The 72,089-nt window shown below is 38.1% G+C and overlaps 2 protein-coding genes across 2 annotated transcripts; one reads left to right on the top strand and one right to left on the bottom strand.

Annotated features, from left to right (window-relative positions):
• Nucleotides 1-35,256: 35,256 nt before the first annotated feature.
• LOC149819045 (cyclin-dependent kinase F-4-like) lies at nucleotides 35,257-66,175 on the top strand. The gene is made up of 19 exons (XM_089984640.1): nucleotides 35,257-35,454; nucleotides 39,765-40,016; nucleotides 40,245-40,337; nucleotides 40,430-41,044; nucleotides 41,142-41,220; nucleotides 41,304-41,372; nucleotides 41,568-41,657; nucleotides 41,755-41,893; nucleotides 43,395-43,497; nucleotides 43,577-43,629; nucleotides 43,719-43,785; nucleotides 45,460-45,568; nucleotides 56,921-56,986; nucleotides 63,708-63,776; nucleotides 63,862-63,922; nucleotides 64,084-64,200; nucleotides 64,331-64,362; nucleotides 64,444-64,522; nucleotides 65,604-66,175. Exons 4-19 carry the CDS (start codon nucleotides 41,037-41,039, stop codon nucleotides 65,825-65,827), a joined length of 1,365 nt encoding a protein of 454 aa, XP_089840766.1. The 5' UTR covers nucleotides 35,257-35,454; nucleotides 39,765-40,016; nucleotides 40,245-40,337; nucleotides 40,430-41,036; the 3' UTR covers nucleotides 65,828-66,175.
• A 1,756-nt stretch (nucleotides 66,176-67,931) lies between these two features.
• LOC149819044 (protein BREVIS RADIX-like) lies at nucleotides 67,932-70,825 on the bottom strand. The gene is made up of 4 exons (XM_089986335.1): nucleotides 70,398-70,825; nucleotides 69,729-69,864; nucleotides 68,592-68,962; nucleotides 67,932-68,010 (listed from the first exon to the last, which is right to left on the bottom strand). The coding sequence occupies exons 1-4, from the start codon at nucleotides 70,823-70,825 to the stop codon at nucleotides 67,932-67,934; spliced, it is 1,014 nt and encodes a 337-aa protein (XP_089842461.1).
• Between the last annotated feature and the right edge of the window lie 1,264 nt (nucleotides 70,826-72,089).

Here is a 72,089-nt window from a genome sequence, read left to right as displayed (position 1 = left end):
TCAAAGATCTTGTTGAGAGAAAAAAAAAATCACACATGAAATAGATAAACATGTCATGGTTTGGGTTATAGTATTTTGTATTTCACTTGTGCATGTATATTTGGTCAAGTTATTCTAATATTAGAGAAACTTAAGCACTTAATAAATTAGCAATCACTGTTTGAAATGCAATGTCTCGTAGGTTAAACAATGCAAAAAAAAAAAAAACTCATAACCATCTACAACTTTCATAAGAAACAAGAGAAATAACATTCATTCTTACCTCAAATTGAAAGATCAAGATATGCAACACGAGAAAAAAACCCCAAATCAGACCTCCTTTTAAGGAACAACGGGAGTTGTTTGAACCAAACAACTCGAAATTAGGGTTCGTTTGCACGAAAAGAGAATCTCCAAAACCCACAAAATTTTGAGAATCGATATATATATATATATATATATATATATATAAAGAGAGAGAGAGAGCGAGAAACACGTATCAAGAAGCAAGAAAAGAAAGACTAAACCACTTTTAAAAACATAAAAGGCATGTTGCCCTTAATGCACACACTTGCCAACGTAATTCAGGTTACGTGAATATGTGAAACATTACCTTTTTACGTGAATACCTTTTTAGTATATGAGGTGTGCGCTCTTCCTCAATGCACATACCTCGAGGCATGCGCCTCAAGCACTAAGGCGCATGCCTCTTAAACAACAATGCCTCAATGCTGCCCCTTGAGGCATGAAGGCTCGCCTCAAAGCGAAGGTATTTAACAACATTGATATATATTACTCATCTTTTTGGAGTTGGGGCATGAGAGTTTTTCCAAAGCATTGGGGGTTAAGGTTTTAAGCAATGTTATCAGTATCGGGGTGTATCGGCCGATACATATGGTATCCGCAAAAATTCTATATGCTTCACTTAGAATTTGTTATTTTTTAAATAAATAAATAAATACTAAAAACATTATTTTAATTATTTTAACACGTGTTTACGTTATGCTTGATACATAATATTTTTTTTATTATTTTTTGGCCGATACAAAATGATTCACTTGAGTATCTGTATGAGCCGATACAACTGAATCGGTGGTCCAACCATTCAGGGCCGATACCGATACTGACAGCATTGGTTTCAAGAGCTTTGTATCTATTTGTTCACTTCTTGCTAGTAGATTCTTGCCCATGGACGTAGACTTGAGTGTCAAACCATGTAAATATAGTGTCCTACTTTTTTCTTCTTTCTCTTTATCTAGGGTTTGCTTAGTTTTGTACATGGTTTGCATAACAATATCTTTTTTTTATTAATATTTTAATACTAGATCCGAATTTAAGCATGTCAAGGTCAAACTCAAATTGTATTTGGATATTAATTTCATTCAAAAACCAAATCCAATTCCTGACTCCAACCCAAGATCTTATACATGAGTTACTTGAGCGGTAGTCTACCCAATTAACTTGGATATGATTTTTTTCTACTTGCAGCTCACACCCATAAAGCCAGATTTAATCAACTTGGACTTGGTATCGGTGGCTCAAAGTTGGATACATCTCTAGGTTTAGTTGGGTCTAGCCGTGAGTGATAGGGACTTATTTGTTTATGGGTTTCATGATTTTATGTAATTTAAGAGTCAGATACACATCAAACATAACCGGCTGACGTAACCTTCCAAAATTGAATTTGATGCCCCTGAAAAAGATATTGTTTCTTTCCGTCCATATCACCCACCATGCTGAAAACAACCATACCCGCCACAATAATCTCCCTTTTTTTTTGTTTCGTAAACTCATGGGACCAAACAAGAGGTCCCGAATAACAGAACTCGAACGCGTTTGAACAGGCGGTGCACCCCAAGTTTGAAAGAATAGGTCTAAAACTACCGGGCAAAACCAAAATAGGTGAGTCGTGTCCTCTACCGCTTTCTCGCAAAGAACACACATGCTTGGAAATTGAAGCCCACGTTTCCTGACATTAATCTGGATTTGAACACGATCCAGAGCCACTAACCACGCCAATGCTTTTGCCCTTGGAGCGGGCCCCTTACCCCATATACAATCAATGGAAAACCAATCCATCCCGGATAGCAACAAGGAATAGTAAACTTGCTTAATGGAGAACCTATCTCCGCTCGTCATGGCCCAGTGAAGCCACGGGCGGCCATGGCCAGGCCTAAGATCCCTGTCACTGAAGGAGCGAAGTGTTTTTCGCCACTCCAACCAGAGGGACGAATGGCACACTGAACTGGGCGTCGAAAGAAGGGAGTCAGGTAAACTACCATATTTTCCCTAACAAACGTAGCCCAAGAAGATGGAGATGTGGAAGCGACCCATGCCCACTTCAAGACTAAAACGATGCTCCTCTTTCTCAGAGCCGAAATCTCCAAGCCGCCTCGCTGCCTCGGGAGAACGATCTGCTGCCAAGAAACAAGCAGGTACTTTTTGTGAGACGCATTCCCAGACCAAAGAAAGTGCGAAAGCAAACGATTAATCGTTCGTTCTACTGTCATCGATATAATGGACATGCTCATACAAAAATCTGGTAATCTGGCCAAAACATGGTGAATGAACGTCAATCGTCCCACAAAAGATAAATGACGGGCCTTCCAAGACTGTAATCTTTCTTGCACCCACTCTATAGTAGACGTCCAAGACGAAGTTCTCGACGGCTGCAGTGAGTGCAATGATAGACCCAAGAAATTAACAGGAAGGTCGGATATCGGGCAGTTGAAGATCCTTGCAGCAGCCGATTGGAGAAGAGGGTCAGCATTGAGTAAGACCAGAGCGCACTTACTCTCGTTCAGGCGAAGGCTAGAAATTGCAGCGAATATTTTAATAATGAAGCACAACCTAGACATTTGATTAACATTCGCATGACCAAATATTATAGTATCATCTGCATATTGAATTGTGTGACCAACAAAACCAGGAATGCCCAACGAATTCAAGAAGCCTGTTTGTTCTGCCCTTTTCATGAGAATAGGTAAACCCTCTGCCGCGATATTAAAGAGGATGGGGGCTAGGGGACAACCCTGTCGTACGCCTCTAGCCAACTTGAATTTTTCCCCTCTCAGTCCGTTGATGCACACCGACGACACTGATTTCGTGACTAGCTCCTTAACCCATGCAATAAACCGGTTGCCGAACCCCATATTTGTTAGAGATTCAAACAGAAAATCTCATGCCAGACTATCATAAGCCTTGTGAAAATCCAATTTTAACAAGTACGGTGCTCCAGTCGACTATAAATAGTGAAGAAACTCAGTTGCACAAATAAATGACCCTTGCACACTTCGACCTGGAATAAAAGCCCCCAGAGAGAGAGAGTATTGTTCTGCCCTCTTTTTTTCGTTGGGTCATGTTAGGACCCTCCAAAAATCATGGTTTTAGGTGTTTTTGGACAGATCTAAACCATTAGATACGTTTATCATTGATTATTTAATAGAAAACATGTTTTTGATTAAGTATATTTATGCTCAGATGTGTATTGTAATAAAATTTTATGATAAATATTTTCATTTTTTTCATCAAAACAATTTGAAACAGAGTTTGTTTCTTAATAAATAAGAAATGAAACAATTAGATCTAGCATAAAAAATCTAAAACTAAGATTTAGAGAGGGTCTTAAAGAAGAAAAGGGGCAGCACAATCCCCAATATATATATATATATATATATATATATATATATATATAAATAAATAAATATATATATATATATATATATAAATAAATATATATATATATATATATATATAGAGAGAGAGAGAGAGGCAAGCAGAAAACACAAGGCTATCCTTTGCAGTTGCACATAAAACAATGGTATCTACAAACAATCCCACAGAACATTGTACAAACACCTCTCTTCTTGTACAACATACACCTGAGTTTAATGGGCAACAACAGCTTGCTTCCCCGCTATTCTTATAACTGTCATCTGCAGTCCGCATAGGTGTTTCCACACCCCTTGAAATGGATGACAATGAAACGATTTCTCCTGCTAGAAGATGGCCTCTCGAAGAGTATTCACCTCCAATTTTCCTGTTGCTCTTATGAGTAACATGCTTTTAGAAAGACTACACTTTGATCCATAGTAAGCCTAATAACATCCCCAAGAAGGACTAGCCTAAGAACATCATCATAATAATGACACCATGAAGCTCATCAACCATATGCAGTAGGTAGAGAGACATTTCTCAAATGTACCAAACAATCTTCTCTGCAAATGCTTGCTAGTCATCCATCATCTAAAATGTGCAGATCCTGTAGTGTATGGAGGTTGGATCTAAGGAAAGGAAAACAATTCTATGTGGTTAAGATTTACCATAAGATATGCATCCTATCGTTGGGACCATGAAAGTGGGCACGCTTTTGGAGCAGACCATTTTGCTCTCTGGACTCTGCTGTTCTGCTGCAGGGTGGTAATCTTCTTGCTAGCCATGAACTCATCTAAAGTAGTCCTAAGATCAGAAAGCTTGGCCTTCAGTCCTTTGCAGCAGGTAGCATGCATGGTGTAGGTTTCATCTATGTATTGGCTCCTCTGACAAAACCCGCCAAAGTATTTCGAATCCAAGAAGAGGAATTTCATATTCCTCTTCTTAAAGCTGCTTCTCAACTTGAGTATGTTGATCACATCTTGTTCGTTTTTACCAGGGAATAACCTCCTTGATTTATACCAGTAGTCATAGAAACTGATTGTTTTGTTATTTGAGCAGACAAATTTGAACCCACAATTTGGACGATTGCTCATGTCGGAGGTATTTCCATTGAAGTGATCAGAAGCTATCTGGATATCTGCATCCTGTGAGAGGATTTGGAAAGGATTCTTGAGCCACATTATGTCTGTATCCTGCATGAGAAAATTGAACTAGCGAGTAAGAAGCTAGTAATAAAGCAGTGCAAGGGCTCACATTGCAAATTACTGCATAAGCTAAGTAAACGAGCAGAGAAATTAACGCAGTCTTTCAAGATTTGGTACTTTTCCTACTCTAGAGTTCCATGTATCCAAGTATGATAGCCTTTGTGTTCAAATGCCTCAGTTCTCAAAATCTGAGTCGGCCAATGATCCATGAATTTCCCTTCAAAAATCAATCTCAGATGTGAGCTATGTCGTTTGATTACCTCGGATCTGGACATGGGCGTCATGCTACATCAGCTCCTTCCCATGTCACATCAAATCATAGGACCTGAAATCCGGGGTAATCGAATGCTCCCTTAGTAAATTGTTGAAAAATCTTCAGGCAAAGGACATTCATTAAGGCCTTGAGAATGGCCTGAATCATGTAAGAGTACAAAAAAATCAATGGTCAAGACTCGAGAAGTAGGGAATAAGTCCGCAAGTGAACGAGCAAGTCAACCAAGTTTTAAAGTAATTCCAACGGACTCATTAGCTCCTAGGAGCCAAAATTCTCTCTTTTTGACCTTACCATGGACGAAGTGTACTGGTCCCAGGGAAAAAGATATGAACCATATTTACATCAACTAATAGAGATTTAGGGAGCTTAGAAGTGCCTCTTAAATCTCAAAACATGTGGTTTGTTGCACCAACCACTTGCCAATCAAAGCTTTCAAAAGTACGCGATATCTAATGCTCAAGATGTAGCACTCTTGTTTGTATCAGCGGATGACTAAGGCAAATTTGCATCTAATTAAGGGAAGGCAGTCTACTTACAGTGAAGACAAAGTTGTATCCTCGCTTTAGTACATCACCAAGAAATCCTAGTCTTCTCCACATCATTTTTAAATAATCCTGTGTCATGTACTTCTTCTCAGCAGAGAAATCAACCCCTTGTGTCCTCAGGATATAACAATGTGGATGGATCTTTAGGCAACGATCATAAGCCTTTGCGTCCACTGCAACAATGAGAAGATGATCCAACAAAACCTTTGTGCCTTCACCTATTTGGAAGCTCTCCAAGAACAGATCAATCATGGACCTGTTTTCTGCCCATGCACTGTTCAGAGTAATAATAATCACAGTTCTATTTGCATCTGCAGTTTTTGCTAGAACATAGTCCAGTTCATCCGGGACAGGCTTTCCCTTCATAATGGAAAACAAAATAAGTTAAGAGCAGCAGAAAAACTAGGAAATAAGTGCAACTATGTGAAGTTTGAATGCCATACTTCATTTGTTTCATTGGTTGGAACAATCATAGAATCCTTCAAATGGGTTTGCACAGAAGAATTGTCAGCAGCCTGTGGAGAAAAAACACGTAGTTGCTCTGTACCATTGTTGGTGATTAGAGGATTCTGTTCTTCCAGTGGGGAAAAAATATTTGAATGTGCTGACCCATTAGTGCCAGTTAAAGGCTTCAGTATTTCTAGTGAAGGAGAAAGACATGAAGGTGTAGAACCATTAGAGCAAACAAGGGGCTCCTCTGTTTCGAGTGGCGGTGGCAGGTGTGGTATCCCTGAACCATTTGTTTCAGAAGCTTCAGTGTCACTAAATGACTCCTCAAATTCATATGTATCAGATGAATTATTCAATAATCCTGCTGATGGACCTTGAGTTTTGGGAATTGGTTCAGTTAGATTTGGTGCAGAAGCATTATGTTGTTTATCTAGATGCAAGATATTAGAATGAGGATCCTCCAATGGAGAGGCAAGGAAACCAATGTCAGAAGTAGCATTTGAGTGAGCATCAAGGGGGAACTTTGCACTTGCCAGAAAGGACAGTGTAGTAGAGATTGAAGAAAATCGAGTAAGCCCATAAAGATCTCTGTTCAGAATGGAAGCTAAAGCAAGAATCACAACTGTTGAACAGAGTAAGAGAATAAGTGTATCCTTTATCAGATACTTCTGTCCTGTGCCAGGAAGCTTCATGCTGACTTGCCTCTATGAAACTACATGCAGCAAAAGTATGAAATCTGCAGCAAGATGACAAGGCATCAGGCCCTTTCTGATAGATGAAAATTTTGAGTTTGATAATAAAAGCACTGGTAATAAATTGAGAAATGCAAAAACATTCAAGAAAAGTAAGAATTATGAAAACAGCAGCAATGAGGTGATGATTTCTTATGAAATTCAAGGAAACTATCTAAAGGAGATGAACAGATGATAGTTCAGTAGTGCCATATTTTGAGCATAAAAAACAAGCATAAAGATTGATGCTGTACGTGGAATTTAAAAATGGGCCGATCATTGTAATATAACATATGCGCTACATGGGAATCATATAACATATTACGATGAAAAGGGAAGCAAGAAAGACTGGATTCCCAAATAACAAGCAAGAACTAATCACATCTACATATTTGCCCATTGTGTTGCTTTACCTCTATAATTTCCCTTATTAAATATAATTTCAGAAAACAATGTACTTTTTGAATGGCGCTTGACGAGAACAGATACGACTGATAATCATGAAAACGAAGCCAAACGATTTTTGTTTCTTCTTTTCTCGACCGTTGAACATATAGAATCTGTAGAGTTTAGGACGGCCAAAAAAGGGCAGCCAACATCCTGTGAGAAATTGATTTTTTTTTTCTCATGCTTTTGGTAAAAAAATATTGGCTGAAACAAATAAATTAAAAACCAGGGATAATACGTTAAAAGAACAAAAACAAAAAATGTGCTTTCTCGACATGTAGCAGATAAAAATGCAAATATCGTGATGAAATAAAAATATCGTGATATTTTCTAAATATAAAAATATCGTGATATTTTCAAAAAGTCGCAATGGTCTTGACCATTTAAAATGGCTGGGAAAACATCATTGAAATTCACGCTCTCTCTCTCTCTCTCTCTCTCTCTCTCTCATTACGTCACAGAATTTTCCTTAAGAAAGGAATAAAGAATGTAGTTCCTTGTCATTCAAGCAAAAAATTAGAATTGTAAGTGATGCCCAAAGACCTCATTTGCTCAGCCGGATCCAAAACTCAACTGTTGAATTGGAGTGCCATCGGAAAAGAAAAAAACAAAAGCCAAAAGGATCCCAACATATATATTTTTAAAGATTAAACCGACTGAATTTGCTCGCGCCTTACTGACGACAAAACCGGAAATTCGTCGAAAAAGAAAAAGGGTGATCGAAGAAAGAAAAGGGTGATTGAGATTTTCGGCAAAAATCTTCAGCACCACAAAAACTCAGGTAAATCTTCCGACCGGTTGCTTCGAAACTCAGACCCTTGTGGGCATTTACGTAAATTTATTGGGGAACCAAAACTCCAAAACCGGCCAATGAATGAAGGAGTTCCGCACACGGAGACTGAAATAAAAGATGGTACAGATGGAGAGAGCTGCAGAGAGTGGGAATCATGAAAGTACCTCACGGCAGGAACACGCCAGACAGAGGCATGCGGGGAACGCTCTCAGAGTCGAGGCTAATCCCGTAATTCTGCACCACACATCGACCTTGGCTGAAGAGCCATGAACGGAGGTTCTCGTTTGAGAGAGAGAGAGAGTCTTGATTGTCTGGCACTCTCTTTACCGAATCTGTCTTCTTTCCCCAACCCCTTCTTATAAACAACTGTCGGCGGGAAACAGGAGGAGATCAATTTACCAGAATGCCCAGAATAATGATTTTAATGACTGCGACTGAACCGCTCGTGAATGTTGTCAGTATCCGTGAGTATCGTCCTATATCGGACGATACGTATCGTATCAGCAGAAAATCGATGTGCTTTACTCCTGAATCGGTAAATTAAAAAAATACATAAAATTAATTTTAATATTAATTTTAATGTATCTAACACTTGTAACGTTCCGATTGACACAATATTTTTAAATTATTTTTTAGCGCATTCAAAACAATTCACTTGAGTGTCGGTATCGACCGATTCACCTGAATTGTTGGCCAAACGATATAGGGCCGATACCGATACCAATACCAACAATATTCGTGACAGAAAAACGTCACTCATGCGGAGCCGGTGAAAGGAGATTCATAATGACACGGTTTTGGAGAATTTAGCTCTTTTTTAAATGATCGAACCCTCACCCAGAACCGGGCCAGCTAATGGGCCCGCTTCCAGCCAGACTAAAGCACAAAATCTCAAGTGGGGCCCACGACCACCCTGCCTCCTTACATAGCCCAACCTCTTAAGATTGGAGTCTCCCATACCAACGCGGCAACTTCTTTGCAAGAGATAAATTGTGCAAATGGATCTAATTTGATTGGATCTATGGTCCAAATCCAATACATTATTTTCAGACTGGATGTGAAATAAAAATGTGATTTTTATATTGAACCGTGAGTAAGTGATTTATGTCGGATCTTTTTTTAATGTACAACACATCCATCCGATTGCACTATTTGCATGTAAATGTGAATATTAACATATCCATATGGATATAGATATAAAATTTGAATTGTAAATGTAAAGATATGGCCTAGTTAACAAGTAGAAACCGAAATTTCAACGTAAACGTCAGATGGCCCTTTTGTCTTCGACTTTTGTGAATCGGGTCAAATTTTAGCCGCATGGATTATAAAGTCATTTGAGAATATGAAGAATAACCAAACTTGTTCTTCGGAGCACCTGTTTATAGAATAAATAATTGAAAACAAGGGGAAAATAATTCAAGCCTATGAACTAAAAGAAATAAAAAAAAAAAATATCACCCCTTCCCTCTCTCTCTCTCACACGCGCACACACACGTGTGTGGGGGCGACTAGAACTTGATGATGACTGAGTTGTACGTTGACAACACCATGGGAACAAGCTGGACGAGCCATTCAATGTTGGCTCGTTATTGTGGCGAGCCAAGCCCAGTTTGAGATCATAATGAGCCCAAGATAAACGTTCGAGCTGGCTTGTTTGTAGAAAAATACATGAAACATTGTTTCATAGCTGGATGAAATGGAACCAACGGGGCTCCACATAGTTGACACGTCTCCCTGTGGTGGAACGTTGCAGGTTCAAAACCCCTGTGGTGGTATGATTGAATAATAACTGATGGGTCTGCTTAACCCCAGCTTACCTTTCAAAAAAAAAAAGAAATAAGATTAAAAAAAATACATGTAGAATATATTTAAAATATATTTCTTACTACCTAACGACTTTATACAAGTCAAGTCAAGTACCTATTGCTTATATTCAGCATGCCGAGCAGATTTTACAAGTTGGAACGCATAGGAGTACTAAAGACCAATAGAGAGAGGAAACTGGCACCATATACAATTGAAAATCATTTCATATATAATTTTGAAAAAATATGAAAGTAAAATCTTTATAGCAATTTTGTAATGTTGAATTATTAGTAATGTGTATAATACAATAACAATGATAAGTTAGTAATTTTGAAAAAAAATATGACTATACTTAAAAAATATTGTTAATTAATAAAAAAATGTTGACGAAACATGACCCATGAATTTTGATAATACGAACAAGGGAACAATAGCCCGATAAATGCATTTTTCATTATTTATAGAAGCTTATATGGACACCCACCCGGCTTGCCCGAGTGGCAGCAGCCCTGGGGAGAAGGTGTTGACCCCTTCATCCCAGGTTCGACTCCCACCGGGCATGTAGGTGCCGGGTTTTGTTGTAAGGGCTTGGGTGTCAGTGACCTCACCCAGGGTTTACTCTGCAGGGAGCAGGTCCGATAAGTGACCCAGTTCTCGGCGAGGTTCCTTGTCATAAAAAAAAGTTTGTATAGCAAAACACTCATCATGAAGCCACAAACTATTTCACTTGTAAATTCATTTGAGTTAGTTATGATTTAAATATAATTTTTTAGAATTGTGCATAACAAAATTAAATGAAAATTGTGTTTTAATGATATATTATTTATATTAAAGTATATACTACTCTTTTTAATATCTTGTATAATACTCTTACCATTTCTTTTTTCAAGTCATATAATCTTGTTCATACAGCAGTAACTGTTATAAAACGTAAGAGGATGTACAGAGAGGCCCATTCTTGTGGTAATTTGGAGCACTAAAATAAAATCCATTCTTACCACAAACTTCTAATAATATGACCTTTGATATCTCATCACCAATAATTTTATTGTTTTTAAAAAAAAAAATTTGTGCGCGTCAAATTTCAAGAATCTTAAGAGCGGTCGGCGGGTGTATCTACTCCTACCGGTTCAAAACGTCGATGGTTTAACGGTCACGAAAATGAAAGAATTTTTTGCCATTTTTTTTTAAAGGATAAAAGTAACAGCATCTTGACGAGAAATTCCCTCACACCAACCATGAGAAAACGATGTACAAACCGCCCGTGCTTCCTTATTAAATTAATAATTAATAAGTTCTGGTAAGGCTGAGCCAAAAATATTAAACATAAGATGGTATTGGGCCTACGCTCCTAGGTAGGCGGTCTAGGTTCAAATCTCATATCATGGGCATGACCTCTCGCAAGGGATAGGGGGCAGTTTCTCCGTGTAAATATAAAAAAAGATGCCTATTTTATAAATGGGTCGTATTTGAAACAGATAATGTCTAATTAGATCCAGATAAATAAATATGTTCAAAACACCCCTGCTTGCTTATCAAAAATAAATAAATATGTTCAAAACCAGGTCGGATCGGAAGCCTTATCTATTTCACATGAAAACCGATATACTTGACCCATTTTCTGTGGATCTATTATAAAAAAGGGTCATATCATTTCCAGATCCAGAGTTCTACCATGTGTTTTGAACATATTTTTTATTCAAATCTAATCGGAGGTTAAGTTGAAAGAAGTCAACTTCATACCAACACCAGTGGCGGAGCCAGAAGTTTTTCGTTGGGTGGGCAAACTTCGGGTCTCGAGGACAATGCTATGGTCTTGAAGGACGATCCATTTATTCGGACTAGTGGCGGAGCCAGAAAGTTTTTGCTAGAGGAACACAAACACAAACAACTAAATTTGTTTTATTTAAGTTGGAGGGATAAAACTTAAATAAGTCTTTGAATTAAAATAACAATTGTTACAAACACAAACAACTAAATTTATGAACATAATAAGATAAAACCTTAAATTGTACTTTTAAACTAAAATAAAGATTGTTCACTTAAGAAATACAAACAACTAAATTCATGAAAATTTTACAATGGGCATCTTCTATTTTTTCATATTTTGAAAACAATTCATAATTGCATCATCACTGATGGTATCAAATGTCTTCTTCTCTATGTAAGTAATCAAAACATCATTGATCCATTCATCTCCCATTCTATTACGTAGACGACTTTTGATATTGTTCATAGCTGAAAATGCTCTTTCAACACTTGTTGCAACTGGCAAAGTTAATGCCAACTTAATCAATAGATACACATGAGAAAATACAATGTGCTTTTGAGTTGCTACCATCATCTCTGTTAGCTCTGCTAAAGATTTTAAACTTGAAAACTTATTACTGTTTCACATTTCTGCAATATATATATATATATATATATATATATATATATATATATATATATATATATATATATATATATCCAATTGATTTTCAAGTCTAATTATGTTTACTCTAGAAAAGTCCTTAGGGTAAAGCTCAGCAAGACGAATCAACTTATCTTTATCAAAAGCAAAAAAAAAATTCTTTGGACTCAAGCATGCCATTGAAAGGAGGAGCTTTGTATTTGCCTCAGTGAAACGATCATTCAACTCTTGAAGTTGCAAATCAATAATAACATAAAACATATCAATACGATAATGATGCAATGTGGTGATCTTTTCAACCTTACGTCTTGGTCGTCCTTGAGGTGTATATGAGTCCCCTAGATCAGGAATCAGAATATCAAATCTCTTACAAAATATGGACACTTTATTTATGAGAGAGTCTCATCCATTGTCTCTCAGACCTTGAAGGCACTGTTTTGATGTAGTGACTAAACTCATAGCATTCACAATGTCTTGATTTTTTCACTGAAGTGCTTGTGAAAGGTCATCAGTTATTCCCAAAACTTTACACATCGAATGTAATAAAAAAACAAATTCAAAATCTTGCAACTGACGATATAAAACAATTGCATCTGAACTTTTTTCTAAATATGTATCTTCTGCAATGAAATCTAATACTTGAATAACAGAAAAATACATACTGAGTAAATTAACCAAAGCATCGTAATGAGAATCCCACAGAATGTCACCAGGTCGTTTGAAACTTATTTCTTGATTTAATCCTCATCATGTTTCAAGTTCACCCAATGCAAGTGCTTCAGCAATTCGCATAAATTCTGCTTCTCAATTAAGCTCAGATCTCTTGCATGAAGTGGAGACAAAAGTTGACAACCTACCTAATATATAGAAAAACACATCAAGCAATGATTTTTCTTAGCAACACTAACTAATGCCAATTGAAATTGATGTGCAAAACAATTAATATAATATGTAAATGCATTTTCATGTAATATAAGACTTTTCAATCCATTAAACTCTCCTCACATATTACTTGCTCCATCATAACCCTGTCCACGCAAACTTGATATGCTTAATTTATTCTTACAAAATACTTCTTCAACTACTTGTTTGAGTGACGTAGAACTTGTTTCAAGAACATGCACAAGAGTAAGAAATCGCCCAACCACTCGACCTTTTTCATTAACAAACCATAAAACAATAGCCATTTGTTCTTTAGTTGATACATCACGAGAATCATCAAGTAAAATAGAAAAAAAAAGTATCTTCAAGTTTCATGATAATGACATTTGTGGTTTGTATAGAAGCAACCTTGACAATATCCTTTTGTATATCAAGAGATATCAATTTGTTATTTTCTAGAGCACTTTTCAATACAACTTTATTTATGTCATTATTGATCTTTGCAAATATCTTTAACAACTCAATAAAATTTTCTCTATTAAGAGATTCTCCTGCTTCATCATGCCCTCGAAATGTCAATCATTGACTTAACAAGTATCTGATTGCATTAACAGTTGACCAAAGGCGAAGTCTAGATTCATCTTTTTGTCGAACATTTTGTTTATAAAGTACAGCATCAATATGTTGTTTTTGTTGCATCAAATTTTGACGCTTCATTCGTGCTGAATTGTGAAAACTGCTAGAGCTTCCAACATGTTTATCAAACCTCTTCTTGTCTTTTTAGTAATCAAATCCTTCAGATACGAATGCCTCTTCACTAATCTTCTCTGTGCTTTTTGACCTGAAAAGATAACATTGCAAACAATATGCGTTATGCTTGTACTATACTCCAACCAATCTTTATACTTATCATACCAAGCTGGAATCAACCTTCATTTTTTTTGGTTTAGTTGAAACGTACAATCTCGATGTTGATAAGGCCCTCGGATCATATATGCTCTACGAACATTATCTTGAATATTAGGATGATAACTAGAAATAGAAGGATGAAGCACAGGGTCTGCAGGTAACTCTGATTCATTAATTTCTGTTTTGCTTATTTTCTAACTTAGTTCTCCTTCTCGAGTTACAGAAGATTTATCAAAGATTGACCTTTTCATTATAAATTTATTCATTCCTATGCAACGAAAAAAAATAAGGTAATGTTCTATAAGTCAAATCTCATTGCAAAAAATGATCGAGCAAAATGAAAATAACAATCTTCTATGAGGCTAGGTGTCAAACTATGCTTTGTAACTAAGCAATGAGTATCAACAACATGATATGAACTGAATCTAAAGCTCTCAATCATCAAGTGAAAGTAAAATTCTAGAGAAGGTGGCAGTAGGTACTTTAAAATTCTCCAAAGTCCAAACCTGATGTGATCTTCGGATCTTCCTCTTACATGAAATAATCAATTTACCTCATCTGAAGTAATGCCAAGTAAGTCCAAACCCGATTTTCAGTTCGCAAGTTCTAGCAAGTAATGCCAAATCATTAAAAAGATAAAAAATTATCCAAGTTATGCACGTTTCAAGAAAATCACATAAGAGAATCATTCAGCTCGTGACTACAAGGGCTTTGCCCCTGCCGACGATCAAAACGACAGGGGGTGGAGCCCCCTGCCGGCAGCCTCGAGGACAGGGGTGAGGCCCTCTGTCCTGCCAAAAAGATAAAAAAAGGCAGGGGGCAAAGCCCCCTTTTGGCAGGCACGAGGACAGGGGCGGAGCCCCCCCCCCCCCCCCCTTCTGCCAGAGAGACCAAAGGGGCAAAGGAGGCTTGGCAGAGGTGGTCGGGACCTCTGCTAGCCCACCCCAACCCCCTCCCCCCCAACCTCAGATGGGTGGGGAGGGACCGACAGAGTCAGACAAGCCTTGTCGGCCCTCCGGCAACCACCAAAGGAAAAGGTGGAGGCTTCGACAGAGGCCACCCGGTCCTCTGTCGGACCTCTGACGGCCCCAGGGAAAGGGGGAGGCTCCGATAGAGGCCATCAGCTCTCTGTCAGTCCTCCAACGGTCACGGGGGAAGGAGAAGGCTCTGGCAGAGGACACCGACCCTCTGCCAGTCCTCCGACGATCCCGATCGAACGAGAAAAGAAAAACAGAAGTTGGGGTTTACCTGCGGGAGGCACCGGTGCTCGTCGCGGCAGGGTTGGCACGGGGGATCAACTCGTTGGAAATCGCAGAGGGGGAAACAAAGAGGACAAGAGGGAGTCAGTGGCGCTGGGGCTGTCGAAAGCTGCAACCAGACAGAAAGAGACAAGAGTTGCAAGGAGAGGAGAGGGAAGAGGGAGCAGCCACAGAGCTTCGCCCCTTCCCTCTGATGATACACAACCCCTCGGGGGGTCTGAATAAGGAAACCTCGAAGGGTTTCCTTTCACGGAGTAACGCAATGGTCCACGATGGCCGTTACGGGAGGTGAGGAGGAAGGGGGAGGGCGGGGCAGGGAAAGGCGTTGTGAGCCCTTCCTCGTGACCCTACTTACTTAATCCTATTGGGTTCTTGGATCCGGGTCCGGACCCGACTCGGGTCCAATAAGATTTTTTTTCTCACGGTTATTAGAGTTGGGCACCGAGTCGAGTTGACTCGACCGAGTCCCGAGTTGACTCGGTTTCTAATTTTGGGGTGAGCGACCGCCCACCCATGCCCACCCCTGGCTTCGCCACTAACCAACACTCACTTAAACCAAATAACCAACCATGTGTGAGCAAGAAAGCACAGTCAGGGCTGGTAAACGAGCCGAGCTTGAGCTGTTAGGGCTCTACTTGTTAAAGGTACACCCTTGCTCGGGGTTGCCTTGTTAGCCCATCACGAGCTGAGCTGAGCTTTGTGAGTTGATCATGAGCTCTCATTTTCTAAAAAAATGTTTTTAAAGTGCATATAATACACAAGATGCATTTTAATGCATATAATATATAGTATATGTACAAAATATATAATATGTAAAACAAGCCTATATGAATATAATATATAGTATATGTACAAAATATATAATATGTAAAACAAGCCTATATGAGCCAAGCTTGCCATGTTCGTGCTTGGCTCATTTACCTAAACGAGCAGGCTCACAGAGCTCAATTTCTGACAAGCCGAGCCGCGAGCGACTGGTCTCGTTTCCTAGCACTATCTGAGATTAGGTTCATTTTGGTGGCTTAAGTTCGCAATTACTTAATCAGATTACTTGGGACTCGGTCCAAGTAGGTATGAATCTTAATACTATTAGGATTCGTTTACCCATTAAATCATGAATTATGACCTTTTGTCTGCTCCAACTTCCTAGTCCTACGCTGACTAAGGGTGTAAACGGATAGGATTTAAGCTGGATCATGTCAGATCTGAATCTGAATCCAAAATGCAAATAGTACATCCAAACCCAAATTCAGATATGATGACTTACGGTTAATATCAGACCCAAAAGTATATGTGGCAAAAAACCTGGAAAAAGAGAATAAAAACAAGTTATTAAAAAAGGAATAAAAACAAGTTATTCACGTGAAAAAAAATATCAAATCAGATTTTGATATGAATCCAAATAAGATCCAGCTTAAATATTGATCCAAATCGGAAAACAATCTGATTTAACATATCTAAATCCTATCTGAAGTGTACATTCTGATCTTACTTTAAAGGTCTGTATCTAAAAATAACATGTCAGATATTAGACTTATTCAATCTTTTTGCAACCTTAAATTACTGTGAACTTCAACAGCATGGATTGTTCTTTTCCCATCATTTGTGGTAGAGAAATTTATGCTGGTAGCTATGTTTTTATTGCTTACCTTGTTCCTACATGACCCCCATCAATTCTATGCGGCACTCGCCGTTTATTTTCGTTGTTTTAATTTTTTACATGAAAAAAAAAATCAGAAGCTCTGTTTTTTCATCTCTATCCATTTAGGACACATTTGTGTGTCACAAAAAGTCAGGGCTTTTTGCGAAAAAACACATGGGCCCCATGCGTTTCAGCGAGCCCAATTGTAACCACACAATGAGAGGAACCTCTTTCCTCAATGAAAGAGGCCCTTGTCAAGGACCCTCTTTTCCCCTAAAAGTTTCCACTGGAAAAAATTGGGGTGTGTGTGGGTGCGGGCAGGGTCCGACTTTTTTTTTTTTTAAGGCGAGCTGGGGTGGAGTTAGGCAAGACCCCTACCAGTTATACAACGATACCATTGGGATTTGAACTTGCAACGTCCCAATACAAGGTGACGTGCAGTAGCTGCTCCTACCAGACAAGCGGAGTGCCCCCCCCCCTTGGTGGGGAGGGTCTGACTTTGATTTCAAGGATGACACTTCCACTACAATTGTGCTGCTGCGAAAGCCTCGTCAGTGACAGACAAATGCCTCTTTAATAAGGGTGACAATCGGGTCGGGTCGGCAGGTCAGCATACCTCAACACGAACCCAACTCGTTTATTAAAAGGGTCGGTTGTGGCAAACACGAATCCAACCCATTTATTAAATGGGTAATCCAACACGACACGGTTAACCCGTTTAATAAACGGGTCGGGTCGGGTAAATGGGTTGGCGGGTTAGGTTTGGGTAAACGGGTTGGCATACCCTTAACACGAAACGGGTTAGGCGAGTCTACCCATTTACGACACAAACCTGTTTAAGCCAAACCGGAACCCGGCCTAAGAAACGAGTTGGGGGGTCGGGTTGGCAGGTCGTGTCAGACATTGCCACCCCTACACTTAATGAATAAAGGGGCAAAGAAAGGTTTTCCTTAGGTTCCCTTTCAGTCAACGATTGATGTCTCGCAATCATTACCAAATCTAGCTAGCTTTGGCTTTGTAATAGAGAGTGACTAGAATATGAAAACTGAAAATATGAGAACTAAGTGTCAATCACAATTTTCATAAAATTTTTATTCTTTTTCTCGAATCTAAATGTGATCTACATGTTGGGTTTCATAAGAACACACTCTTGAATCATCAGATTTTGATGCATAAATGAGTGTTTTTAAGGCTTTAAAATCAATGGTAACTATTCTTCATAAATATTCAAATAGAAAATACACAATCCAATGGTTTATTCTTAGCAAATTCATAGTCACATTTGATAGCGATACTTCAAAAAAGTAACATATTAATTAAAAAAATGGTGTTTTTAATTTTAAAAAATATTTTGTTTTTATTGTGACATTAACATAATAAAAATAATTTCTTAATAATTATATTTTTAGAATATACATATAAGCGTATTATATATAATTTTAAACATGCTATATCCATCAGTTTCAATCTATTTGGGAGTATAATCAGATGACACGTGCCTTGTTTAAACGTTTGTTTGTGTACATCTAACTTTGGCCCTGCAGTAGGAGGTTTTGAATAGGGATGCAAATGAGTTGGATCGGGAATGGTGCTGTTGTTCATCCGGATTTTATCCAAATCTTCATGTATTTAGTTGTTCTTGCCTCACTAGTTTTGAACTCGTGACGTCCTCTTAGCTGGATAGCGTTGCCAGCTGCCCCTTAACAAAATGAGCCGAGTCTTTGTGGGCCAAAATTGTTTTTTTTTTTTTCTTTTGTTTTTTTAAAGCAGCTAAAAGTGTACTTTTCTTACCAGCGGGGGCTCGTTGTCTGGTAGGAGCAGCTAGTGAACGTCCCCTCGTGTAGAGACGTTGCAGGTTCAAAACCCAATTGTATAGTTGTATAACTGGCAGGGGTCTGCCTCAGCTTGCCTTTAAAAAAAAAAATTGTATTTTTCTTCCATATTTGCCGGAGGTGTTTGGTGGTACATATGCTAATAAAAAAGGGTGTTTGGTGATAGATTCGGTGGTTTGCTTGCTTTATTATTCTCTGCAGTTCTGAGACAAAAAGTCATTAGGCAGTACTTTCCTGAGACACTTCCGCCCCAGCCCCAGGTCCCAACACCTTATATTTCCACATCAATGTCGGTAGAATTGGTTTTTGAACTGAATAATTGAGGAATCGGCCAAATCATAGTAGAACTGAATCGCGTTTTTTGTTTTACATTTTTTATTTTTCAAATAAGTACAAGTAGGGTTGGCAATCGGGTCGGGTTGGCGGGTTGGCAGGTCAGCATACCTCAACATGAACCTGACCCGTTTATTAAACGGGTCGGCTGTGGCAAACACGAACCCGACCCATTTATTAAACAGGTAACCCGACACGACACGATTAACCCGTTTAATAATCGGGTCGGGTTGGCGGGCGGGTCGGTAAACAGGTTGGCATGTTGGGTCCGGGTAAACAGGTTGACCCGCCCGCCTAACTAACCCGTTTATTAAATGGGTTGGCATACCCCTAACACGAACCTGATCTGTTTAATAAACGGGTTAGACGGGTTGACCCATTTAAGCCAAACCCGAACCCGGCTAAGAAGCCGGTTGGTGGGTCGAGTTGGGGGTCGTGTCAGATTTTGCCAACCCTACGTACAAGAATCATAAAATTATAAAAATATAGAAATGAAAAAAAGGGTTGTTTATAGGGTCTAATCAAATTCTGAAGTATGCATTTAGTATACATAATATAATTAAGAAAAAATGATGGTACTGTTAATCGAAAAATGGTCACCATGAATCGCTGGGAAGGAACGCATACTTGGGACCACAAAAAAACCCTTGTTTTGTTAAATTGGCATTGGAGTGCAAAAAAGCTAAGGTCGCATTTAATGCTTGTCCGAAAATCTGCTAACAAAAAAAAATTGCTTTGTATTCATGTTTAATATTTGTGATGTATTAAAAAATTTACAATTTTTTTCAAGAAATTCACATACAAAGAGCATATTCACAACAACATGATTTATGAAGTTTGTACCTAATTTGCAGACTTCGTTTGTGAGTGCAAATTTTGTAGGAAGTGATGGTTAAATAAAGAAAAAATGAGGTTTGCACGGTCTTTAATAATTTTATTATAAAATATGTGATTTTACTAAGATATTTGTGAAGTTATGATCGTAAGGAGGTTAGCAAAACTTGTTTTGTATGATTCAAGAAGGCCACAAAAAAATGAGGTGCAGGCGTACATTCAAATGACGATTAAAGAAAGGAGAAAGGAGGTTCGTACAGTTTTCCTGGCTTTGATATAAAATATATGATTTTGCTAAGATATTTGTAATTTTATAATTAACAGAAAAGCTCGCATAAATAACATAATTTTTTGTGCACTTCTGGAAAAAAAATATGTGCAAATATATGTTTAAGTGAGGTTTTACCCTAACCGATGGGCATAACAATATATTGTGTGAACTTCGTGAGGTTCACTTGTGTAAAGGGTAAGAAGGTCCTAAAAAGTTTTCTATTTGCAGTTTTGGGCAAGGGGTTGATCCAAAAAATTTTAAGGTACTTGGGAAAATGTTTGCACAATACAGTCATTTTTTGTTATAATGATTATAAAACCTAAAAAAAAAACTGATTCAACTGGTTTTTATAGAACATCTGTGAAGAACCGCTGGTTTTTATAGAACATCTGTGAAGAACCGGATTGATTTGAATTGGCTGACTCGATTCTGGTGACATTATTCCACACCCATAGTGTGTTTCACCCTGCCATGTTAATTCCTCCTTGCCTGATGTAAGTACTCGTGACAAGTGTTAGGCCGTGTTTGATTGCTCGGATGTCCTCCGTCTGTTGCAATGCGTGATCACAAGAATAATTTTCACTTTTTTTAAATCTTTTTTAACTTGTCCATAACATATATAGCACTTAACTTTCGATTAACTTTTGAAAAGCCACAATCTTTTTTCATATTTGGGACAAATGTTTCATTTGAACATGAGCGTTTTTGCTCCTCTAAATCAGGGAAGCAGATCAGGTCATGCTGAACATGAGCGTTTTTGTTCATGCCGACATCGTGGCCGTCTGTTTGCATTTTGGATGAATGCCACATGGTTTTGTTGACTTTTGAGCTTTTTAAAATGCAAATCGGATGGCCACGATGTCGGCATGAGCAAAAAGGTTCATGTTCAGCATGACCTGATCTGCTTCTCTAAATCAGGGCTCCAACTCAAAGAAGGAAGGTAATTATCAAAATTTTAGAAAAAATCAGGAAACTGAACTTTAATAATGTTATACATATCTATGTAGAACATGATGTACTTCCAAAGTTATTTTTTAGTGTTTACTTAAAACAATTTGTTTTTAATTAAAATTAAAAGACATAAAGGGCAACAACAAAAAAGGAGATTAGTTAGAAAGAATGTTCTGACTCCTTGCTTTGTTAGAATTAGCTCCATTTCTCTAACCAGATGGTTGTGGGCAAAAGCCGTCATACTTGGTTGCAAGAAAACCAATGCAAACAATTGTAGGCTGTCACTTTTATTCCTTGATTAGAATCCACATTATTGGTAGGCTTTTCTTTTTTCTCTTCTTATTTCATTCCAGTTGGTTTTTGCTTGCTTGACAGGGCAAGAAACTGAGTTGGTGAGCCAATTTAATTGTTCAGATCTTCTTAATTAAGTGGCTGGGCCCAAACAAGTTAAACATGCTCCAACTAAATCTAATTTTTTTAGGCTTGGTTTGATGATGAATCTTAGCTGGTTTAGTTGTACTTTATTTGTATCAACTGTTACTAGATTCAGCCTCAAAAGGGATTGGGGGGGCCTAGCCACTAGGCAGGCGGTTTAGGTTCAAATCTCATAGGGCTCATCCCTTGTGCAAGCCTAAGCATAGCAACTCCCTGGAGGGCAAGGAGTAAGTCCACAGAGTTTTACGCTGCCAGGACAGTGATCGTAAGTATGACAGGCAGAGCCGGCGCGGCTAGATCTCTGTTCATTGGATGATCCGCTTTACCTCACTTCTGTGAGGCTTCTGACTGATAAAAGAAAAACTATTACCCAGATGATCCGCTTTGATGTATATAATGGGCTTGGATGATCTCATATCTCATATTCAACAAATCACTTTTAAGGAAGTTCGCTCATTCAACAACCGCAGGATCTATGCAATGCTGCCATGTGATTGTTCATGAGGACCCAATCGGTCATTATGTCACTATACCAAACTAAAAATGGATAAAAAAAAAATTGAGATAAAATAAAAAATGGCAACAATTATTAATAAAAATCTATTTCATATGGAAAAATCAAACTATTTGCTGCAGTCAGGGCTGGGCTAGGACTGGGCTACAAAATGGATAAAAATCTATTTCATATGGAATCAGGGCTGGGCTAGGACTGGGTTTTAAAAAAAAAAAAAACTGGGCCGGGAGGCAGGACTGGGCTACCCAGCTCAGCCTATGCACACAAGAGATACTAAACTCAAATACCTCAATGCATTAACAAAATAGCACAAGAAAAAAAAAAAAAAAACTCACACAACACTCAAAAGAAAAACTCACAAATGACACCCCCTTCATCACTCACGTCTAATGTCTTTTATTAGGCTCATAGCCATTAAGACACACTACTAACCCACTAACTCATTAATACTACTAAAGTTTTTAATTTCAACAGTTACACACTCTAACGCACACAATTTTTAACTTATATGACTTTTCAACTCACAAAACCCTTTTTATCTCTCCCACAAATTTCACACAAACCTTCCTCATAAAGAAGACGTTACAATATCAACCACGTTAATACATTAACTTTCATCACTCTTCTTTGATGCAAAGCTGGAAGTGAATATCTGAATTTGATGAACTTTGGATGTGAAAGCGCTTTGGGGGAGATCATCAGCTACTTGATCATTTGTAGAATAGTGTTTCAACACAATTAACACAATTATATCTTCAGCAACAACATTTTGAATGAAATGATAAAGGAGATCGATGTGCTTGGTTTTGCCATGAAAAACAGGATTTTTTGTCATTGCTATTGTAGACATGTTGCAATAAATTTTTGTTCCAGAAACTTGAGATTGTTGCACATCTTCTAAAATCCTTCTTATTCGTATAGCTTGACAAGTTGTTGTAGAAGCTTCGGATGACGATGATGTTGTGGAATACTGTTTTTTTGAGCTTCATGATATAACGCGAGCACCAAGATTGAAGACGTACCCGCTCGTATTTTTTTTTATCATCTATAAAACCAGCCCAGTCACTGTTAGTAAAATCAACCAAGTTAAAATTAGGAACTAATTTATACTAGAGTCCATAGTTTTTTGTTGCACGAATACAGCGAAAAGTATGCTTGGTTGCTCCAAGATGATGCTTCGAAGGATTATGCATAAATCTTGAGACCAAGCTAACATGAAACATGATATCTGGATGTGATAGAGTTAAATACATTAACCTACTAACAATGCTTCTGAATAATCTTTGATCTACACGAGTTGTTCCATCATTTGATGACAACTTATCATTCGTGTTCATTGAAGTAAAACTCTCCTTGCAATTTGACATATTGTGCACTTTAAGAAGATCAAGTGCATATTTCTCTTGAGAGATAAAAATACCATCAACTGTCTGATAAATTTGAAGTCCAAGAAAGTAATGCAAGAGCCCCAAATCAGTCATGTCAATTTTTTGTATCATATTATTCTTTAATTCTTCAACTAGAAGATTTGAAGAACCAGTATATATAATATCATCCACACAAACAATGAGAACATCATTACCTTCCACTTTGACATATAATGTAGGCTCATTTTCACTTTAACGAAAATCATTTTATTAAAAATATGAGTCACGCCTCTCGTATCACACTCTAGGTGCCTGCTTAAGAACATATAGTGTTTTTTTTTAACTTATAAATTTGCTCTTCTTTTCCATCAATAACAAATCCCTATGGTTGGTCAACATACACATCTTCTTCTAAAAAATCATTTAAAAAGGCTGACTTGACATCAAATTGAAAAACTTGCCATTTCATCCGAGCTGCTAATGCCAATACAAGTCTAATCGATTCAATTCGAGCACCAAGAGAGAAAGTTTTGAAGAAATTTATACCAGGTTTTTGTGCATACCCCTTTACAACTAACCTCTCTTTAAATTTGTTCACACTTCCATCAGAGTTGCACTTCACCTTGTAGACCCACTTCACACCTATTGCATCTTTTTCAGGTGGCAAGTCTACAAGCTTCCATGTGTTATTCTTCTTAATAGTTGCAATCTCTTCTCTCATAGATTCTCCTCACTCTTCTTTTTCACTAGCATCTTCATAACATGCAGGCTCTACAACCATAAGATCAAAATTGCATGATTCATAAATTTCATGTAAGGATTGTACCTTCTGTGGAGGAGTGTTGCTATCAGGTTTATTCAAATCACTGGACGATGTCCTTCAAGCTGAAGAGAAAAGTGATGAAAACCCAGATGATGACATATTCTTATTTGATGGAGTAGACTTGAGGTCATCCTAAAAAAATGTTAAATGTTTACCTGATTCTCATTTTCAATCCCAATAACTATTTTCATAAAAACCAACTCTTTAAATAATCAACTTTTTAAAAATAGGATTAAACAACCGCTAACCCTTTGTGTCATTATTGTACCCAACAAATATGTATTTTTCACTTTTCTTATCCATTTTGGCACGATCATCGGAATGAATCAAAGCATAAGCAACATAACCAAAGATTTTCAGAAAGCTTACATCAGGTTTGTGCTTCCACCAAGCTTTATATGGGATCTTGTTGTGCACTGCCTTAGTTGGCGATATGTTTAAAAGATGTATTGGTATTGCCACTGCTTCATCCTAAAAATCATTTGAGAGTCTCTTCTTACTGAGCATACTTCGAGCCATTTCTATAATTGTTCAATTTTTTTGCTCGACAACACCATTTTGTTTTGGTGTTTTTCTTATAGTCAATTGTCGACGAATATCAGTCTGCTTACAAAAAACACCAAACTCATCAGATAAAAATTCTCCTCCTCTATCGGTGCAGAGAGTATTTATAACATGCCCATTTTCTTTTTCAACAAGGGCTTTAAATTCTTGAAAATTTTCAAATGCCTCTAATTTTTGAAGAAGAAAGAACACCCAACTCATACGAGAAAAGTCATCAGTAAATAATAAAAAATGTTTACTCTTGTTCAAAGATGGAGTTTCTAGCGGTCTACATATGTTAGTATGAACTAGTTCAAGAGACTTTTTGGCTCTTCAAGCTTTTTTAATAGGAAACGATTGTTTACGTTGTTTGCTAGAAACACAACCTTCACACACATCATTAACAGAAATAATAGACGATAAACCGCATACCATCTGTTTTTTACTTAACAACTTCAAACCATTGAAGTGCAAATAACCCTAATGTAGATGCCGCAACCAAGAGTCATTCATTACATTAGCAGCAAAAAGACACTCATCAAGATGTGAGATATGAAGAGGAAATATCTTGTTGTCAGCCATGTGAATCTTAATATGTGGAATATTAGATTTTCTACTTCTAATTTCATATATATTATCATGAAATATTATTGAATAACTTTTTTTAATCAACTAGTCCACACTAAGCAAGTTATGATCTAAGCCATGAATATAATAGGCATCATCAATTTTTTTTCACTACCTGATTTAGTCTTCTTTGCCTTCAATTTTTACACGCTTGTCATTTTCAAACCTAACTTGCAACTTTATCGATTAATCCATATGGCAGAACAAATCTTGTTTGCCTGTCATGTGGTTACTACATCCACTATTTAGAAACCACACATCATCAGTACTTTCATTTTGATTTAAGTAAGAAATAACTTACCTTCATTTTGCTTTTATTCGATAAAGTTTGCCTTTTGTTTTGCTTTATCTCAATACTATGACTCAGTATGACCCATCTTTTTACAAAACATGCATTGTTTTTCCTTGTAACTTTGTTTTTGTTCTCCTTTCTCACTATTTTTTTATTTATGCTGGGTTGTGTAGGATCTTCCTTGTCCTCGACCACGACCACGATAGCTAGCTCTTCTTCTGCCTTTGCCTCTGCCTGCATACTTCTAATCAGAGAAAATTTTGCCAACTTTTTCTTTATTAAAAATCTCCACTTTAAACTGAAATGCATTCAATATTCTTGTCAATCGTTCTATTCATTCTTACTTCACGAGCCATCAAAGAACTCATTAGTTCATTAAGAGAGTAAGTTGACAAATCCTTAGATTCCTCGATAGTAGTGACAATATGAACAAATTTTGAAGGTAAACTCTTCAAAACTTTTTTGACAATCTTTTGATCAGTAATATTTTCTCCAAAATATCGCATTTGATTAATAATAATAGAAATTCGAGAGAAGAAATCTTATACAGATTCACTGTCTTTCATAAACAATATCTCAATTTTTTTATATAAAGTTTGAAATTTCACCTTGGTTACCTTCTTGTCACCATGAAATTATTGCCTTAATATGTCCCATGCTTCTTTTGCTTTTGTGGCATTGGTAATTTGAGAAAAAATAGAATTTGTAACTGCTTGTTGCAATGCAAGCAAAGCCTTGGAGTCCCTTTTCTTAATCTCCTTTGCATCTGTCATTTCTCTCATGCTTTAGAAATCGTTGTTCATATAGAACCAGACTCTACTAGATTCCAAATATCTTGTGAGATAAAGAATGTTTGAATTTTTATCCTCCAAAATTCATAATTTTCTCCACTAAAAATAAGAATCAGAGATTGTGAGAGGTTGAGTGTGTTCATACTATTCGACATCATGAACCACGAAACGATTACCTCTCTGCAAAGATCTTTCACTTCAGCTACGACCTTTACCACCACAATGCTATGCCCAACATCACAATAATGAGGCTTTGATACCACAAATGTTGAGAGAAACACAAGCTCTACCTCTACCACACGTATACATACAAGAGTTACTAAACTCAAATGCCTCAATGCACTAACAAAAGAGTACAAGAAGAATCAAAATATAAAAAAACCCACACAACACTCATAAAAGAACACACAAATGACACCCCTTCAACACTCACATCTAATGCCTTTTTATATGCTCACATCCATTAAGACACCACCACTAACTCATTCATACCACTAAGTTTTTAATTTCAACTGTTACACGCTCTAACGCACACATTTTAACCTATATGACTTTTCAACTGACAAAAACCTTTTCTCTCTCACACACAAATTTCACACAAACCGTCCTCGTAAAGAGGACGTTGCAATATCAACCACGTTAATACATTAACTTTCATCAGAACCGCCATCGCTTGCGCCTGCTCGGTGCATCCTCACTTGTTCCTACCACCACTCTAAGAGCAGCATATTCCTTTGGGTCTGCCCTGGCCTCCACGTAGACCATGACTACCACCATCACTTGGTCTGTCTTGGGTTTGGTGAAAGGAACGATGGAGGCATTGAAGGTCTCTCCCTCACATGAATCGTCTGGTGTTTGTGATTCAGGAATTCAACTTTATGATTGAAATGTCTTTTGGTTTAACCTTGAAGAAAATCAAAATAAGGAAGAAAAAAAGAAAGAAACCAATATTCAGTTTTGAGAAAATCACATTTATAGAATATAAAGGGTTTCATTATCAAAGCCTATAAGATTTTTACACGAAACTCATGCACACTTTAGAAACAAAGTGATACAACTACGAAGGAAAGAAATGAGTCTATATTCAATACTCGATTAAGTTTGAGTAAATCGATATAGCATGATTAAAATACTTGTGAGTGCACAATGTGGTTGCATTCAAAATACTAAACACATTTATACTAGACTTTAGTCAATGAAATTGAAAGAATTCACAAGTTCACACGTGTGCAAGAAGCATGACCAAACTCTACAAAGTCTATAACAAAAGTTAGGCGACAATGCGATGGAAATGCTTATAAGATTCACCTAACATCATATATATATATATATGCTCATGAATATGATGAATGCACATTTACACACTTATGCTTGATATCAATATATGGACATCTATGCATAGGTCGAGTGCCAAATATATAACACTTGTGTGATAGTGCGTTATATTGCCGACGAAATGAAAGATTAGGCAAAGAAGAAAATGCATATGACATGTACATACATAAGTAGCATATGTTGCATAAAGGCCATGATTTCGGTGTTTATGTTTCTTATGAATTGTCTCTATATGACTATGATGCCTACATAAAAATGATAGCACATCTATTTGCATCTAAACTATTATGCTATGAATTGATGCAATAAGGCACGATGAATATCTCCTAACTTATGTCTGGAATGAACTAACTGTGGAAGGCATTAGTGATCTAATAAGATCTTGGGTGAGATATGACCCCGTGTCGTAAGAGAAAGTCTCACTACATGTACTAACTACCACACACTAAATCTTGGATATACGCCTTCACTGACAAGGTGCTTGCTTGAGAAGCACGTGATCTAAGCTGGGCATAGACCTTGTCATGACATACTGCTCTGCAGGGAGTATAGGGCTATTAAGCCTTAACATCTCATATGACATGAGAGCATGACTACAAAAATTACCCATAATGAAGATGGTCACCCACGTCACTCATTCACACGATGGTTCACCTAAGAGAGGGTGGATGATACAACCTCGAGTGACATAGTTAGTTGTGATTTATTTGAGATTATGACCATGTTATTCTTATTGTTATTCTTGAGATTGTAATCTTATGGTTCTTATTGATATCTCATTATTATGATCATGCTACTCATATTGTTATCAAGATTATGAATTTGTCATTACATATTTGAGATTATGATCATGCTATTCATATTGATATTGCATAACTGAAATCATGATAGATGCTTTTGGTTACTTATTATAATGCATAATGCTTAAGTTTGCTTACCGGCTTGCAAGAGTTTTGACCCCATTTTATGGGGGCACAGGAGACAAACAACGGTGCGGTGTGAGAACTCAGTGCACGGCGAGGCTCTGATCCAACCTTCCCTAACTACGTTCCCGATCTTGGAACCAACTGTCAGATGTTTCATTCTCATGGGATATTTTATTAAACCTTTGAAGTTGTATAAACTTTGATCTATTTGCAATGCATGGAATGATGTTTACTTTTTTTGGTTATGAGATGAATTTCTATTTCAACTATAGAACTCATTTATGTAACCTGCCAGAATTGTCTGACTTTTCAAAGCCTAAACTATTTTCGTTATGCTATTTAAAAAAAGGGCTTAAATTCTATATTTTTAAGTTAAAATTTTTGGGGCGTTGCAGCATCCTTTCTTGAATTTGCATCTCTTTCTCTCTAATACTGCTATAATAGACAATAACGACATTTTGTATATCATTATTATGCCAATTTTGTTAAAAAATGGCTGGATAAATATGAGCTAGTTGTGTCCTTATCCAAAATCTAAACAACTGTCACTATTGTCGTGGTTAAAACATTAGTTTTTTTTATGATGAGGAACCCTCACCGAATCAAGGAAAACCCCAAGTGGGCCCCCATGACCACTCTGCCTTATGTGATCCACCTCTAAAAGCTACATGCACACCTGTGCGCCAGTGGGCTATGATCCACATTAAATTTTATATTGATTATATTTGTTAGTTTTGTATCTATTAGTAACCACATAAAGGGTGGAAATGGATTGGCAGGTTGTATCATGCTTGATCCAAAATAAAATGCAACATATCTAAGACCATGTCTTGACTTGTATGGTGTCCAATAAAAGAAGACCGAATCTAGTTCCAAATGTTTGGGATATGATTATATCTAGTAAAAAAAGAAAAAAATTCCAAACATAAAAAATTACTGATGGATCTTATTTATTTAGTCCAAGAGTGAAAGCATGCATACAAGATTCAGATCCAAATCCATTTATATTCAACCAGATGTCTCTCTATCCATTAGTAACAATGTATTATGGCTTGCAAATGGACGAGACTTGATGTAAGTGAAAAGTTTAATTATATGCAAAATAGATTTAAGTATAAGCCTAGTTCTTAATGATCTGGTCCACTTAACCATACTAAAAAGGAATAAAAATAATGGTATTGTACAACAAAAATGACGCATTTCAAAAAATGCCCCTTAATTTACCAAATCCACCAAATAGACAATTCCACAGGTTTCCAATTTTCTATAACCCTTTTACCCTTCTCATGTGCAAACCTCACAAATTTCACAACCCCCATATGAATTTTCAAAAAAATCTGCAGAACAGCCTATGTTCTCAGATCTATATCATAGCCATCCAATATTTAATACTCATATTTTTATAGCCGTTGGAAAGTTGAGACATAGATCTCAAACTTTCTTGTTTTGAGTCAGAACCGAAAACACCTCTAGGGTTTCATTTCTGATATCCAAAACCAAAACATAAATTTATTTTGCATACTTTTAAAACCGAACAGTCTGTGTTCTAGAAGGTATTTTTTTCCAACTGTTCATCAGATCAAGGTAATCTTGGTGACATTGGAAAGTTAACATCTTGATCTTCCTCTATTATTTTTTTCTATATTCCCAAATTCTCTGCATTGTGAGCCAAAAAATAGCATATAATCACCAGGATAGGCATAACTGCACCTATTCATCTCCTATTTCATGAATGTTCTCGGGGTTGTATCTCAGCATCAGGTCATCATTTTCTAGTGAATGAAATATCATTGAAAAGATATTTGTCTAAAACCTTTGTTATTTTTTGTGCTTTTTTGGACTCTTTCATTTTCTGAGTCAAAAATCAGCAACAAGATGAAGTACCATTGATGAAGTGTCGTCGATGTGTGTTTCATAAAAAATAGTCATAAAAACAAAATGTCATATTTAATGCAATAGTAATTTTGCATCACTGTATGCAAAACTTCGTAAATTCTACAAATGTTTCAAAAATTCTGCAAACCCTTTAGAAATTTTACAACCAACAATGTGAAACTCTTGATAAACTTCACAAGTAGTGTCACGATTTTTGTACTATAGATGCAAAAAACGTGAGAAATTTTGCATGGGGGTTGCAAAATTCCTTTTTCTTTTCTTATTTGCCTCCATCATTTGCAAAAGATTAGTCGAAGAAATTGTTGAAAGGAGGCCAAAATTCAGAGTTTGTGAAAATAGGGCATCTGAATGCAAAAAAAGGTTGAGAAACAAAATGTCATTCTTTCATAAAATGAAGTCACTCATATATTGCATCCATTCTAATTTTTCACAAAATGAAGATTCTCATACACTAGATTCATTCTATCCTTTTACAAAATGAAGTTGCTCATATATTATATTTATTCCATTCTTTCACAAATTAAAGTTGCTTACACATCTTTTCAGTTATCACAGTTTGTTAGAGTGGATACCTTCTGCATCATCATCCTTCATGTTCTCTATGATGAGAATGCAACTCTCATGAATAACTCACAAACTTTTGGTTTCCTATCCTACTCATACCATAAGGTCTCACCGCCGATGCTTTTACCAAAAAAACTCACCATCAATGAATACTCGTTGATCTTTTCGCTGTCGATGAAGTGTCGTTGATCTTCTCACCACTAATGCTTTTACTGAAAAAACTTATCATCAATAACGTGTCGCCCATGCTTTTATCAAAAAATTCACTATCAATGAAGTGTCGTCCATATTTTTACTAAAAACTCATCGTCAATAAAGTGTTGCCCTTGCTTTTGGGGTTTACCACCACCGGTGAACCGCTGCCGATGAACTGCCAACAATAAGGATTTTTTGCAAAGCCTAAATATTGTCGTAATGTCATCAGAAAATTGTTGTAAGGATTGGAGACCAAAAGAACCCTACTGTTATGAAAATAGGGCATCTGGATGCAAATAAGAAGTTGAAAAACATCATTTATATAAAATAGAATTTTTGCAAGAAAAAAAATTTACAATACCCTTTCGATACTCGTTTGAAACTTCACAATGTACGGACTCATCAACACTTAAAGGATTTTCACAATGAGCCTTGTGATACTCATCATGATTTTCATACATGTTTTGAAATTTCAGAATCTTTTTTGGAATATCGCAACCTCAAATGCAATTTTGTTGACAAGTCTCGTGGGTCCATCTACTTTCAGCGTCATGAACCATGAAAATAAAAATTTCATAGCTGAGGTGTAAAAAAGTCCAAAAAAAGTGAAAAACTGTGGAATTATTCATTTGGTGGATTTGGTAAGCTGTGAGGTATTTTTTGAAAACATGTTAATTTTTATTGTACAATATGGTCATTTTTTGAAAAAAGAATGTGATAATGCCGGTTCATGTAAAAAGAAAAAATAAAATAATGTAAATAAATCAATATTTTACTGGGTACTGCTATTTTTTTTTATTTACATGGAGAAACCACCCTAAGATCAGAGACCTAGCTGCATCTGCGGTGGCTCTACTTACTGTACTTATGGCCGCTGTCTTGACAATGTAAAAACTCTGAGGGCTTACCCCATGCCCACAGGGAGTTGCTACTTTTCAGCTTGCACAAGGGGTGATGCCGATGGGATTTGAACTCAGACCACCTGCCTCACAGCCTAGGTCCCATCCCACTACGCCAAACCCCTTTGGGGCTGAGTACGGCTATCTTGTTAATTTGGGTCACAATATGAGTACTGCTATCTTGTGACCCAAATTAAAGATGTGGAGCTTGGCCTAAAACTCTATTGCATAAGTAGTTTTCTTGGATACCTTGTCCAATTATATTGTATAAATTGGCATCTCCTATTTTTGTCCATGTCTTCTAGTTGGTCCCATTTGGATTAGGTTCTTTGACAACTCTCCAAGCTATCAAAATATATGATTTAGATACATTATTGGATTTATGTGATGGCCCATCATCTCGAAATGGTGATGTCCTAGCAACCGAAATGGTGATGGCGTAGCTACATGTGCATCAAAATGGACCAAATCTTGAGGTATTTGGTGAAAAGCACAAGCAGTGTAGCACATTATATTATATAGATTCAACATAAACCATAAATTAGCATGGGAACACTTTGATTATAAAAATTCGAATCTTACTTTGAATATGCATCCTAAAAATTATTTTAGATTTGGATAGCGTGTTCAATTTTAGTTGGTTTTAGCAAGTTAAACCCAGTTCGAACTCATAACAAACTCAAAATAAATGAGCCAAGTTCGAGCCAGTCTGTTAACAAAATGCATTGTTTTGAAAAAAGTATGATTTGAATTCTAAACCTATTACCCAAGCTTAAGCTGACTGAAAAATGTCTTCTTTCAAAGCTACAAGAAATACGTTTTTAACTCTAATCCAAACGTTTGAAAGCAAAAATAATTTGATTAAAATACGGGGTAAGTAACTTTTTTTTTTTTACTCGGAGAAACCGCCTAAGGCGCAAAAACCTAGTCGCGCTGGCTCGTATGTAGGGTCATTGTCCTGTTGGTGTAAAACTCCGAGGGCTTACCCCTCGATCCCAAGGAGTCATCAAGCTTCGGCTTACGCGGTGAGTGACCCATGGGATTGAAACCTAGGTTGCTTGTCAAGCAGTCTGGCCCCATCCCACTACCCCAACTCCCTTAGATCTGGGGTAAACATTTGTTGGCACCAAACGGGTTCAGAGTGGTCGGTAGGAGCTGTCAGTGCATATCTCCTTGTGTTGAGACGTTGCAGGGTAAAAAAAAAGTGGTATGATGAATGCATAACCCCAACTTGCCTTTAAAAAATAACATTTGTTATTGTGAACCTGGTCATCCAAATGGGCTAGAAATCATAGTCATAGGTTTTGTCAACTAATCCTATATCGTTGATGGACTCAACATAGTTCAAATGCTAAGAACTCATTGTTACATCATGCTTTTTGGATGAATGATTTTATGAGCTGAGAAAATATCACACATTGTACACTTGATTTTTCAAGGTTCATGAAATCTTACCTATACGTTGCAATGGGACGATCCAATAACCAACACTCCTCACTAAGCTAACCATTTAAATCACATCTATAACATTTTGTCTCATGAAAAACAATTAAAAAAATGAAAAAAAATACTCTCCGTTTTGCCGTGTAGGAGCAGAGTCCATATTAGGTGCAATCACATGGCATAAAATTTGTGCATTAAGCACTTGATTACCCTTCATCGGGCTTTGGCCCAGCAACCAGTGGTGTGATAGTCGGGTTTTCAGAAAAAAAAAATTGAGATAAAATAAAAAATAACTACAATTATTAATAAAAAACTATCAAACTATTTGCTGCAGTCAGGGCTGGGGGCTGGGCTAGGACTGGACTGAGCTAAAAAAATGAATAAAAATCTATTTCATATGGAATCAGGGCTGGGTTAGAACTGGGCTTTAAAATATATATATTTAACTGTTTCGGCGCGGGGGGCTCCGCCCCTACCTGCAACTGACAACCCCTGTCCTGAGAATCCTCAAATATTTGTGCAATCATATTAGACACCTCACGTTGCATGTTCAAATCCCAATCCAATGGTATCATTGTATAACTGGTAGGGGTCAGCCTGAATTTAAAGAAAAACTCATTTGTACGTAATAGTTTGATTTTTTTTTTCGTAAATAACTTTTAAAGTTTTTTAAAAAAAAAATCTTGGAAAGAAAATAAAAAATGAAAAGGAGGCCTAACCATGCGTCGGTTAGAGTTAACTCTGATTAGATTCTGTGGCAACCCAACGACAACATGTCTATCATTCTCGTCCAACCTGGCAAGACAACAACAAAGTGATAACAAAAAGTTGATAATGCCCTTAGGGATGACCAGAATGCCTTACATTCACCAAATTCGGATCACGAAACCAACCGGGGTTTAACAGACCGGGTTTTAGATGCCTCTGGTGGGTATAGGCTAGGTTGCATTGCCAAACCAATTAGCAAGGTTTACTGGCTATAACGTTCCGCCCTCTTATTTGGGTCTCATTTAGGGTTTGAAATGCTGGTGTAAATTGAGACTGAACCAGTCGCATGTTCTATGGGGTCTCAAACTAAAACTAAATCAAAGGGTCCACTTCACCGTGCTTAACAAAATGAGCTAACCAAGAAAGAGATAGTGAAAGAACCTCACGAAGTTGCCCAAGATATCCGGACCTTGGTGGATCATGCAGTGGGGTTGACCAAGCGTTTTTCTCGGACCCACATTGAGTCTGAGTCCAGTCAAACGGTGACGTAGATGGTCGAGACTCGAGCATTGAGTAAGAACCGGAACGGGGAGTGCGAAGGGACATGGAAGTCATTGTTAGATAAGACGAGAGTAGAACGGGGCTTAGGAGGGTATATAAGGAGCGCCGCTTTGCCCAAGTAAAACGGGGAGGAATCGAAGTGACGAGAAGAAAGGCGGTTGCGGGAAAAGGGAATTCGATGCGTGTCTTTGCAGTGGGGAAGAAGAGGAGGAGGAGGAGGAATACGGTCTGAAACCCCCGAAGAAGGGGGAAGAGGATAGTCTCTCTCTGCTGGCCTTTGTCTTCCGTGGGGCCGAAGGAGCTCGTGCTCGAAGCTATCGACGTAAATCTGTGTGTGTGTGTGTCTGTCTGTTGATCTTCGAATCGTCATGCGTTTTTCCGATCATTTGTTGATCGTAGTCGAAATCCTAGAACGGTCGTAATTTCTTGAAATTATCGTGAATACTATCGAGTTTTGTTTAGAATTCATGGAAATTCTGTTGCTGCTGTTGTTTCGAGCTGTAAATTCAGATCCAGGGCTGGTAATTGCTCAGATCTGTTTTTGTGTGATAAGAGGAGGTAATCTAGGGTTTCTGAGGTTTGTAAGCTTGTTTGTTCTTAGAATTAGGGCTTATGGTGATCTCTATGGGGTTGGAGTGGACGAAAAGGGTTTTGCTGGTTGAAGATGTTGCTTTGCAGGGCGTGGCGGTTTTCTTTCTGATTTGTTGCTTTAGAATTTGAATTTGGTCGTCTGGGTTGCTTGTAAATAGCGGTGCTTTTGTGTTTTCTTATCTTGGAGTTTGCACTTCTGTTTTTTTCCCGGTTATCTGTTTTGTTCTTTTTAAGGGATGGATGATCAGAATGGGTCAGAGATTGCAACCGCTTGTCCTCAAATTTGAGCATCCTAGTATCTCAATTCTAGAGTTCCCTTTGATATAATGTTTTTTTGGGTACTATTTTTCTCTTTTGGTTTATCTTTTCACCTAATTTTGGTGGCCTTTCTTAAAATTCGTAGGGGTAACAGCTTGTGGATTGACAAAAAGGGATCCCATTTTGAGGGTTTAATCTCTGGTCTTTGTTAAGATTACTGGCTCCTTGCAGTTTTGATAGTTTTATGCTGATGGCATCTGTAACCAAATTGCTTTAAGATTGTGTTTGAATTCCAGACTGCAGACTTTGGAATTGGAATGGCAACCTAGCTCACAATTCGGGTGTGTGGATTGGCTCAAGTTGTCTTTTGAACCGTGACCTAGAGGGTTAGGTGTCTAAATCCTGTATCATGTGAAAAATCTTGGGCATCTATTTGGTATAAAGTCGGGGAATTCAGCAGCCAAGAATCTCAATGGATTTCTGTTTCACAGCGTCCAAGTGCATGGCAGTGAAGGCCTTAGTCTGCTGCATTTCACAAACTATTGAGGATTCACATGATCATACTGGATGTTTACTTCTATTATCTTTTTTTACCAGCACTTGAAGTGCAACCAATTAATGTTTTCCTCTTTGAAAGGATTATTCAATTTTGGACTATTGTTGTTGTTGTTGTTGTTATTATTATTATTATTATTATTATTTCATTCTATGTTAGCCTTTATATCCGAAAACACAGACTTTCTTTGTGTGTTTTACCTTACTGCTCCTGTTCTAGTTTTTGGACAGAATAACTGAGTCCAGATTGGAAAAAATAGAAACATTAGTTTTTGGAAACAAATGGTTTGGCACATGTCCTTTCTATTTTTTGATATCATTTGCTTCTGATGTTTCCATTCTCATTCCTGCCACACACTACCAACTTTGGGCTTATTTTCTGAGGTAATCTTTTCCTTGTTCCCTACTCTCTGTTTCCCTCCATCTTCAATGCATCCTTAATGTAGCATTTACTCTTGAATGCCCAATGTTCAATGATTGGACATAATAGATACTATGTATGTATGCACACACGCACACACATCTACATGTGTCTGTGCATGCATGCTCTAACATTTTAATACCTAATCCATACTAACATGGTTTAGGGGGCCTAGCTTTCTAGTAGGATTACATGGTCTGAGAACCTTGTTTTAACGACAAATTCAGAATCTTTCATTTCATTAATGAAGATAGTTGAGCAGAGAATAGATAACAGGCTTCAGAGATGGAAAACACACTGCTTGTCTATGGTGGGTCATTTTAACATTGATCATGCATGTGAGATGTCCTATCTTCCATCCCTTCTTTTTTGTTGACTATCGACTACCTTCATACCTTCCATGGAAGGTCTGAAGGTGTTCATTCAGAAAATTAAGTATTTTCTGTGGAGGGTAGGAGGAAAGCCATGCCCATTCTGTTGTTGTCTTTTACTCTTGCTTCTTTGCCGTTACGTTTGGTATAAGGGTTTTGAGGCTGCTGAATATTGCATTTATTTGTAGATATTGGAGGCCATATCATTGACAGACTGATTGGCAAAACTTAAGGAGAAATACCAACTGTGAAGTTAGCCTCGGACTTGGAAGGAGATGACCCATTGGAATAAATGGTTGTGTATATGGAAGAGGTGGATCAGGTATCTCAGCTGTTTTATAGACCGAGTGAGGCGTGTCCGTGTATGTTTTTCTTTAGGATCCATGGTTGAATGATTCCCCACTGACTACCTGATTTCCCAGACTTTTTGATATCATACTTATAGAGAATTGAAGGCTGAATGTTGCTGATACATGAATGCAGGCTGGGATTTGTGGCTATGGAGGCAGCCAGATTAGTAGAGTATGATTGGATGGTATATATTGGAGACCTTGAGGGGTATTCAGTTGACAATTTCCCCTGCCAAACTAATTTGGGGTTGTTCCGGATTGGGGAAGTTTTTCATTACATCTGTGTATTTTTTCCTAATTCTGCTGGGCAATAACCCATTCCCAGTGAGAACGATTGGGTTCGTGTTATATGCCCTTGTGCGCATCTCTGTGTCTGGCTCATATGTTTAGGTAAGGTTCTGATTCAGTTGAATAGGAGAGTTAGGGGATTCATCCTTGCAAGTAAATGCATCCTTTGGTATGCCGAGAAAGACTGAGACCATAAATTTTGGAGCTGTACCTTCTTCCAGCAGCTGTATCGGAGATCTGGTCAGATGTCTCGGTGGTTGGATCCAATTATGATTATCACACATGTTTTTGCGGACTCTGCCTGGAGTAAGGGGAATAGGTGGTACTATGTTTGGAGGGGATGGCTATTACAGTAATGGTGGTTAACCTGGAAACCAGGGTTTCACTTTGGACTCCATTTGTTGTTCCCTACATCACTATGTTTGTATGATTGCTATTAATTAGTGTGGCCTGCAGGAGCTTGTGTGGATTGGCTCTTTGCAGACTTGATTAATTAGCAGCCTAGGGATGTTGTAGCCTCTTATTTTTGTGTCTAGGTTTTCCTTTTCTGGTGATTTCTTGTCTCTTGTGTTTCTCTCTGAGGTTTAATGACAATTTTCATCTTTTTCCAAAAAAATGGCTATAAAACTGTAATAGTTTCTTGGCTATGCAATTATAGTTTGAGATATCTTTTAAAAAGAGGCAAAACTAATTTGTAATGTTATCATTTTTCATAGCTTGTGGAATTAGATATAGAGTTAACAAGATCCTAATCAACATCAGTCTCAAATGAACTTAGAGATATGAGAGTATATCTTATGATTGAGAACCAGACGTGAATAGACGTGCTTGAAATTGCACATGCTTTTTGCTTGTGTGCATGTACAGGTGCATGTATGAGTGCATGTGTATTCAGAAATACCAAGGGAGGGAGGGAGAACATTATTATTTTATATATTTTCAGTATATAACATTTGTATATGTTGAAGCACCCAACAATGTCATACATATGTTGAGGCACCCAGCGCCAGTACCCTGAAGTACCAGCGTCAACACATGTATGCTGCACATTTTGAAGCATTCATGTACAGAGGCCACTGACCCTTTAGAGTTTGAAGTTGTCACAGTGAAAATGTTTTCTGTACTAGATTGTGAACTTCAGACTATTGCACATAACATGAGGGTGGATGAAAACAGATTAAAAATCTTATTTTAATGACAATCTGGTTGGCTTATATCAGGCATCAACAAGATCACCAAATGTGTATACTGGCAACAAATTCAAAATTCTGATGTAATGTTGTCTTGGATATTACAACCAGATCTATGTTTGTAAATTTGTAAGCATGCAACTATGTTTTTTTGTTATGATTCCTTGTTCTGGAGAAGTACAAACTGTATAAGTCCCATCATACTTTATTTAACACTAGAAAATACCCTTTGGTGCAATTGTAGATGAAGTACTTTGATTAAGCTCTCTATTTTTCTTACATTAATTAAAGTTGGTGAACTTGTTAAGATCTGCTATAACTCTTGCAAGTTGACAAGATCCTACACGCACATGCACACATACACACTTCCCTGTGCCAGTCAGTCAGTCACAGACTCTTTATATCCTGACTACCTGCTTTATCCTACTTGAGTTTTACACTATTAAGCACCAGTAGATGGAACCTTTTTTTTTTTTGTGTGTGTGTGCGCCCTGTTTTGTGTATAGGCAGGTTTCTGGCGGATCCTTTTTGTTTATTGTGCTCATTCCATGTGGCTTTTGTTCCTGCTTTATGATTTGTATTAATGCTTTTGTTGTGGGCCTTTTCAGGTTTCATCCTCTTTTGTTGGGATTTTGTGTAATTTAACAAAGATATGGAGCAGCAGTATTTTTGGTCAAACTGTTTCCAGTATAGATTTTTATCATTCCACAAGGTTCTCAATTGGTGGTTTCTCATCCTTGGCGGAGTTCTTGTTATTGCTTTTGTCAATTGTACTTAACGGCCATCTGCTGTTACGAGGAAACTACAGAAGACCCAATGCATTCTGAAGTTAGTGTTGGATGTATTCTCCCTTTTTATGCGTAAGTTGGTTTGGAACACATGCATGTTTTATGTTTGTGTAGACTGCTTCTTACTGTGTTATGCTTTGCCTGCTTTTCTTTTCTTTTATTTCTTCCTTTTAACAGAGTGCTACCAAGACCTTGTGCACCCATATCCACTCTGAAATTGGATGCACTTTGTGTAGCAGATTGTTTGGGGTAAAGCCCGGCCTTAATTTAGTTGAGTGTATGCTTCTGATTGTGTTTCAGGGTTGAATGCAAATGAGGGACTCTCTAGTTTCTGCACGGCGAATATCAAAGGTGCATGCTGCTTGTGTAGCATGGACTCTAGTGGTCAACTTTGTGAGTCAAATTTAACAGTCTCTGCCTCTTAAGGTAGTTTTTATTTTTGCTGCATATTTTTCTTACTCTGTGTATGACTTTTCTGATGACAGGAGTTATTTGGATGAGACTGGAGTTAATTACACTTCAGCAGCCCTTTCCAGGTTTAATGCTTCACTTGAAGGTTGAATACATGCTAGGCATAGCCCTCACTGAGAGGTCACGAGTCTGGGTGTAAGATGTTGTGCTTCACAGTACTTATGGACATATTTAACAATGATTTGCATAGTGGGGTGTTCTTATTACTGCCTAAGGCTTTTAAGCCTGTCAGAGAAGATTTAGATTTTGATAGATCTCCTCTTGCAAGTCATTATTGATACGAAATTCACCTGGCAAGCTTGTTCATATTTCTTTTGCATCGAGGAAGTTCCTTTGAACCTTTAACAATCGCTTGGAGTCTTTTTCTCTGAATGAGGCTTCTAAGACTGTCAGAAAATTTGTAGACTTCGATAGATCTCCGGTTGCAAGTTAGACTTAATACTGGCTTTCCCTGGCAAGCTTGTTTATTGTTCTTTTTGTATCAAGGAAGTTCCTTTCAAACCTTCAATTAAGTTGAGGGATTGTTGCTGAAGCTTCATATATAGGATATTCTGCAGCACTTGGATAAGAGTGTGACAGGCATATAGAGGCAACCATCTACAATACTTCGTACCTACCAGAATGGACAGGTATGTCATATTAGTAACTTTGGCCTTGTATATATCTCTTTGGTGGATAAATGATCTGGATGGAATATTCATGATCTAGAAGGAGCTGGTCCTGCAGGTACACACTTATTAAGGAAGTAGGTGATGGAACGTTTGGGACTGTCTGGAGAGCTATTCATCGTCGGACCGGCGAAATTGTATGCCCTTACCCTTGCATAGTTGTAGCAATTTGTACTGTTGAATATTTGTTTGAGATGGAATTAAACATTTCCTTTGGCAGGTGGCAGTCAAGAAAATGAAAAAAAAATATTACTCGTGGGAAGAATGCATGAATCTTAGAGAAGTTAAGGTAATTGGAGGTGCCTGTTGCCTTTATTTACATTATTGACTATGTCACAGGGATTTTTCATTTTGACTCCCATTCCACATCTCCTTATATGCAAGTCACATTGGAAACTTCATAAACATGGACATCAACTGTGTCCATGTGACAATGTGACATAGATTATTGATTATTTCTCTGTCATAATTCTTTTGATGGCAGTCCTTGAGGAAGATGAATCATCCCAATATTGTGAAACTTAAGGAAGTCATCAGGGAGAATGACGTTCTTTATTTTATATTTGATTATATGGTATGTTCGGATGAAGTCTCTGCTCTGTTGCTTTTAGTTTTTCTCATTATCATTGAGGAAAAGGTCTCTTGATTCATAGCCTTCACTTTTTGGTTAGGAATGTAACCTGTACCAGCTGATGAAAGATAGGGGAAAGTTATTTTCGGAGGCTGAAGTGCGAAATTGGTGTTTCCAAGTATTTCAGGCTCTTGCTTACATGCATCAGCAAGGGTATTTTCACCGAGACCTGAAACCAGGTGAATTTTCCATTGCATACTAGGTTCATTTTGACTAAGTGGATCATATTGATCACTGAATATTTGATTCCGTAGTTATTCTTCGTAATTCAAGGTGCTGCTGCTAGTCATTTAAGATCAACTGTGTCATGCAAGTGCATGTGTTTATCAACTGTATCACTGGTGTAGTCATCAATAAAGCTCATTGAATAGGTCGTTCCTGGGGCGACATTGTTCCGGTGGTTAGGAATAATTCATTGTATAATTATGATTTGAGTGATGGAAAGATCATCGAGCAGTTGATGTATGATATTCTTCTTTGGTTTCTAGATGTTAATACCAGTCTGTTTCAGATCTTTTGTCCTTATGCTACCTTCTGCTGTTTTAGTTTCAGAATTATTATTCAAAATTGGAGTTTGGTATTGGTAAATTATTGTGGTATTAGAAGCAGAAACAGTAGTTCTTATCTTGTAGCATTGCTGCAGTTAACTATGATGATATGGTCTACAACATTAGTTATGTTTGTCACATTTAGGATTATGACATCAGAAGATGATGACACGGTTGCGTGATGATACAAAGGGAATTCTTTTGGTTCCTTGCTATTGCAGCCTAACTGTTTACTGCAAATTTCGTTTTACTGTTTGAAACAGTAATGGGTTGACTATTTTACTGCATTCCAAGTAAATCAATGGTGTAATTCGTGGAAATAAAAAATTGCCAGCAATTGAGTATCATCACCACTTGTTTACTTGAGAATGAGGGGATTTCGTGTTTAATACTGTATGGTTTCCCATGAAGTTCTTGTTGTCTATGTGATTATTTGTGGACATCATGTGGTTATTTCCGGTTGTCTGTTTGATTAGTTCATGCATGTTTGTGCTGCCCTTGCTGCCTTGTAACTTCAAGGTGGTTCTTAGAATTGATGCCCTGTGCCATGGTCATGGTTAGCTATGTGTGCGGTGCCCATATGAAGCTTGGGCACAAGACAAACACTTACAGGGGGTTTCACAAGAAAATAATTAAAATTTTCAAGATGGCACTTTAAAGATGATCATCATTTAGTAACTTTTTTTTTTCAATTTAATAAGATTCATTTAAAAATGAATCTTTGTTTGGGCTTCCAGACAATATCTAGCTGTTGCCTAGTGCTTCTCACTGCATAGACAGTAGAGCAGAAATATCAGTGGAGATATGGTGATTGCTTCTGTTGCTTAACACTGCAATTGGTAGAAGTGGTAGCAGTGTAGCACTGATTCTTCTTTGCAAGATTCAATATTATATTAACAGAAGTATGAGGAAGGCCTTGAGCATGATGCTTGTGTTCCTGTTTTATGATTCAAACCATGGCATGGTTTGGTCATTAACTACAATTTTTGTTATTCATTATAGTGTTTGATTAGCAGTTGAGATGGTTGATGCAGTTGTGAAAATAAGTTTATAAATTATAGCTCATGAATTAAGAGTGAATATGCTTTCTTTTTGAGTAGTAGTGGTAAAGGTGCTTGTATTTTTCATTCAGAGAATCTTTTGGTTACCAAAGCTATGATTAAGATTGCTGATTTTGGTCTTGCACGTGAAGTCTTCTCTAAGCCACCATACACGGAATATGTTTCAACTCGATGGTAAGGCTACCATACATCTAAGGTCTTGTTCTTACATTATTTTTTTTGCTCCAGTTTTTTCTGACCCGTTATCATCCAGGTATAGGGCACCCGAGGTTCTGCTCCAGTCACCTACGTATGACTTTGCAGTTGGTAAGTTTGCTCTCTGGCCAAATCAAGAAGTTCCTTTTATTAATTGATGATGATATTGACTCTTTGGATCTTCTTTTATCCTTTTGTAGATATGTGGGCTATGGGAGCAATCATGGCAGAGTTGTTAACTCTTCATCCTCTCTTTCCTGGTTCAAGGTACTCTTAGTGGGAGCATACTGGATGCATTACATTGTTAGTTAAGCACTCAGGAGATCATCAGGCACACGAGTTTGTGCACATGCACCCCTTTTCTTTTTCATTGCAGAATTCTCTGGTAACCATGTTAATCACAAGTGGTCAAAGTTTCTAAAACATGGCATAGTTGCTTATGCTTGAAACATTAGATCCAAAGTTACTTGGGACACTTCTACAAGCCAGCAGTGTCTGTGTTTGACACTAGGTGACACTGGCACCTGAATATGCTTAAGTTTTTAGCTCATTTAATCTACAAGTATTCATTATAAATTTACCTTTAGGCTTTCTTTTTTTTATTTGAACGTAATTTTTATGATTAAATGTGTTAATCTTGTTAAAAAGTACAAGCATCTTAATGACTTTGTATTGACCACACATTCATGTTTTTGTTCGAGTCCTCAAGAAAAATTATGAATGAAACATTTATGATGTTGATTTTTTGTCTTATGCATTGCATTACTGATATGGCCCCTTCTCTTTGAAGTTTGATGTCCAAACATGCTTTACGTGCTCTCTTTGTAACATATATATATATATATATATATATATATATATATATATATATAGAGAGAGAGAGAGAGAGAGAGAGAGAGAGTAATGGGTCCGTGCTAAGTGAGTTTTTCAAGGTTTTTCATTTTATTTTGAATTCTGACTGTACAGATGTGATCTATGTACTTGATTTTATAGGGATCAGCTCTTGAAGTGTTCGGTTCCGACACATGGGTGGGTTTTTATAATGTTTGAAAAATCAACGGTCCAAAATCTTTGTAAATTTTTGAGGCTCCAAATATCATTTTTTTCATCGAAAACACACTATCCAGGTGTGGATTGCTCGTAAATCGGCCATGCCCAGCACATTTATGGGGTTGGAACTGCGAAAAAACACCGGAAGAGTAGAAAACTCATTTAGCATATTTCATTTAGCACGGACCCATTACTCTGTGTATATATATATATATATATATATATATATATATATATAGAGAGAGAGAGAGAGAGAGTCCAACCAAAGGAAGGTCTAAAATCTACAACTGATGATAATCAACGGCATTTCTCTAAGAGTTTTTCATCGATTTTACTTTACATATTAGATTTTTATCATTCATTTAGTGGGCAACATGTTTTGAATTATGAATTTTCAATGTTTAGATGCATTTTTTGAAAGCGCTAAAAATCAACTGCTCACAATACTTCGTATTGTAAAGTTTTAAATGCACTGTGAGCCATCAATTTTTCACATTTGGAAAAACATGTCAAGCATATTTCTTACTAAATAAATTATAAAGAACAAATGTATGAGGTCCAATGATGAGATGCTCAAGCATGGGAGATGGGGAGCCGTTTGATCGTTGTTGGTTGTAGATTTTGGACCTTCCTTTGGTTGGACGGTCTCCCTATATATATATATATATATATATATATATATATATATATATATATATATATATCCACCACCTGTCAAAATCCCTTTATCGTACCCTTCGTTCCTGTACCTGAACCTGTACATATGTGGCATACGTTGAGGATTTTTTTTTGTTTACTGACTTGATTTTACAAATAACATAACTTTCACTTTCCTTATTGATCCATTTGGTCGATAATTCCTTGTATGTCATATTTGTGAACTTTTTGCAGTGAAGCAGATGAAATATACAAGATATGCAGTGTGATAGGTAGTCCTGATCAAAGTACCTGGGCTGATGGGTTAAGACTTGCTGATTCAATCAACTACCAATTTCCACAGGTAAGATCTGATTGTATATTATTACCACTTTCATTGTGCCATGCTATCATTTCTTTATTAGCATCCATCTATAGTGCTCTTTCAAAAATTTGTGTTTTTTAAATTTAGTGGATGGATGTGTGTTGCAAGTTTTAATTATGGGTGATCTGATGCAATGCTTGGAGATACTCATTATGAAAATAAACATGGTTTTCTTTTTACAAGTTTGTGGTATTTGAATTCCCATTAGAATGGTTAGGATGTTTTCATGATATGAATGCGAATTGACACATATAGCTGGAAAGAGTTAACGTGGCAGGATTATTTGTTGAATCTGAAAGTGTCTGCATTTTAGTTCTGAGGTTCTTGATGGTTATTAAGCTCTTGAATTGTGTCCAAGTTGCGTCAGTTGTTGAGCAGGGTTCTTTATTGATGTTAGGTTTGAAGTAGGTTTTATGAAATTTCTGTATCATCTTACAAAAGTTTGAGGTGCAGAGAGAAACGTTAACCAAGGAGGGGGAAAGTTGATTTTGTGTGTGTCCAATGGTAGTTTACATTCTTTATGGTTGGATGTGCCATTGATAAGTTATATCTGTCTAGCAGTTTTCTACTAAAGAAGTTTCTGTAAATACTGTAGCTTATTAAACCAAAAACATAAAATCTACAATATCAAAGGTGTGGCAATTAAACATTGAGGAATTAATTAAAAACTGATGTAATAGCAACTGCATCAGCAGCAGCATCCATATATCTTAATTTGAAGAATATGTATTTTTATATTGGTAAAGATCTGTCACGGGGATATGTCAGCAGATGTGGGGGATACTGCCATTTTTATGAAGTTTTCAATGTGACTGGTATATAAGGGGATACTATGTAATGCCCCAAAATCCCAAACTCCTAACTTTTTAGGAAAAAATTGAAAGCTTTGTAATCAATCCTTTTTCAGAGTTTAAAATTGCAGTTCAGTGGAAAATGGTGTTTGAAATAACAAGTTAACGGACCTTGGGCGCATTGCAGGTGAACCTTACACAATAGATTTATATCTCCATATAAGCATTGAAACCACAAATTTAAAACAAGGTTTTTGATAATTTAAAGTTTATACAAAAGAGGAATTTTCAAAAGAAACCCTTATGCAAAATTACAAAACGTGCTCAGGAACGAAACATCAAAGAAAGAGTAGGATCTTGATATCATCACGTCATTGTGCCATCACCTGTGGTACCGACCTAATCATTATCTGTATCCCCCCATAAAACGGGTCAGACTTATAAAAATCTAGTAAGTGCATAGATATCAAAATTCAGAACAAGACTAACATATACGTTGTTCTTTTCGTGATGTGCAGTTCATAATAAGTAAAATGAGCATGATAACCTTGTTTCGATATTAATTGTCCTGAGGGTACACAGAAAAAACGTTAAAAACAACTGAGACTGCCTGGGGGTTTGTTATTCTATGTATTTTGATACCCCGAACAACTAGCTGAGTCTACTCCTAAGGGGACGGTTAGTGATCGAGAGAGAATTCTCCTGAAGCATACGTGGCAAGGGATGCATTCAAACTTCTGCAGAAGTCAATGAGATCTACCATTTAGGATAATTTTTGGTAGCCCCGTTCCTTAATTCTGATGACCGGTGACACTGAGTCAAATGCTACTCGAAGAACGTAGTTGTTAATTGTTAAAATATATATATATATATATATATACATATACTTATATATATATACATCCGTATATATATAAGTATATGTATACATATATGTATATATATACATATTCTATTCTATTGAAATACCCGATAGGGGTATTCTTGTAATTCTGCCAATGTACCTTTTTATTTTTATTTTTTATCTTTTTCCTTTTTCCTTTTTCACTTTTTCCTTTTTTTGTTTTTTTTATTTTTCTTTAGGATGACCACAAGGGGCCCCACTCTTGTAGTCGTTGGGGCCCCAACGGTCAGATTTCTGACCGTTGGAGCTCCCAACGACTATAAGGGAGCCCCCTTGTAGTCTCTTCTTTAGAGCCTCCCTCCTCTATAAATAGAGGAGGTGTTCTCCTTCTCATGTATGGGTTTAATACCCCTCTCTTCCTTTCTTCATTAATGTTCAACTTATGACTTTAAGTCATTTCCATATTTGAGAGTTTTTGTGTGCGCACATTCGGTGTTTGTGTTCTTGGCTCTAGTGGTCACTCTTAAAGAGTGACATTTGCTCTATTGGTGCTTCCGCCTCTTTTCATTACATGGTATCAAAGCTCGGTTGGTGATTGGCCTTCTCTTTGGAACGCGTGACTCATTTATTTGAAGGAAGGACTTGTTGGTGCCGATGGAACGTGACTCTAAAGTGGACCTTTCTTTTAAGATAAATGGGTCCAACTATCTCATGTGGGCCTCCGCGATGGAAAATCATCTTAGAGGTAAGAAACTTTGGGGTTTTGTTATGGGAACTACTCCCGAACCCTCTCTTGTTCTCACCAAGATCAAAAATGAAGTTGAAAAGGCTTTAGATGGCGATGAGCGCATCAAAGCTATTAATGATCATCAATCCAAAATTGAGGATTGGGAAAGTAACCATGCCAAAATCTTGGCATGGTTTATGAACAATGTTGACCTTAAAAATTGTGCTAATATAGCCAAATTTAGAAGAGTCAATGAGGCTTGGTTTTTTCTTAAGGGTATGTATACCCAAAAGGATCTTGCTCAACAATTTTTTTGTCAAGAAAAAATCCGCTCCACCAAACAAATGGACATGAGTGTCCGGGACTATTTTAGTTCTTTAACTCCCCTTTGGGATGAACTTGCTCTTCTTGAGCCTAAGTGGGTGGCTCCGGAAGATATTGAATTAAGGAGGGAGCAAATTGAGAAAGAACATTTCTTTCAATTTCTTCATGGTCTTCGCCCAGAGTTTGAACAAGTAAGGGCATCTCTTCTCCATAGAAGCAAAACCTTACCTATTGAAGATGCCCTCGCCGATATATGTCAAGAAGAAACTCGACTTGGCTTAAGCATCAAGAGTGATGAAGTTTTGGCCGTTACTAGGCCCGGATCAAATGTTAAAGCGTATAGACCTCCCCATTTTAACAAAAATAATAATGGGCCTAGAAGGGGAATAATATGCCATTATTGTAATGAACCGGGTCACATTAGACCGGCTTGTCCAAAACTCAAAGGAAAGGTTGCCGTGGTTGGGGAAACTTCTCCAAAGAAGGATGAAAGTACCAAAGAAGGAGATATCAAAGAAACTCTAAATCACATCTCCGAAGTTCTTCAACATCTTCTCAAGACTTCTCCTTCAACATCCGGGGCCGCCATTGCCTACTCTTCATCACCTCCAGGTATGTGGATACTAGACTTCGGTGCGTCAACGGCCGATGGTATATCACTAAGCATTGAAAGTATTGGACACTTGATTTTAAAATTTTTTTTGTTCCTAAAGTCAGAATCGTTCCTAAAATAAATTTAAATCTTTTTCTGTATCTCAAATCACCGATCATGGATGCAAGTCTCTTTCTCACCTAAGGATTGCACCGTGCAGGATCTCCAGTCAGGGAAGCTGATTGGGCAAGGCCATAGAAGAGGTGACCTCTACTTTATGGATTTTTTGACTCTTCCATCTAAGCCATTGTGCAATCTTGTAAAAGACAAAAGTATTGGAATATGGCATGAGAGACTTGGTCATCCAAATTTTGTAAAAATGTCTCTTTTTCCGTTTTTGAACAATACTTGTAAAGACAATCACATGACTTGTAAAGATTGCATTTTGGGGAAATCTAAAGCTACTTCGTTTCCTCAAAGAAGTTATTTTGCCACTCGGCCATTTGAACTTGTTCATTCCGATGTGTGGGGACCTTCCCCAATTTTATCTAAAGGAGGTTTTTCGTATTATGTGGTCTTTATTGATGACTTCACTAGATTTACGTGGATATACTTCTTAAGTCGCAAATCCGAAGTCTTCTCGTTCTTTAAAGAATTTCATGCAATGGTTAAAAATCATTTTTTGGGAAATCTATCTATTCTTAGGTCCGATTCGGGAGGTGAATATATGTCTAATGATTTTCAAAATTACTTAAAAGAAAATGGAATTTGTCATCAACGTTCTTGTCCCAACCAGAGTTACCAGTCGAGGAAGCGGGAGCGGGAAGCGGGAGCGGGAAGCGAGGCACTTTCAAAAATTTAGGAAGCGGGGAAGCGTGGGACCACTTAGAAGAAAATTCCGAACAGTCTCGGAAACGACCTAGGAAGCGAACCGGAAGCGACCTAGGAAGCGAACCGGAAGCGAGGGGGAAGCGAAAAAAATGAAAAAATGAGGAAGCGAGGGGGAAGCGTGGGGGAAACGTGGGGGAAGCGCGCTTCCCATTTTTGGGAAGCGCGTTTCCCATAAAAGGGGGACGTGCTTCCCATAAAAGGGAAGCGCGCTTCCCATAAAAGGGGGACGCTTCCCCTCACGCTTCGGAAGCGCGACGTTTCGCGCTTCCGAAGCGCGACGTTTCGCGCTTCCGAAGCGCGGTTCCCCTTTTGCCTAGGCGCTTCCGGTAACTCTGGTCCCAACACTCCGCAACAAAATGGTCTTGCAGAAAGAAAGCATAGGCACATAATAGAAACTACAAGAACATTATTGATTTCAAAAAATATCCCAAAATCCTTTTGGGCCGAAGCGGTTCTAACTTCAACATATCTCATCAATAGAATCCCTTCATCCTCTTTGAAAAATCTTTCTCCATTTGAAAAACTTTACAATATGTCTCCCAATTATAAAAGATTAAGAATTTTTGGATGTAAATGCTTTGTTTTAACTCGCAAAAATGATAAACTTTCTCCTAGGGCTATTGAATGTATTTTTTTGGGATATGGCGAAAAACAAAAAGGATATCGATGTTTTGACATCCTTAATAATAAACTTTATATCTCAAAAGATGTCACATTCCTCGAAGAAGAAAATGGTTTTTCGCATCAACCAAATGAAAATATTGACTATTCTTTTTTATTTGACTTGTTACCTCAAGAAAACATCATAGATGATCATATTGATCTTAATGAACCTCTTGAAGATCTTGTTGAACATCCAAATAATGATCAAAACTTAGAAGAAAATGCTTCAAGACAAATACAAGTCTACTCTAGAAGGAATGAAAGAAATCCTCCATGTGCCCTTGAAAGATTTTCTCAAAATGAGTCGATAGAAGAAACCTCTCAAAGAAGATCAAATCGCATTCCTAAGATTCCAAATAAATTTGTTTCTTATGACTCTTTTTTCCCTAATTATCGAGCATGTCTTCTTGCTCTTTACTCCTTTCATGAACCATCACATTACAATGATGCTAAACAATATGATCATTGGAATGAAGCTATGGAGTTTGAACTTAATGCCCTTAAAAAGGCACAAACTTGAGAAATCATTGATCCTCCCAATGGCAATAAACCCATTGGATGTAGATGGGTGTTTAAAGTAAAAACTAAGAGTGATGGTTCATTGAAAAGATATAAGGCTAGGTTGGTAGCCAAAGGTTATGCCCAAGAGTATGGGGTAGACTATGATGAAACTTTGCCCCAGTTGCTCGAATGACTAGTGTTCGAGCCCTTATTGCTATAACTTCTGTCAAAAAATGGCCCATCTTTCAACTTGATGTTAAAAATGCTTTCTTGAATGGTAATTTAAATGAAGAAGTTTATATGGAACCATCTCCAGGTATGAATTTAAATGGAAAAGTTTTAAAATTAAAAAAGGCTTTATATGGACTTAAGCAAGCTCCTAAAGCTTGGTATGACAGGTTTATTAATGTATTGATCAATTTAGGTTTTTCTTCTTGTTATACTGACGCTGCTCTTTTTGTCAAAAGAACAGGTGACTCCATTATTATGCTTTTGCTGTATGTTGATGATATGATCATCACTGGGAATGACAAAAAGGGAGTAAATGATGTTAAGTTTATATTAAAAGATACTTTTGATATGTCTGACCTTGGTTATTTGAGATATTTTTTAGGAATTGAAGTGGCTTATTCAGCGCGTGGGTACATCTTATCTCAAATGAAGTTAGCTGCGGAAATTTGTACCAAATCAGGAATATCTGATGAAAAGAAAGTGGAGACTCCTGAAGTTATCAATGCGAAACTAAGACTTGAAGATGGTGTTCTTCTTGAAGATCCAACCCCCTACCGCCAATTAATTGGATCCCTCACCTATCTATCCATCACACGTCCAGACATAGCTCATGCGGTTCATGCAGCGAGCTAATTTCAGCACGCTCCTACTACGGTTCATATGGCGGCCGTAATGAGAATTGTGCGATATATCAAAAATACCATCTCCAAAGGACTCTTCTTATCCTCTTCCTCATCTCTTGAATTGACTGCTTTTACTGATGCTGACTGAGGAGGAAATCCCAATGATCGGATCTCAATTACAGGTCTTTGCATTTTTTTAGGTGAATCTCTCATCTCGTGGAGATGCAAGAAGCAGCAGAAGGTCTCCTTATCATCTACTGAAGTTGAATATCGGGCTATGGCGATGACAACTATGAAGATTGTGTGGCTCAGAAGTCTTCTTAGTTACATGGGCGTTAACATTTCCACTCCCACCAAGCTCTGTTGTGATAACAAGAGTGCGATATACATTGCTAGCAATCACACCTTTCATGAGCGGACCAAGCATATCGAAATGGATTGCCATTATGTTCGAGATGAATATCTCAAAGGGACCATCACATTCCATATGTCACTTCAGAGTATCAACTAGCTGACTTCTTCACCAAGGCGCTCCCAACTCCACGATTCATGTTTCTTCTTGGCAAACTTTCGGTCTTCTCCCCGTAAAGTTTGAGGGGGCATGTTAAATTATGTATATATAAATATATATGTACATATACTTATATATATATACATTAGTATATATATATAAGTATATATACGTATATATGTATATATACATAATTATATTTTCTTTTTCTGTTTTGTATAAACCAAAAACCCGATAGGGGTATTTTGGTAATTCCCAAATGTACCTTTTTCTTTTTCACCTTTTTCTCTTTTTCCCTTTTTTCTTTTGTCTTTTTGCTTTTTGGAATCATAAAGGGGCCCCACCCATCTAGTCGTTGGGGCCCCAACAGTCATATTTATGACCGTTGGGGCTCCCAACGACTAGAAGGGAGCCCCCTTTATGGGTCCTCTTTAGTGCTTCCCTCCTCTATATAAAGAGGAGGTTCCCCCTTGTAAATGTATGGGTTTTTACACCCTTCTCTTCCTTTCTTCAATAAATCCAACTTATGACTTTAAGTCATTTCCTATATTTGTGAGTTTTGTGTGTGCACATTTGGTGTTTGTGTTCTTGGCTCTTGTAGTCACTCTTAAGGAGTGACTTTTTGCTCTATTGGTGCTTCCGCCTCTTTTCATTACAGCTGGGTGCTAGCCCACAGCTGAGTAGGTCACAACCGAGTTAGGCTCGGTTGGAGGCTCGGTTCCGCTGCGCAAGAAAGAAAAAGGCCGAGTCATGTTTGGTTGGAACCCAACCGAGCCAAGCTCGATTCCTGGGCAAGTTCTGTCCTAACTTGGGCAGGGAGTCAAACACGACCTAAAGGCCCACACTCTCTGGCCCATGTTCTCAAGTGTGCATTTTGGGTCGGTTCGTAAGAAATGGACCCTTAGGGCTCGAACTGACATCTCGAAGCTAACAACCCAATCACCTTACCATTGCACCAAGTTGTAGCCCTGTCGGGGTTGCCTCCAGCTGAGGGGAGGGCACAAGGAGGGTGCGGCTAGGGGGTAGGGAGGAGGGAGCTTACCAGAGCTTTTCCTGGCGAGCCAGAGCCACCACCTCTTGTGACTCTGGTTTGCCGACAAAAACACAGAAGAAAAAGAGGGGAAGGAGGTCGATACCCTCCTGCTGAAAAAGCAGGGGGACGAGAGAGAGAGAGAGAGAGAGAGAGAGAGAGAGAGAGCAACAAGGAAACAGAGGAGGAAGAAGAAGAAATGGGGGAGGAGGGAGGAGCAGCGGCTCCATGCACCGACGAGAGGAAAAAGACAAGGTGTGTGTGTGTGGGGGGGGGGGGGAGAGGAAGGACGAAAGGGTCGGCGAAGGGGTGGGCAGTGGCGTCGGGTGGTTTTGCGAGAGGGGATCTCGGCGGGGGGTCGTCCGCCGGTGAGAAGTCCGGTGTCGGGTGAACTTGGGGTGAGCAGGGAAGGGTGGGGGGGGGGGCTCTCGTTTTCGTTAAACCTCGTGGGGGGTTTAAGTAGACCACAAGGGGGGGTTTGTTACTCGGATCCGGGTTGGATCCAACCTAGATCCAAAACATTTTTTTTTAATTCCACAAGTATTACATACTAAGCAGGAGCCAAAATGGGTTGGATCTAGTTGGATCCAAAACATTTTTTTTAAAAACCCACGAGTATTACATACTAAGCAGGAGCCAAAATGGGGTACATATTAATGATCAAGCATATCTTTTGTCATGATTTTAAGGAAATCTAACCACATCATAAAGTTAAAAAAAAGAAGAAAAAGCTAGAATGTTGTGTAACAACAGGGTGTTTATATTTCAAGAAACATAAAAAAATAGAGAAGCTGTGAAAATTTGCATTTATAATATGCCAACATAGCAAACTTTCTAGCCGTCTGTGCTTCACTCTCATTTTGTACATGTCTTGGTTCTTCTTTTGATGATAGCTTTCGGCCATGTGGACTCGAACATTGTTTTTGACTTGCCATGTCCTGCACACTTTTTTTCTCTCATCTTTTGATATCCAGTGATTGAAAATGAAGGGTTCATGATTACTACCATCTCTTTAGTAGGTAATAGGTATCTACTAGTTATTTAATTTTTCACTAATTTATCAGGTTCTGTCCCTATCCAGTTGTGTTTTTGAGAAAATATGATGTTGGTAGATCATGTAGCATCATTTTCAGTGCTCCTGTTTGGTTCACTGCAATTTGCACCTTTTTCAAGTGCTATGTGACCAAGCTATTCTCCTTAAATTCAAACTTAAAAAGAAGTATGTTGATAAATGATAAGATGGAGTTCATGTCCATGATTCACAGCAATGTAGGTTATTTCTTTGGGTCGACAATTCGAACTAGATGGGATGTACGGCAGAGAATATGTTTAACATGATTTGGTGTGCATCTTGACAGAGTCCTAGCATCTTCCCTAGTTTTTAATCTCTGGTGTCAAATTTGCATTCTTTGATGAGCTCCCTCATTGCTATGTCTGGTGATGTCTAACCCTTCTTTGTTCTGCATCTTGTGTTACTTTCATTGGAGGGCTTCCCCATTGTGAGAGACGTTGATGTTGTTCAGCATGAGTTGGACCTCTCATTGTCTTTGTGTGAGTAATCTCTGACGAGAACTTGCATCCAGGATAATGTTTGTGTTGGGTTGTGCAAACGGGATCTGGGAAGTGGTGACTTCCTAAAAGCACATAAGGACGTGTTGTTGAAGTTCCAGCTCAAAATAGATTATTTCAGCCGGCTTGCAGCATCTGGAGTGTATTTATTTGTTGACAAAAACCTTTTTAAATGCTTCTAGTACTTTGTTTTATATTAAAAAATGATTTCCAATACTTTCTTTGCATAACCCTTAGAAATTTGAAAGATGTGGATATGTAGGAGAATTTGATGAAAGTAGGTTGTGAGGCCTTTATGATACCGGAGAAAGAGAAAACGTGTGGGGATGTACTGAGACTGAACTCTTTTCATTTAACTCTTGCTATGTGTATGCCCTCACTGAATTTTAGGTTGCAACTTGCAAGACTCTCCTGAAAAAGGTCTATGTATTTGCTTTCTCGAGAGAGTACCGAAAACCATTTAGAATTGATAACTTACAGGCAAAAAGTCAATGACTTATTGATTAATGTACTCAGAGATTTGGTAGTTGATAACTGTGCACTTGTGCTGCATGTCTTTGCCCATTGTCCAAGCATTGGCATATCCTGCCTATGAGGATACTGGTTGAGCTTCTTATGGGGAACTGTATTGGGAAGATAGGTGCAGCCAAAAGGAAAAAGGCCACTACTTGGATTGGCAGTGATGGCTTCTCTCACTTGGTGGAAATCATCGGAGGAACATGGTAATGGGTTTCCATGGTGCAGCATGGGCATATTCAAGAGAGTTGGCATTGGAACTGCTTTATGAGCTGCCTAGGTTGCAACTTTTATTCATGATATGACTTCTTGCCAATGTTACATGTGTAGCAGTACATTTTGCGAGTATTGTCCCTGTCAGAGAGACGACACTTTGTTTTCCTTATTCTCTGATCATACCTTGTCATTGTATTTTCAGTGTATGATAGCTTTCTAAGAATACCTATTGAGTTGTTTTTGGTGGACATTTCTGGAAGTGCTGGTCTTGAGTTAGATCACCTCAGAAACTGCAATGTAGGAAGTTCCTTGGTTTGATCACTTCCTTGTTAGGCCCAACCTTTTGTAGCTTTCTCTGCCCTCTTTTCTTCTATTCTTTCTTGGTATTGTTTGGTTCATATAATTTCTTGTTGATGGGTGAAGCATGTGTTTGGCCTTGGGGTGTCCTTTATGCTGTGTACAACTATTTAGGATGATTGGCATTTCATGCTGATTACATCGGATGGCATTCCCTCCTGGTCAGGAATCAAAGAAACTGTGGTAATTCACATGAGCAATTGCACAACCTTTTCAGGTATTCTTTATGTGGTTTGTCAGCTTTAGGGATATGGGTGTTAGCAAGAGGACGTATTAGTGGCACTTGTAGGTTTTTTAGTTTGAATATTTTCTGTTACCAAGATAAGGGAAAACACACTGTTTTCTGTTGTTTGTGGTCCTAAATTGGATGCTATTTGTCAAGTTTGTGGGTGTCATCTCATGTATGGTATTAAATTGGCTGCCTTATCTATTCAAATGTTTTCTGTTGTAAATTGTTGGGTAAAAGCTTGTGTTCCTGCTTTGCATCATCCTCGGTTCTACAGCAGGATGATTTATGACAAGTTTGTGGTATTATGTTCCGTGTAGTGTTTTCATTCTGCCTGTATATATAAACTAAAACTGTGTTGGTTTGAAACTTTAATTTTGTCTCACCATGATGACAATCATTTTAGTGTGATATTTAGTATGTCTTGATAAAATTTCTGCAGCAATGATATATTTGATTAATGGGTTTATTTGCCCATGCTTGATATGCTTTAACAAAAACTTGAGGTGAGTTCTTTCTTTAGAAAAAAACCAGAAACTTGAGGCAAGGATGCAATCTATGGACATTTTGTTTTATTCTTCCATTTTTTTTTGTTTGAATTGCTTCATATTGAGGTGTGGTATATTATATTCTCTTTTCAGTCATTAATGCAAGCATCATGTAGCTTTTATGTCTCCTAGCAGTTTATTTATCTATTTTTTCTTCCTGGTATGCTGCAGTTTGTGGGTGCTGATCTCTCAGTCCTGATACCTTCAGTCAGTGAGGATGCCATTAATCTCATATCTGTAAGTAATACCAGAAGTGAATCAGGTTTTCCTTTTTTCTAATTCTTGAATGCATCTTAGTTTGGGATATTTTTGCCCCATAAAAGCTACGTGGAATGGCTAGAGGTGGCCCATCTTAATGAGGTGAAAATTCCAATCAGGGACCAGCCTTTTGCCCCTAGTTCCAAATATGGGCCACACTTTTCTGATTTTCCAAATATGGACCAAAGTTTTCCTGACAAATCCCAAATAAGCGCCTGCTGTTAACCTCATTTGATTAACCCGAGTTAAATGTTTTAAAATACCAAAAATACCCTTGGGCTCTTTTTTTTCTCAAACTGTTCACCCCTATAACCCTCTTTCAAGCATTGTATATGCTAATTCTGTCCATTCATCTTCCAATTCAGCCCTTTCTTCTTGCATCACCTGTGAATCCTTTTGCTTACAGCACCATTAAAAGAAGCCGAAAAATTCAGTTTTATTAATGACAAATGATAACAAAAAGCTAAGGCCTAAAAACAGTGTGTCAACAAGGATTTTCGCCAAATTACAGTGTTCTTGTGCTTGCCAGTGATAAGCAGATCACTGGTTTTCCCTCAAGAAGGTCCTGAACAGTTGCCTTGAAAAGCTGAGAGGATATGATGCACCAGATTTTGTGATCCCCCCAAAATAAGATCTGAATTCACTTTCCTGCCACCATGTGACACAAGATCATATTATTAAGTGAAAGACAATGAAAAATAAAAGGAGCTAACCAGGCATATGAGTAATTTTCAACTAGATCAAATTAATCAAAATCGGACCTATCATTTCAGGATCAAAGTCAGATTAGGTGCTGCAGGATGGACGGATCTTTCTGGTTTGCCACAAGAAAGGACTTGAATTCAATTGTGAGGCTCCATCTGAATCTCTCCAAGAGAACCCGCTAGACATTGCAAGGGATGCATTTGTCCAAGGCATCTCACCCAAAAGCTGGTGAGATGAGTCCAACTCTGAGGTTGGTGAGGTACCGGAAGTTCCTTCATCTGGTTTCTGTCTCAGACCGTTTGGAACCTACCATCTTATTTTTTGAGGGTAAATGTGTACTTTCAAATTCACAGGGACGAACTGGGAAACTAAAAAATAAAATTCACTTTTCCATTGGTTTATATGACTGGTGTCAAAGTTTTAAGTCACACCTGAATTCAGAAATTGTGAGAGAGAGAGAGAGAGCAATTCCATTAGATTAGTATATTACTTACAATAGGGTTAGACAAAAGACAAGTCTACTCTAAACCAGAATACATTATGACTGAATAACATAGAACACAACAGTTGACCAATTGCCCTTCTACATGATTAATACACAAACTAGTCATTCCTTACAACCTCCCTCAAGTTGTACATAATCTCTTGATCTTTGACAACTTGCCTTTAAGAAACCAAAATCGCGCATTCGATAAGCCTTTAAAATATCAGCCACCTGATTCTCTAATCCAACAAAACGCGCCTCTATTTCTTGATCCTCTATCTTCTCTCTTATGAAATGTTCAATCTAAATATGCTTATGGATATTTTGATGGCACTTTGATTATCACAATATATCAGACTTCCCTATGCTTTGTCTCAAGATAATTAATCGATGTCTAATCTCAGTAACCTCTCATGCCAACGTTTCCGTGGAACGATATTCAGCCTCTGTAGTGGACATGACAATAGTTTTTTGCTTCTTGCTACTACTACATGATATTAAGTTTTTCCCAAGAAACATAATATCTTGATATAGATCTTCTCATGTCCGGATCACCAGCCCAATCAGCATTTGTGAAGCCTACAAAATCAAAGGATTATCACAATCCTTATGTACCTCAATCCATCATTCATAGTCCCTTTAACATATCTCAGGATGTGTTTTAGTGCTTCCATGTGACCTTCTTTGGGATCAAGCATGTACTGTGACACTTGATTGACTGCGTAAGAAATATCCGAGCGCATAAATGCCAAATACTGTAGCACTCACTCTACTTCTGTATATCTTCGGATCTCTAGATGGCCTCCCTTCATCCGTTTTCAACTTCGAACCAATTGGTGCAGGCGTGGATACATGCTTGTTGTCCTTCATTTTGCTTCTTTTAAGCAAATCAATGGCATATTTTTTGTTGAGATAAGAACATTTGTTCTTTATCGTGATCAATCTCTACTCCAAGAAAGTACCTCAACACTCCCAAACTATGTCACATGGGTGCGGGTGCACGGGTGCGGCACTTTCAAAAAACTTGGGTGCAGCAAATATATATATATATATATATATAAAGTCCAAAAGTTGGACATAAATGACCCTGGGTGCATTGACCACACCCAGGGTTAGGTTGACTGCATCGGGTGCCGCACCTGCACGTGCACGTGCACCCACGTTGCGTCGACGCGGGTGCGGCACCCAGTTGGCCGAGTCCCTGTGACATAGCTCCCAAATCTTTTATCTAAAATCTTCTCTGCATGTAATCTTTTAATTGATTTATGTGATCAAAAGAAGTTCCAGTAATAACAATGTCATTCACATATAAATAAAATAGTAATGCCATGAGTGTCAACACTGGTAAATAAAGAATAATCTACCTGACTTCGCTGAAAACCATAAGCTCGAATTTCATTTGAGAACATCTGAAACCAGCTCTATAAGCCTACTTCAACCCATATAAGGATCTCTTTAATTTACACTTTCCGATAGGGATTGCCCTCCGTGTAACCCGGTGGCTGCTCCATGTAAACCCCTTCTTTGAGATCCCCATGCATGAACAATTCTTGACACCCATTTGATACAGCTTCCAATTGTGAATCATGGCTAGGAATAATACAAGTTTAATTGTACCCATTTTGACAACAGAGCTGAAGTTCTTATCACCGATCCGTATTCTTGGTTGTATCCCTTAGCCACCTGACATGCCTTATATCTTTCCACATTCCCATTTGCTTTATGTTTAATTTTGTACACCTACTTGCATCCTACTATATTCTTATCTAGAGGCCTATCGACGATTTCCCAAGTATTAGAATAATGCAACACACTCATTTCTCCATTTCATTGATTCAACCCACTGGTAATTTTTGCTTGCTTGAACATACAATGCCTGTTCTTGCTCTTGCTGAATTTCATTGAAGAATACTTGGTATTCCAGGCTGAAAGCATCATAAGAGACCCATCTATCGATTGGGTGTTTTACTTTGGTCGACCTGCTAAGAGACTACTCTTGAATCTGTAGTTCAGTAGCATCAGCTTGCTCTTGAACATGTGAGACAACATTGTTTACTGAAAACTCATTGTTTGCTTCTACATTAGTCTGCCCATGTGCTCCAGCTTTGTCAAATCTGATTTATTTCCTCTGGTAAGTCTGACGATATAATCTGTCTCTTTCCTGCTGATTTGTATTCATCGACTGCTCTAGTGCTAGACTCTTAGGGCTGTTGGGTCTCTTTTTTGTTTCAACATGAAGATGGAAATCCTTTGCATGATGCTGATGAGGGCTAATATCTGGAGTTACTGTTCCACATGCTGTCTCGTGATCTGTCGCATCACCTTCTTCAATGACAGGAAGCTTTCCACAAACTTTCTATGGGCTGATTATGCTCCTGGTTGCATTCACCATCAATACCCTGTAATAGTGACAGATCTGATCAGATTTGAAAATCATCAGTTTGTACAGTGATATTATCATTATGCACTTGTTTACGCTTCAAATTTTCAGTAATATTGAAGTTCCTTTCATAAAAAATGCCATGCCATGATGTGATCATGCATCTTCACATTGGGTTCCAATACCTATATCCCTTATATCCATCAGCATAACCAACAGACCTGCATACGTGGGCTTTAGGAGAAAATTTGTTTCATTGGGACTCATTGATGTGTAGATAACAAAGTTAACAAACACAACCCCGTACTCGAAATTCATTATAAGGTGGATCTGTACCTTATAACATGTAGTACGGTGATTTTTCTCCTAAAATTCTCATGGGCAACCAATTAATAACATACACCGTGGTGTGAAAAGCTTCTGTCCATAACCCAAAATGTGCACCATTCATATGAATTATATTAAAAGCACTTTCCACAATATGCCTATGATTTCTCTTTGCTACCCCATTCTGTTGTGGAATATGTGGGCAAGATTTTCGATGACGAATTCCTTGTTCAAGTAGAAAATCCCTAAAGGTGTGAGAACTATACTCACCCCCACCATCACTTTGGAAATTAACAATAATAATAAGCTCAAATTGACTCTGACATGGGAATAAAATTGACGAAAGAGACTAAAAACTTGATGCTTGTGTTTTATAGAGATTATCCATGTTAATCTGTTGTAGTCATCAATGAAAGTGACAGTATTTACTAGATGAAAAAGGAATCTTTGGGTGCAGTCCCCCAACATCAGAATGTACAATTTCAAAGGAAAAGAAGGCTCTTTTATTAAAGTGTTGAAATAGAAGCTGATGACTTACAAACTTAGACAACTTGAACATAATGTTTTATTCACCTGCTCACTATTACAAGATTCTTTAGATAAGACACCTTTATTTGACAATGATTTCAAGAATGGAACATTGCAATGTGCTAAACGACGATGCCAAAGATGAGCTTCCTTCAAACTGGGCTTAATCTTCAAAATCAACACCTCGGACTTTGGACTTCCTAAAGAACCCGAATTGGACGGTCTTGAACTAGAAGGACCATGAGCTTTTTTGATGTCATAAAGACTCCCCCGTCTAACTCCTTCTGCTCGTGCGAAGATCCTTCACATGCACAAAAGGAGTAAGAACAACATAAGATTTTGTTTCATCACATAAAGACTCCCCCGTCTAACTCCTTCAACGTACATTCTGATCATGTGAAGATCCTTCACATGCACAAAAGGAGTAAAGACAAAAATAAGATTCTTTCTATTTTTGGGAACAAGAAAAGTATTTGGAAGAGACACATGACCAGTTTTATGCGAGACTTGGGCATTTCCTACATGAGTGATGGGGTGAGAACTCATCTCTTGTAATAATTCTTCCATGTTGATCAAAGGTTTTGAGATTAGAAACCATACCTGCATTGCCAAACACATGATTACTGGCTCCCAAATCTATATACCACTCTCCTTGGGGTGCATTATGATCCAACTTCAAACCTTCAAAAGTGGCTGTCAAAATCTCATTGTTTTGTCGTGAAAGACAGAGAGAAGAGGATAATTCAGAAATAGTGAAAGAGTGAGAGAAGAGGAGAAGGTAGATGGCGAGAGTGCAATCAATCCCACAAATTTTGTGTGGGTTTCCTTCTCATTGGATTAGTATATAACTTACAATAGGGTTAGACAAAATAACAAGTCTACCCTCAACCAGAATACATTGTAACTGAATAACATAAAACATAAGAGTAGACCGATATGCCTTTCTAGAACATGATTAATACACAAACACGTCATTCCTTACAGGGCGTTAACCTCAGGCCCTTATTTGGGAGTTGTGAGGAAAATTTTGGCCCAGAAATCAGAAAAATGTGGCCCATATTTGGAATTAAGGGCAAAAGGTTGCCTCCTAATTAGAATTTTCCCTTTAAAATACCTGTCTGATCCACTTGTAAGAGCTTAACGGCGGGTTGGGGTGGTGATACCTATGTTGCATTCTTGTTTGGTAGCCTGAGTTTCTCACCCTTGTATTTGCTGCAGTAGGTTCTTTGCTGTTGTGAGAAAATGTTAGAAATTATGGGAATGACTTTGTACCAAGAGCCCTTTTAAGGATTTGGTGGATTTCAATGGAATTTTCTCTTTAAAGGTGTCAACGGATTTGATTCTTTGCTATTTAAAAAAGAAATTTGATGAGATTGACTTTATGTCATGAGCCTTATAAGGATTTGGGGGATTTCAACACGGTGGTTAAGGGTTTTCTTTTTAAAGGTGTTGATGGTCAGGTCAGTGTCCGATATCTGAAGTTCTGAACAGACAGATTGCAATTTACCTGCAAGATCACCTGCTAGATCCAAATAGCTAAATAGCTGGACATATTTTGGGGTTCTCATATCCAAATTTGGTTTGTGATTGAAATGTAAAACCAAATCCAGAAGGGTGCAAAGTTGGTTGGATCTGGGTCTTATAAGCACTATCTCCAGCTGAGCCTATAATCTAAATTGATTGTGGTCTTATATTTGAATTCTTTACATCTTGTTCTGAGGTCACCCCAGAGTAGTTATTGATGCTAAGATCCATCATCTATGTGGCAGGAAAGAGTTCAAGCCTTGCACAGAAAATGGTTTTGGGTTTGTGTCTGGGTTGCATTGTCAACACCCTGTTGAGGAGAATGTAGGTGTTAAGAGAAGAATTTGTAATGGAACATGCTTAGTTCTCATCGTTTACCCTTACAACTGTAATCAAGATGTGTTTACTTATAGTTGTCTTTTTTCTGCCTTTTCATTTTTTGAGTCACCCAAAGAATTTTTTGGAGGGTCTATTGGCTGAGTCAGGTACTGTAGAGTTGAATTCCTTTCATATTTGTGTAGCTCAAGTTGAATCAGTGAATTTGGATGTAATAGATGAGTATAGTTGTTTAAATATACTGCATACATGTTGAAAATGATGGTCCTGAATCAGTTGATTTGGACATAATATAAGAGATCTAGTTGTGCAAATATACGGTATATAATATAAAACATAAACATTTGAGCCTTGATGTGAATCTTTTGCATTTTCATTTGCTCCTAAGACCATTATTTTGTTATGAATTTGTTTAGTTGCTTTGTTCGTGGGATCCGAAGAAGCGACCAACAGCAGTAGAGGTGCTTCAGCATCCTTTCTTCCAGGTTTTGCTCATGCTTTCATCCTAAACCATTTAAATTCATGCTTATGCTTCACTTTCTAATGTTAACTATCGATATCTTTTTTCAGCCATGCCTCTATATTCCTCCTTCACTTCGAGCGAAGGAAATGGTGCCTAAAACACCTCCTGGTTTGTAACTGTTCTGCTCGGCTATTTTTTTTCCCAAAAAGTGAAACAATTAGGGACCTCTCTCTCTCTCTCTATATATATATATATATAAAATATAAATCATGTGTGTGCATGTTTCTCATGCTTATTGCTGATGTCACATTCATCAAATGGTGCATTAGTTGGGGTAAGAGGCGCCTTGGAGCAAAGGAGCTTTAAGAGAGTGGTCGAGAGTCTATCTAGTTCAAAGCCTTCAAGCAACTTTTCTACTGCAAAGACAAACGCTTCTTTGAATTCAGGTGATTTACTTGAGAATTTTTGTGATTGATTTTTTTCTCGTTTTGTTTTTGTTTTTTTTTGCATGTTAGCTGTGATGGTCTAGATATCCTTGTATGAGGAATAATTTCTTGTTGACGTTTAATTTTCCAGGTGTCCAGCGGAAGTTGGAAATGGATAACCTGGTGAGGAACTAATCACTCCAGTTTCCAATTTTAATTTTTTGTTGCATAATTTGGACAGTTGCTCATTCTGTGTCCCTGCAGGATAATAAGATTGAGAAGAACAAACTGGGATCTAGACAGCCAAGATACAGACCACCAGTGAGGAACAGCCCAGTCAAGGGTATGAATTCCTGTCATTATCATGGTTCATTTGTATTCCTGCTTCAAAATATGTGGCTTCTCGCCCTTGAGGGCAGTTCTCAGTTCGAGTAGTTGGACATGTCTGCACCTATTCTTACGGTGGGGTGTTATTAACTTGAATTCATCTATCACCAAATGTCTTAAACCAGTCACAAGATGAAAATGTGAAGTTTTTTTTTGGCAAAATTAAATTAAGGAACCAGATTGATTCTTTCTTTGACCAGTTAGTCATGCTGAAACTTGTGAAAATGTTTCCTTTGAAACGTTAGAATCATAGGTTACTGTTTCTCCTGGCTTACACAAAGCTACTGTTTCTAGTTTTGAGGCAGTGATGGAAACCTGTCCAAAGAATGTATCTTTGCAAGTCTTGAGTTGCAGAATTGTGGGATGTAGCCCTACCCCTACATGTTAATTACATGGGTAGCGATATACCTTTGGACCCCAACTTTCCCTGTTTGTTAAACCAGGGTTTAGCCACAGTGCTTTACTTGTACTTAACCAATGGTGTGACTCAAGTAGGAAAAGTTTCTATCCTTTCTTCAAAGTTTCTGTGCCGTATTTGCAAGAATAGATTGGGTGGATTTTTTTGTTTGTTGAACTTGTTAATCTTTTCAGGTTCTACTAACCCATTGTTTTGAATGAAAATATGTGCTTTGGCCAACTTCAAAACTGTCGTGCTCTTTCTAGCAGCAGCTTTTCCAAACTGAAATCTGATGATTCAGATTTATGCAGTGGCTACTCTCCACCTCCAATCCTATTGTTAGTGTTACGCAGTGGTCGTGTTTCTATGATGAATTTTGGACTTGATACCAAGTATTTTGTGTTGGGTCAAAGTGTGTTGTTCGCTTTAAACTATAGGTAACGTGGGCCAGTAACACCCAAGCATTGACACTAGGTTGCACCTTGCCTATAGTGTAAACATACTTCTGGGCAGTGATCCACCCTGCTAGTCTTTTATCGTGTCAATAGAAAAATGCCAGTGTGGTTGGCTGTCATGTAAAACATATTCTTTTTGTACCCAGTACTAAAATCCTGGTTAATCTTGCATCCTCTCCTTGCAGCTTCTGTTAGCACGTATGGAAATGCACGAGATGTTTCTCATGCTAGTCCGAATGGAGTGAACCGGACAAGCCAATTGGTGGTTGGCTCTGACAAGCATCCAGGAAGGGCGGTGAGGCCTCCGATGAAGGCTGGTGGATGGCACAGCCAACCTGATTTGTTCAGTCGGGCTCATGGAATTCCTGCACATGTCAGTAAGAGCTATCCCAGGAAGGTTGCAGGTTGATTACGAGAAACTGATGCATTCGGTTGTTACATAGCTTTCTGTGGACGTTGGTTCTGTGTTACCTTTAGGATTAGTGACTGGCATGTATGCACATGAACATGCTTTGTTCCTAATCCTATGTACTGCATTTTAAGATTGGTAGAATCATCGGTGCTTATGTTCTAGTACTTGAGTCAGTCGTTCATCAAATGCTTTATTAGTAATGTTCACATCTGTTGTCATGAGTTAGTTTGCTGCCAAGCCCGTTTAACAACAAGCGGATAAGGTATGGAGACCTGATCATACAGTGAATATTATTTGATGAAAACTTATTTTGAGCAGGAGGTTTTGGTATCTATATTTTGAGTATGAGTTCGCCCTGGTTTATCTGTAGAGTTTAGTTGATGTGGATCGTGGTAACTCACTGTGACGCTGATGGTGGACATGGCCTGCTGAAGTGGTTTAAGACCTTGATAGGGAAGGGGAAGCATTTTGAGAGAAAAAAAAAACACATTTAACAAATCATAATCGATGGCTTTAGAGGCCCATCTACGTTGGGTCCATTCGAATTCCTGGTTTTGCTTTGACTGGTGTTTCATCACATTTATGGTGTTTTTGTCTTGCTTATGGCTGCTGTTGTTGATTCTCGCCTTCTGGGGGGAAGTCAACAGGGATATGCAGCGAATGTAAGCCCACCTTTTCTTGGATTGAAGTCTAGCTTTTACCAAAATTAGCGGTTAAAAATTACTTGGTATAAAATACATCATTGTTGGGGTTATCCGTTGTTTAAGCCTCAATGGTAGCCTCTTAGAATCATGCTATTGTGAATTATATAATTCAGTTTAGGTAGGGTTGGTTACGCGTGAACTAGTCTAGACCAGTGGAGTCAGTTTTTAAGTTGCTGACCTGGTTTAAGAGTGGATGGTTCTCGGACTTCTCGGTTTAGAGCTTGAACCGTGTGGCATCAGACCTTGGTTTTCATCCCCGTGCTGAGTTGGAATCAGATTCAAACCAGCAAGGACTTATGCATATATGCTCGTTGTGATCGGACTCTAACAAATTGAAGACCGATTTTTATTATTCTGATTTTATTCCACTGTTTGGGTGCGAAACTGATGTATCACCCAATCCAGTATAGGGTTGTCCTGAATGGTTGTGGAGTAAATGGTATACCCAGTGCAAAACCTGAAGCCAGCGCAAATTAGCTCTGAATCTTAGACATCGTTCAAAAGTGGATATATCAACGTTATGCAAAATAGCTGATTGTGGATCTTAGTCTGATCTTATTTAGAGACTCCATTATCGGATCACATTCAGAGATGAAGGTGACTAAAAAAATTCCAAGGAGGCCTTTTTTAAGCATTTTAGAGCTTACTGTAATCAACACTTCAGTCGTGTTTGTTTTGCTCATGGCAGGCTGTAGTCTAAAGTTTTCCAACCTCGAATTAGCATCAGCTCCGCAAAGCGTCTCATTTCTAGTGATATTGCAAGCCAAATAAGTGACTCACTGCAAGACACAGGTAATTAAGGCCCTGTATCACTGCTCCCAGTTCCTGGGATCATTATATATTGGCTGGCCTGTAGTTGCAATGGTTTGAAGCTGCAACTGTTGCACCAGTAGTATGTTTCAATTGGATATTCAGGCCTGCAACTCTGATTGTTGGTACATTAGGATATGACCTTACTAATTAAGCATGGGAAGTAAAATTTGGTAACAGCATCTTATTGCTCGATCATGGATTATGGTTCTTCTTTAGGCTGATAATAAGAAAAGAAATGTATTAAGGATCATACAGTTTGGTCCCAGAAGTGGGGGAAGTCTGAATCCAGTGAACTGGATCATGGTCTACTTGGTCTGTCATTTATCTGACCTGTGATTCTCATGATATTATTGGTTGAAAGAACAATCGTTTCCAGAGGTTTTTGCTGCCAGGTATTTGATTAAGTCCGATATCAACGGAAGCTAGAACATTAAAGCAGCCACTGATCTAATTTTGGAAAGTGACAAATGGAACATTGCTAGTTCATTATATTACAGAGAGAAATTTTAGATGGCAAGATATGAGAAAAGTATAAAAGAAACAGACTCCACAAAGAATTTACCTCAATTGAAGTTGTGTAATGTTCAAAGATACTGAGCTTGTATTCTTTCTCTGTTCTCTTCCCACCAAATCTTGGCGTGCGCCTCTCCGAATCTTTCGCGGCTGCAATTACAAAGTTTCAAATTTTAAGTCTTGAACCTTTCGAGTAACAAATCATCAAAAACAAGTCCCAGATCCATTCTTATAATTCCATATTTAAGTTGGTCTGTAGCCTCTTACAAGGCCTGGCTATTTTATGATACGATAGCCCAGTATCAGCCATGCATTAATATTCTATTACTGTTAATAAGTTGCATTTCTGTGAGTGATCTACCATCTACATAAGTCAGTACATCATAATCGCTGTTCCAAAACACAATCTAAGCAACATTTTGTCCCTGGTCATCAGCATTTGAATAATAAAGCTAATTTTTCAAACTTGGTGCAATATGCAGCTGGATCATCATGAATGATAGTAAATTTGGACACCAACATTGTGTTCTCTATGTCTGATAATCAAAATGGATGGTAGCATCATCCATTTTCACATCATCCGCAATACCAGAATAAAGATCTTATGGATGCTAAACTTTCTCCCTAGTTCAAGCAGGATAAATTTGATTTTATTTTTAACGGAAGAGCTGTATATAGTTTTGACTGGTCCCAATGAAAAAGTCAGTTGGGAAAAAAGAAAAATAAGTTACCTGAATCTAACTCTTCTTAGTTCCCTTGTTCCATCAGGCAATGCTCTTATGGTGATATATACTCCCGGTTCATCTTGCTCAACCCACTCATTCTCCATGTCACTTGCATTGCTCAGTGATACAGAGGCTTCATCTCTGGAGGAGGTTGTGGTTCTTGATGCATCCACCGAATGAGTTTCTCTCTTCCCACCACAACCTGCGATACGAGGACTTGATGTGGATCCCGCATCATAGTGATGAGCTGCCTCTGTTGGCTCTGCATAGTATGGCTTCCCTGGTGGTCTGTATAAATTCCCAGGATATGCGTCCCTATTCAGCGGGGTGGCAGGGCTGTCCCGTGCAGATCCCATTCTCGATACAGAATCTCTCTGCTGTATGAAGCATAGATTAGACTTCAATATGAATTAAGAAAAGAAAAAAAGGATGATTCAACAGAATGAGAAAGGATGAAGTTTCACAGAGACCTTGCTGCACTTTGATCCCTATGTACAGCTCTCTATGGATCGCATAACGGTTCTCAAACACCATCCATCTCATGGATGATGCCCAACATGGGTTTTGTCGTGTGTTCATATCTCATGCTTGTGAGGTTAGATTCTAAGTTGAATGTCATTCCTTATTAGGATGTATAGATGCTAGTGATGCTCTAAGGTTTTCTAGAAGACTTCCAATATAAGAACAAAATTGATGTCAAGGAATTGTTCCTATTATGATGAATAAAAAATAACCAGAGGTGCATCCATCAACCATCTTCCAAATTGATGATCATAATTGCAGGTGTGAGAGGGACCAGTCTCACTGAATTTATCACACAGAAGATACTAACAGGTATATTATAATAGTACCTGGCTGGGGAAACCATGGTGCCAAGAAGGCTGCAACCTATGTCACAGGGATACTCCTACTCCAATTCACTTTCGTGTCTTGTCCTCTTATGTACTTAATGAAAAATCATGCAAGAATGGCTTTTTTCTGTGTCCTTTTTGCTGCGTCCTTGTGACAGAGGCTGCAACAGGGTTACCAATCTCCTATGACTTGACATGCACTTGCAATGGTTAACTGACAAATACATAAACCTATTGAGTAAACGTGACCTAGCTAAAAGGCCCTTGACTGTACCAGAAATCGTGATCATACCTCATCCTCGGACCTTGGTGGAGTAGGAAGATTGACAGCTTGCCGACTGAATCTCTGCACATTGTAGAGTTCCATAATTCTTTCGTAGTTTTTGCCCCACCATCGTTGAGCTTGGATTTTGTTGAACATCTCTCGGCTGTAAACCAATCAATGTCATCGAGAGAGTGCTGGAATCTTTGGTGAATTATGATATTGAATGGAATTTATGTAGATGAACAGAAAAGATACTAAGAAAGCTGAATTGCATGGAGAAGAGCTAGAGGTACTGGTCTCCGGGATAATGCAGCTCTAAGAGCTAAATTTATGGACCTTTTACATGACACTCAGGAAACTTGAGTTGACACAGACTTCCAGACCCTGCACCAGCTCAGGGTTCAGTTTCATTTGACTCTAAACCAGTGATATCCTGCCTCAAGTTATGCACAATGCTCTCTCTCTCTCTCTCTCTCTCTCTCTCTCTCTCTCTCTCTCTCTCTCTCTGCATGTGTTTATGCGCATGCAAAAAGGAGGCCTTGTCCCTGTTAAATTCAGTTTATACAAACTTCTGCAAATATTCCATGAAAGAAAAGATACCACATTCTGAATATATTAAGAGTTCAGTTGAAGGACCGTGTTGTGTAAATTTGATCGGACGTCTACCACGACAGACATTGAAGAAGAGAAAGTTACCTGAAACGAATGCGTTTAAGATCATTCCCTCCCTGAGGCAGTGATACAAAGGTGATGAGAACCCCTGGTTCTACTTGAGCCATCCATTCTCTCGGTTCGTCTTCCTGGACAAGAACAAACTCGCCTGAGCGTGACGACACCAAACCTAGGCCAGCAAGTTCCACAGACGAAGAATTGGCATTGTTCTGTCGGGCTGAATCTCGTAGCACGCTGAGGTCTCTGTTGCTGGAAGCATGGAAGTCCCATGCCGGAGTAGAGCCGCAGCTCCCTGTCCTCTGTCCTTCATAATTCAAAATCTCGGACGCTGCTTCGAGATCTGTAAATGGATGGCCTCGTTTGCGGTTACTGCTGCTGCTTGAGCTTGTGCTGGGCTTGCATTGCCTGTAAGCGCTAGAGAATTTCAGGGCCATGTCCTTGATCTGCACCATATTCAAAACCTTAATCAGAATAGACTCTCCGGCATATGATACACACCTTTACATGCCGAGAGGTTCACTAGAGATCAGAAACCTTTTGTCCTTTCTAGGCAATAGAAAAGGAAAAAACAATGGTTGATCCTTGATTCTTTTGGAATTCAACTCGGGACCTACCAAGTTCTTGGGTGCACAAAATTGGAGCATGGAATTCATCATCAAATGGCAGAGGTAACCATGTGCCATGCACCACCCTTACCTTCACGTAAGAAATGGATGGTGCACATTCTCTTACGGTGCGTTTCCAGGCAATTACAGATCCTAGGGATCTGTGGATCTGAAATCTCTGGCTCTACATGGTTAGGCGATTGGACTCGGTATTCTACAAACTACTCAGGCCACACAAAACACAAAAAATCACTAATGCTTGTAGCGATTTTATGTGTAAAACACAAACACAGAAAAATCAACGTACGGGCAATGATTTTCTGTGTAAAACTTAAAAACATAGAATCGCTACCCGCACAGCAATTTTTGTGTGTTTTGTGTTGCCCTAATACTTTGTAGTGTACTCAGGCCCGGATCTGCTCCGTAGTCCCAACCCTCCTCGCTCCCTTCTTTTCAGACAAGAAGATTATATATAGATTTGGTGGGTTTTAGTGATCTCAGATCCTCACACCTGAGTTCCTTCATTGTCCAGAGGTTAGATCTGGTGTGGGCCCCATGTGGCATTCAAGGAACTACAAGGCAATCAAGCGTGCCCTTGTTGAAATGTTGGTTCAAGACTATGTCATACGGATACTCCATTTTTCCTCAGTACTCATGTCGACACCTCCTCAACACCTTCTGTACATACAAGTTTGTATTCAATTTATAATTTGTAATTATATTTTCAGTATATAATTAGGTTATATAGTTTAGTTTGAATTTATTTTGTATTTAATTATGTGATATTTAATATATATAGCTCACATTTTTTTGGAATTGTCGTGTCGGACCCACTATACCTGCATCAGTACTCAGGCCACATAGGTTCAAGGCTTCAAGCAAGTTAGGCATGCCAGACTCTCATGAGGAATGGGTAGCAGCACTTAAGGAGTAGGTCCACTTTTACATACGTTGTAGAGAGTGAGACACAATGATGGACTCATAGAGTAGTTGGATATATATGGTTGGCCCATAGCTAGGGACCATACGAGTCAATTAAGGGACAACCTTCTTAAAAATATATAATGCACAAGTGGTACCATCCACAGTGGCACCATAGCCAATTCTCTAT

The sequence above is a fragment of the Nuphar pumila genome, chromosome 13 (assembly GCF_984573655.1).
Source record: "Nuphar pumila chromosome 13, dmNupPumi1.hap1.1, whole genome shotgun sequence".
Lineage (NCBI taxonomy): Eukaryota > Viridiplantae > Streptophyta > Magnoliopsida > Nymphaeales > Nymphaeaceae > Nuphar > Nuphar pumila.
This window is presented reverse-complemented; position numbering and strand designations above follow the sequence as displayed.

Excerpts from the sequence above, each read along its gene's own strand:
- LOC149819045 (XM_089984640.1), top strand. Across the intron at positions 41,221-41,303 it reads ATCGTCGGACCGGCGAAATT|GTGGCAGTCAAGAAAATGAA; the intron begins GTATGCCCTTAC and ends TTCCTTTGGCAG. Across the intron at positions 64,201-64,330 it reads AAACGCTTCTTTGAATTCAG|GTGTCCAGCGGAAGTTGGAA; the intron begins GTGATTTACTTG and ends TTAATTTTCCAG.
- LOC149819044 (XM_089986335.1), bottom strand. The coding sequence starts at position 70,825 with ATGGTGCAGATCAAGGACATGGCCCTGAAATTCTCTAGCGCTTACAGG. Across the intron at positions 68,963-69,728 it reads CACCAAGGTCCGAGGATGAG|CAGAGAGATTCTGTATCGAG; the intron begins GTATGATCACGA and ends TGCTTCATACAG. Across the intron at positions 68,011-68,591 it reads CTAAGAAGAGTTAGATTCAG|CCGCGAAAGATTCGGAGAGG; the intron begins GTAACTTATTTT and ends TTGTAATTGCAG.